This window comes from Takifugu rubripes, chromosome 1, assembly GCF_901000725.2.
Source record: "Takifugu rubripes chromosome 1, fTakRub1.2, whole genome shotgun sequence".
Classification (NCBI taxonomy): Eukaryota; Metazoa; Chordata; class Actinopteri; order Tetraodontiformes; family Tetraodontidae; genus Takifugu; species Takifugu rubripes.
Genome location: NC_042285.1, coordinates 422,547 through 490,440, shown reverse-complemented (window position 1 = coordinate 490,440; position 67,894 = coordinate 422,547). Strand labels below are relative to the sequence as shown.

Below are 67,894 nucleotides of genomic sequence, written 5' to 3'. Positions count from 1 at the left end.
AGAGAGTGTGTGTGAGAGTGTGTGTGTGTGTGTGTGTGTGTGTGTGTGTGTGAGTGATCATTCCTGGGAACACGTCTGGTCTCTAATCATGTGAATGATGAGCTTTTTGTCTGGAGCTAAATTAAATTTTGGTGTTAAACAGCATGATTGACACTCCTTGTTTATAAGTTTCCACACTTGACAGGAGCGATTAATTAGATGGTTACACACACACACACACACACACACACCTCCCTTTGATGGACATGTGCGAACTTTATACTCTAGAAAAGTTTATGTGGGGGGGGGATTCTTTCCTGCCTCTATGAACAAGGTTCCTTCATCTGTGTCCTAACGCCCGGTCCTAACGCCCGGTCCTAACGCCCGGTTCTAACGCCCGGTTCTAACGCCCGGTCCTAACGCCCGGTTCTAACGGAGGGTCCTAAGGCCCGGTTCTAACGGAGGGTCCTAAGGCCCGGTCCTAACGCCCGGTTCTAACGCCCGGTCCTAACGCCCGGTCCTAACGCCCGGTCCTAACGCCCGGTTCTAACGCCCGGTCCTAACGCCCGGTCCTAACGCCCGGTTCTAACGCCCGGTCCTAACGCCCGGTCCTAACGCCCGGTTCTAACGCCCGGTCCTAACGCCCGGTTCTAACGCCCGGTCCTAACGCCCGGTTCTAACGGTTCTGCAGGTGAGCCAGACGACAGGGACCAGACCAAGTTGGAAGAGAAGCTGTGGGATCCAGAATGTCCTCTCACCAACAAACAGATTGACCAGTTCCTCGTGGTTGCACGGTGAGATCTTCCCCTCAGCACCTCTGATGATACCAGACAGGGTTTAACCTGGTTAGGGTGAGGGTGAGGGTTTAACCTGGTTAGGGTGAGGGTGAGGGTTTAACCTGGTTAGGGTTTAACCAGCTGGTTTAAGAAGCTGCTCGTGTTCACCTGGTCATCTGTGACTTGTGCTGTCAGGGCGGTCGGGACGTTTGCTCGGGCGTTGGACTGCAGCAGCTCAGTGAGACAGCCGAGCTTACACATGAGCGCAGCTGCTGCCTCCAGGGACATCACACTGGTGAGACACACACACACACGCTCACACACACCCACACGCTCACACACACTCACACACACACACCCACACGCTCACACACACACGCTCACACACACCCACACACACACGCTCACACTCACACACACACACACACACACCCACCTTCACACACACCCACCCTCACACACACACCCACCCACCCACCCACACACACTCACAATCACACTCACTCCCACCCACCCACCCACACACCCACACACACCCACACACACACACACACACACCCACCCACCCACACACTCACACCCACACACACACACTCACACACACACACTCACACACACACCCACACTCACACACACACACACCCACACTCACACCCACCCTCACACACACACCCACCCACCCACACACACACACTCACACACACACACCCACACACTCACACCCACACACACACACTCACACACACACCCACACCCACACTCACACACACACCCACACACTCACACCCACACACACACACTCACACACACACCCACACCCACACTCACACACACACACACACACTCACACTCACACCCACCCCCCCCACCCCCCCCCCCCCCTGACGCTGCTGCAGCCACATGTTCCGCTGTTCTCCCCTCCAGTTCCACGCCATGGACACTCTCCATCGTCTGAATTACGACCTGTCCAGTGCTCTGAGCGTGCTGGTCCCAGCAGGAGGTCCTGTGCTCTGCAGGGATGAGATGGAGGAGTGGAGCGCCTCTGAAGCCGCCATGTTCGAGGAGGCGCTGGAGAAATATGGGAAAGACTTCAACGACATCCGACAGGACTTTGTAAGTGTGGCTCAAATGAAAGCTGCTCTACGTTGAGCTTTAAAGCTCCACATCTGGAGCCAGAAGAACCTTCTGGCTCCACATCTGGACCTGGAAGAACCTTCTCAGGATCCTGGCTGAAGGCATCTCCACCTCTGAAGCTCGTTTGTTGCAGCTCCTCTTTGTGTTGGAGAACAACGATAGAACATTGTCCCCCCTCAGCCGACTGTTCCCCTATCTCCTGCCCCGTGGAGGCAGGTGCTTCCTATCTCCTGCCCCGTGGAGGCAGGTGCTTCGTATCTCCTGCCCCGTGGAGGCAGGTGCTTCGTATCTCCTGCCCCGTGGAGGCAGGTGCTTCCTATCTCCTGCCCCGTGGAGGCAGGTGCTTCGTATCTCCTGCCCCGTGGAGGCAGGTGCTTCCTATCTCCTGCCCCGTGGAGGCAGGTGCTTCCTATCTCCTGCCCCGTGGAGGCAGGTGCTTCCTATCTCCTGCCCCGTGGAGGCAGGTGCTTCCTATCTCCTGCCCCGTGGAGGCAGGTGCTTCGTATCTCCTGCCCCGTGGAGGCAGGTGCTTCGTATCTCCTGCCCCGTGGAGGCAGGTGGAGGCAGGTGCTTCGTATCTCCTGCCCCGTGGAGGCAGGTGCTTCGTATCTCCTGCCCCGTGGAGGCAGGTGCTTCCTATCTCCTGCCCCGTGGAGGCAGGTGCTTCCTATCTCCTGCCCCGTCGGTGCCTCAGACCCGTCGGTGCCTCAGACCTGGTGGCCAGGATCTGGTTCCTCATCAATATGCGTGCAGACGTTTGCAGCCTTTGGCAGGAAGGGGAGATATTAATATCATTAATTTTCTGTCTGTGCCCCCCCCCCCCCCCCCCACCACTGTGTTGAAGCTGCCCTGGAAGTCCTTGACCAGCATCATAGAGTACTACTACATGTGGAAGACCACAGACAGATACGTGCAGCAGGTGAGCCTCCTTCCCTTCTCTGGTTCCACCTCACCTTCGGTTCAGGCTAGTGAACCCTGGACGGGGGTCACGGCTCCTGTCCCAGTCGGAGAGGCGGAGCCACAGCAGATCCCCGCGCTCTGAATCCATCCGTGCACGAACATGCGCACGTGTGACTTTGCTGTGCCCGTCGGCAGGAGGCTGATCTGTGCTTCTGTGTTTCCTCCAGAAGCGGCTGAAGGCGGCCGAGGCCGAGAGCAAACTGAAGCAGGTTTACATCCCCACATAGTGAGTGAGGACGGCCGTCCTTTAGGGACCTTTACACCTGTCTAGAAGCTCTGCCGCTGCCCCCCCCAGGTCTTAATCTTCTCCTCTACCTGGCAGCAACAAGCCCAACCCAAACCAGATCTCAGTGACCAACGGGAAGATGGCCACGGTGAACGGAGCAGGTCCCGGGGCGTACCATGCTGCGGGCGGGGGGAGGGCCTGTGAGAGCTGCTACAGTGAGTTCTGTTGGCCGAGCCGTGTGTGTGCGTGTGCGTGTGTGGGTGTGTGTGGGTGTGTGTGTGTGCGTCTCACCCCGGCTCCTGTCTCACCCCGGCCCCTCTCTCCTGTCTCCTGCCCCCCCCACAGCCATGCAGTCGGCCCAGTGGTACTCCTGGGGTCCCCCCAACATGCAGTGTCGCCTGTGTGTCTCCTGCTGGATGTACTGGAAGAAGTACGGGGGCCTGAAGATGCCCAGCAGGGCCGAGGGCACGGAGGAGAGGACCTCCCCCAGCCCGGCCAGCAGTGTAAGCTCAGGCAGGGAGGAGGTGGCTCAGCACCTCCTGCTCATGTTCTCCTCCTCAGCTCTTTAAGCTCCTCCCCCGTGTCTCCTCTTCCTCACCAGGAGCCTCGTGCACGGAGCCACGTGCCCCGCCAGTCCAATCACATGATGCCGATGCGGAACAGCGGCAGCCCCAAGTCCTCCATGAAGACCAAGCAAGCCTTCCTGCTGAAGGTCTCCCGCCTCACCAAGATGGCCCGGCACATGTGCCGTGACATCATCAAGCTGCGACGGGCTGCGCGCCGGCCCTTTGTCCCCGTTAATTGCGGGGCCGTGAAGGCAGAGTGTAAGAGCGCTTTCAATTTCTCCTAGCTTCTGCCACACGGACACACACACACACACACAGAGACAGGAAACACACACATCTTGTCATCATCTTCCTCACCTGGACTGCCCCACCATCAGACCACCCCCATCTCGGCCCCCCCCCATCTCTGCTTTTATTGTTACTGTTATATTATTATTATTATTTTGTTTTTGTATTCTCCCACCCGTTTCCAATAAAGACTGCCTGTCCTCATCACTATGAGTTTGATCATCTTTTCATTTGTTTTTCTTTTGAATTCTTCCTTTTCTGTGTTTCTTGGATCCAAACGTCACATTTAGGGGGTTCGATCCCGACGTTTGCTCAGATAACGTCACTTTCAGGACAGAACCGGGCCCGAACCGGGCCCGTCACCATCTCCACCTCTTGGTTCTCTTTCTTTTCTTTTCTTTTTGCGTCCACATCTTTCACGCCGTGCGTTTCCTCCCGCGTGCACGTGACCTGTGTCTTGGTTGCTGATGAGATTTGAACTCATGACACTGGACGTGAAGGTCGTGCAGCTGCTCTTGGCCTCTGTGCTGCTGCTCTGTAGACCGGACCTTCACAGGAGGGCCCCTCGGAGGGTCCCTGTGATCTGCTCCCCTCATGCAATATTCATGCCAACATCCTGTGGTCCGCCCCCCCCAGAGCCGCCTCCTCATCCTCTTCCAGCTGCTGCGATGTTCTCATCTTCTGCCCTTTTGGCTCTTTCCATCACGTGTGAATGTGAGCGTCGACCTCCAATAAAGTCACACCTGAAAGCATCTCTGCGTCCTTGTGCTTCATGTGTCCGTGTTCTCTGTCATCAAGTCCACCTCACGCAGGAGACGGCCCGGCCCCCCCGCCCCCCAGCATGGACCCCCCCAGCGCCTCCTCTCATCCTACCTTCATGTCTCAGTGTGTAGCTACGGTGTTTTTAACCTGTGTGCATGCAAGCATGGACTCACATGTGTATGTGCACGTTGGAGAGCCCTCGACTGTGGAAGTAAGTGCACGTGTGCGCGCTGCTGCCTTGGCTGATGGTTGGAGATCAGCAGGTCTGAGCTGGACTCTTCCTCAGCAGGATCGTCACTGCACTCATTCTTTAAATGTGTGTGTTTGCTCTAGACATGTTGAGGGTGTCGGAGGGTCAGGGGGCCCGTCTGCCCAAGCCCCGAGCCGCCCAGAGGAGCACCCTGACCAGTGTGGTGCAGTTCTTAGGTAACTCCTCCTGGAGACCCCCGACCTTCCGTGGAGTCAGGTGATGCAGCTCAGGTGTGCCGTCTCTTCCAGAGTCGCGTCCCGCCGCTCACAGCACCCGCTCGCACCGCACCCCCGGCCTGCAGACGCCGCCCCCGCGACGCCTGCTCTCCTCCCTCCCGCACGGCCCCCACGGCATGCTGGGAAAACGCAGCTTCCACCACCACAGCAGGAACGAGCCAGAGAGGCGTTCAGGTGCGCTCGCAAGCACGTTTACTCAAAATGTTTCTGGGAGTGGTGGCCCCCCGGAGAGCAGATCCCCTCACGAGTCCTTCACCTTTTGCTCTTGCAGAGAATCCAGGGACGGCGTCCGGAGCCCTGCTGGTACGGAATTCTCCTCCTCGGGCCTCAGCACTTCGGTTTCATGTGTCGACACCTTCTGTCCTTTCCCAGTATAACGGACGCAGCAGCAGCAGCAGCGGAAGCACTCGAGGGGGGGTGATGATCCGCAAGAGACGCCCCAACTGGATCGATGCTCCCGACGACAGCTTCTTCCTCGTCACCCGGGAGACCAGGTAAGCAAAGGTGACCCTTTCCTGACCTCTCATAATAGACTGTGTGTGATGAGAGAAAGAAAGTGACGCTTCTGTTTGACCCACACTGACATCATACAGCTGTACACATGCGCACGCACGTGCACGCACACACACACACAGCAGAATTCATGAGGAGTAATTCAGGGCTGTAAAGACTGGAGGAAACGACACGTCTCTATTTCACCGTTGTTGCAACGTGCACGACTTTAACATTTGACGTGGCCTCCTTGTTGACCACGCCCCCTTTAGAACATCCCATAACCTTCTGCTCAATGAGGAGTTTTCAGATGAAGATTCAGGCTTTTTGTAGGAACACTGAGCTCCATGTTTTCTGCAGCATCTTCTCGCTGCCGAGGCCGGTTGTGACGATGCACCTAAACGGCCTTTACCAGCAGTGAACCTGGTTAACCAGCAGTGACCAGTGGTGACTAGTCTTGTCTTGTTGCAGCTGGACGTGCCGTCTGTGCTGTGCACGGATGTGAGCGTGAGCTGTTTCTGGTGCTAACGGTGAGCACAGGTGAAGGACTTTAGCGGAGGAGACACTGACGCTGTTTAACATACACACGTTAGCGGCTAACGGTTCTGAATAGCTTCATATTTATTTATCTCACACGCGGCGCAGTCTCGTGCGTGGCGGGGCGCCCGCGTGCACATAATGGGTCGATGTTTGCATGTGAGAGAGAAAGATGTTCTTCCATTAAAGCCGTGTCTAAATGAGCCATGGCGTACGGCCCTCACAGCCGCCCTCCGTCCGCGGGGGCTAAAATTAGAGCTGCTAACTGGTGCAAATGGACCAGCGTGGAGCCAGGCACCGCTGGGGCTAGACTGGAAATATCATTAGCACATTAAGCACGGCTGCACCCCCATGGATCACTCACCCTGCACCGACATCACGACAGCTGTATGTTTGTCTGTAGAGAAAGTGCCTTGCATCCTGCTCCGGTTGCTTCATTAAACACTCAGCTTCTCTCATTAATGCTGCTTTGATTAGAGGACAGTGATAGAACTGCTGGGAGAGGCTGCGACTAATGAGAAACTATCATTTTCTCTCCTCTCACTTTCTTTCCCTCAGACAAGATCATGGAGTAGAGGCGAGGCAGAGCCATGAAGAAATCGTAAATTAACACTTTTCATAACTGTGTACTTAAACCTGGTTTGTAATCACCTTATATTCACTGGAACCATTAAAAAGCCTGCAAAGCATTAAAAAAAAGAAGAAAAGCATTCTTGGGCTCCTCATTCTGTTTCAGTCGGAGAAAATTGTTTTCTCCTTGGTTTAAATGTAGAAAAAAGTCCCATTTTATGTGATTAAAGCGAGAAAAAGGGAGGTGAAAAAGGCGATACCCAGAATGCAACAGGGCAGCTTGAACTGTTTGTGTGTGGATTCACATGTTTGCTCTTCTCCTCCTGCAGCCAGCTGAGCAGACAAACTCTCGTGTTCTTCTCCACTTTATCCGCCGCTCGTGCGTCCCGGTGTAGCGATCAGCGCCATGGCCGCGGTGCTGCACGTGCACTCTGCACACACGTGCCCGAACGTGACGAATAGAGTCATCACGAGCGTTCGACTGCTCCTTTTATCACCAGCCGGCGTCTCGGAGGAAACAGACGTGTTTGGTGGTTCAAAGAGAGCAAGAGGAGTAACGATCCTGGTCACACGTGCACACGCCTCCGTGGAGCGCGCTTCTTTAGCCCCGGTAACGGAGCCGACCCCGGTAAAGGGAGCCGACCCCGGTAAAGGGAGCCGACCCGGTAAAGGGAGCCGACCCCGGTAAAGGAGCCGACCCCGGTAAAGGAGCCGACCCCGGTAAAGGGAGCCGACCCCGGTAAAGGGAGCCGACCCCGGTAAAGGAGCCGACCCCGGTAAAGGGAGCCAACCCGGTAAAGGGAGCCGACCCCTGTAAAGGAGCCGACCCCTGTAAAGGAGCCGACCCCTGTAAAGGGAGCCGACCCCGGTAAAGGGAGCCGACCCCGGTAAAGGGAGCCGACCCCTATAAAGGGAGCCGACCCCGGTAACGGGAGCCGACCCCGGTAAAGGGAGCCGACCCCGGTAAAGGGAGCCGACCCCGGTAAAAGAGCCGACCCCTATAAAGGGAGCCGACCCCGGTAACGGGAGCCGACCCCGGTAACGGGAGCCGACCCCGGTAAAGGGAGCCGACCCCGGTAAAGGGAGCCGACCCCGGTAAAGGAGCCGACCCCGGTAAAGGAGCCGACCCCGGTAAAAGAGCCGACCCCAGTAAAGGAGCCGACCCCGGTAAAGGGAGCCGACCCCGGTAAAAGAGCCGACCCCGGTAAAGGGAGCCGACCCCGGTAAAGGAGCCGACCCCGGTAAAAGAGCCGACCCCGGTAACGGGAGCCGACCCCGGTAAAGGAGCCGACCCCGGTAAAAGAGCCGACCCCGGTAACGGGAGCCGACCCCGGTAAAGGAGCCGACCCCGGTAAAGGAGCCGACCCCTGTAAAGGAGCCGACCCCGGTAAAGGAGCCGACCCCGGTAAAAGAGCCGACCCGGTAAAGGAGCCGACCCTGGTAAAGGAGCCGACCCGGTAAAGGAGCCGACCCGGTAAAGAGTCCGTAGAGACGCCTCCTCTCTGCTCGGCCGGCTGCAGCAGCTGATCATGAGGAGCCCGGAGCGCCGTCGCAGCCCCATGAATAATAAATAGTCCTGCGCAGGCCGTGTTTGGATTTGCAGCGTTCCCGTTCAGAGCTGAGGCGCCGGTGGCGACAGGACATTAATGGGATGTGCTAGCATAGCAGCTCTCCCCAGCAGACCGCGACCCTAACGAGAACAGACTCCTCCTCCTTTCACGTTCAGGCTGCGTGAACATCACCTTTGCCTCTGGCACCAATGACCTAAAAATAACCCCATCCTGCTCTAAATTAATGAGGTTGGGAGTGATTTTATCAGCCCAAACTCTGAATATTTCACGGTGTTCTTGTCCAAGACCCCTTTCACCCGAACGTCCTTCCTAATGACTTCCTGCACTCTTCCAGGAGGGCCCGGCGGATGCTGTCCCGCTCCCAGCTGAGGCACGCCTGTCGGCAGCCGTGTGAGCCCATCGCCTCCCGCAGGGTCTCCCAGGCCCAGCCGCAGGGCCTGGTCCTGGCCCCCCCACACCCCCACCCCAGCCTGAGGATGCGAGGGCCCATCGTCATCCACGACTGAGCGCAGCGTCTCCTGAACCCCTCCTCCTCTGACGGGATCTTTCCCAGCTCTGAACTGCTCGCCACCAGGACGTGATCAGGCCGAGAACACAAGAGTGGATTTTTTAACGGGACTTTGTGTGACCTCTTGTGTTGATTGTGAATTGTTGTGTAGGTTTATTGGGTTATTGGAATATTTTGGGAAGGGGTTTGACTTTGGGAAAGTGGGACTGTAGATAGTTCACATTTGTGTTGATTCTTTTTAAATTTAAACAGATGGAAAAAGTGGCAGATGTCCTGAGGCTGACATGAAAAGAAAATGCACTAAATGTCAGCCTGTTTGTTTTTAAAATATCGAATTGCACTTATGTCTCCTCCTGGAGTTTAAAGGGTTTAAAGGGCGTCGACGGATGAACAGATTCTGTCCCCAAATCATCATTTTGCTCATCTCAAATCAGGATAATGAAGGCAAAGATCAATCAAGCCAGCTCACATTAACCTAGAAACTCTCGCGTATGTCATCACAGCAGTGTAAATCTGTTCATCTCGTTTCCATGGCGACCGTATCACTCCACACCCTGCCGCAGGTACAAGCACTTCCTGTTGCAGCAGGAAGTGGGCTGAACGCCGTCGGTCTCCCTCCTCCTCCGTCCCGCTGCACCACCCCGATGGTTGCCAGGACGACCCTCTTTGGTGGCGATAGATTGTGAAACGGCGCCGCTGCTGCATGTCTCGGGCCTCCGGCGACCGCTCGGTCACATCATGATTCTTTCTCTTTCTTTCAGAATGTTTCTGTTGGTGTTTCCTGTTTGTGGTGTTGAATTCTGAATATGCTGACGACAGTATTAATAAAACCAACACAGCAACTCCGTGGCGTCCAGAGTCATTTCGATGGCGGCGCCCGCCTCTCTGAGCGTGCTGGTGGGGTGAGCGAGCCTCACGGGCCCGACGTGGACCCTCCTGGGCTCCCTCCTCGCTTCCCTTCACACACTCAGTCAAGTGCACTTTTCCTTCCCGCCACAGCAAAATGAGGCTGCTGGAAACCAGGGCCAATAAATAAAAAGCATAAAATGGCTGCAGTGATTTAGACTCTTTAAGGAACGAGCTCCCCAAAACATTCTAATAAATTGTAGTAACTGTCTGGACCTGCTGAATTATTCATACTTAATAAAGAAAATGGGTGTTCCTCATCTGGAGATTATAAATACATAATGATTCAGAAATGTTTGTTACCTATTTCGTGACTGGGCTCCCAGCTAGTTCACCCCAAGCATGTGACTTACACTAAAGTTTTGGGTTCTAGACCAAAGCTGCTGCGAACATCCGCAGACATCGATCTTCTTTGCTCTTTTCTCCTCTTCATCTCTAATGTCTCGTCGTTACTCGTTCCAAAAGGAGCTCCACATCTTCCTGGTATCCTGATATCTGTCTGGATAGACTCGGTTTTCCATCGCCTCGCCCTGTTCTGAAGGTTAAACCAGTCAGAGAAAAGTCGACGTGCTCTTAACTTCGAAATTACTGCTGAAATGTCGCAGCGCCAACAAGTTTAGCTTCGCGATCTCAGAAAGTCACAATAGGTTGTGGAAATTCCGAGCTGCTTCAGCGGTCCGTGAACGCAGCATGCCAATCGGCTCCATTTCAGCGTTTGTGCCGCGAGGCCCGAGAGTTCTGGTTCGGCTCGCCTGGTTCGTCCGCGGCACCTCACCGAAAGCAGCGCCCGAACAGTAGCGGCGAGGTTCTGTCCGTTGTCGCCTGTAACGGCTGAACCGGTGTCGGTTTCTCTTAGAGCGATTTGGCGCCGCTGTCCTGTAGGGCTCCAGTGGCGCAATCGGTTAGCGCGCGGTACTTATACGACAGTATGCAGCAGAGCAATGCCGAGGTTGTGAGTTCGAGCCTCACCTGGAGCACTATTTTTACACACCTGCACGGGCCGCTTACGGGGCTCGAACCGTTTCCATTTTCGATGGTTCTCGTGATAATTCCGTCTGACTCGACTTATGGCCGTTAATACTGTTCTCTGCGGACAGAAAATAAAGGAATAAATAACGCCAACGACGAAACAGCCGTCTAAAATATGTATAGAAATAGAAAATATAGAAAATATAGAAGGCACAAAAGGACTTTAATCTGCCCTTTTATCGTAATGGCTAGAAATTGTGTAAGAGTTCCACCCAGAACAGAGCAGGTACTGAATATTCCACCGGACTCACGGCGCTCCCTGACCGGAAGACAGAACAGGTAACCCACTAATGTCAGCTGGAGGTCAGCTGGAGGTCAGCTGGAGGTCAGCTGGAGGTCAGCTGGAGGTCAGCTGGAGGTCAGCTGGAGGTCAGCTCTAATAATATAGAGACAGAGAGAGAAACCGTCACCAGCAGGCCTGACTGGCTCGACCAACCAGTAGCACAACCCGACCACTGGGGGCGCCAGACTAGCAGTCTACTTTATATAAAGCGTAATATTTTGAATTTTTGAGTTTTTCTTCCTTTTCTGCACACACGGATCGTCGGATTGGTTCATCTGTGATGTTGCTCATGTGTTCTTTGTCAACCCTTCGAAACGTTTCAAAACATTTTCCTTGAAATCTGTGTTCACGCAGCCATTTTATTTCCTGTCAAAGTGCATTCTCTTTTATTACAGGTGCACATTAGCGCCCCCTCGTGGTCAGAATATCGACGTGTGTTGTGAGTACACCGACCGGACACTAGGCGGCAGTATAACTACAGCCTCCGGGTGCAGACGCGCTGCTGGGGGGGCTCAGGTTCTGGTTCGGGTCACTGGGCCGGTATAAAAATAGAAAAATAATACATATATTAGATTATAGGTGTAAATAAACAATTGAGGGTCTTTTATATTATTATATTTGTACAGTGCTTTTAGCATAAACCTTAAATATGATGTTTTTACAGTAGCTGACAGAAACTCCCAGTTCAGGAGTGGGGACCAGTGAACTACAGGTGATCAAACAGGTGATTAACCTGTTCTCTCAGGTTAGTCTCCCTCACTGCTCCATCGATCAACCTGATCAGAGATCAATCAGAGGATCAGGACCTGCTGATCAGCCTGGTGGAGCTGAAGCTGTGGACCTGCTCCCTCTGTCTCCTGACCCAGACCCACCAGAAGCTCAGGCCAGCAGGACTCTCCTGTTCTACCATCAAGGTTTTTACACGTGTGTGTGTGTGTGTGTATGCGTGTGTGTGTGTGCGTGCGTGTGTGTGTGTGTGTGTGTGAGACTCTAAGCTCTTTAAAACTGGGAATGAACAAGCAGAAGATTGCAGTTGTTCCGTGACCCAGATGCTTGAGGTCCAGATCCTCCAGGCTGAAAATGAGAGTGCAGATCAGAGGCTCCTGCCCCCCCCCCCAGGCCTGAACACAATCAGGGAACATGTGTGCATGTATACATGTGTGTAATTTGTGTGTGTGGGGGGGGGGTGCTTAAGCTCATGCAGATCTGTGTAAACACGAGGGATCAGATTTTGGAGTGTGTGCCACTTGTTCCTGGTGCTCCGGATTAGACGCAACAGTTTTTTAATTTACTCTCCTTAGCTGCCTCCATAAGACTCTAAAGCTGAGAACAGCCCCCCCATCAGAGATGACCCCCGCCTCGCCCCACCCAGCAGCACCACACCCCCCCTCAGATGAGCAGGTGGCTGCACAATCACACACCACCCGACAGTAGGCTCAGTGGGCCACTTTACTCAATGAGAAGAGAATGAGGCGTGTGTGTGTGTATGTGTGTGTGTGTGTGGGGGGGGGGGGGGGGGGGGGGTGGCAAGAGGCAGGGAGTTTAATATTTGGGATAAGCTGTGATTGAACATCATGATCAGAGCAGAATGATCAAATTCTGCCAGTGATAATCTCCTAAACACCACCACTGTCTGTCCTGCACACACACACACACACACACACACACACACACACACACACACGCACACACACACACACACACACACACACACACTCTTAATCTGAACTGTCTCATAACCCTGGCTGCTTCCTTGAGGGACCGTTCTGATATCTGATGAGTTTTTCATTAATAAAACTTAAGTATAATCCTGAGGCCAAGAGACAAAATGACAACAGATCAGAAGTGCTTTCGCTGCACGTACACACACACACACGCGCGCACACACACGCACCCTCATCCAACTAAACATCTTTACAAACACACTTATACACGACGCTGGTGGTTTAATCTTCCCACCACAGCTGTATTTACATCTGCCTGATCTTATTTCTTGTATCTGAAAGGCGAATATAATCACTTTGCTGATTCGGCCCTTTTAACACGAAGGTTTGGAATCTCGCGAGCAGAATTTCTTCCTTTTTAATTGTGATTCAAACGTAAATGAAGTTGCTTCACCGAACCACCGTGAGACGTGCAGGGGCCTCAGCGGCAGCACCACGGTTCGGGTTCATCACCAGCACCAAACAGCTGCAGGACGTCACACATCTGGAACTGCCGAATGTTGGATCAAGGCAGAATTGAAGTGTTTTTCAGGAACATTCTGCGAGGGTTTCTGCTTCCGTCTCGGTTTCTCTTCTCAGGTTCGAGAGCGGACCGCTTGGATGAGGTTGCGCTTGTTATCTACCCCGGGACACTCTAATGCCGAGACCGGAGTAACTTCTGACCGCGAAAACCTGGAATGTATATTCAAATTAACACAACTTATTAATAATTCCATTTTTAGCTCCAGTCTTGGCGGATAGAGTCGATCGACTCCTGTCGCAACGTTCAATGTTTATTTTTACCAGACTGACACCGCCTACCCTCATTGGCTCCGGTGTACGCCATAACAGGTTAGGAGTGTATCCACAGAGAGGGCGCGTCACTGAAGGTCCGTAATTGACCAATAGGATTGGGGTTTGGGCAGGCGCAGAATGATTGACAGGAGAAGGAGCAAATCATAAAACAGTTTGTTTAGACGAGGTAACCAATCAGGAAACCGATGCCAAAAATAACACCTCCTCTTGTTCAGCACCCAAAGTCGAAGGATAGCTCTGGCCTTTCAATTGAAGAAAGTACTGGATTAGTCGCTGTTGTATAATATAGCCAATTCTCAGAGTCCATGTTTGATTCGGAGCGGTCGGAATTGTCTTCGTTTACTACGAAGGACAGAACTGGCTTCAAACATGCGTAAAAATCAACGCCATCCAAGCAGGGAACCACCGAGAAAGGAATTAACGCCGTTCTTCTGAGGCCAATCTCGCCTATTTTTCTCAAATAAGGAAATATAACATAGCTAGCTTGCTAACGTAAGCGTTCTAGGTAGCTAGGTCAACGATACATCTTCACTCAACAGCAGAATCCAGAAGAGTGGATCCACTTTCACGCCTAACAGCCCGAGAAGGTAGGTAGCATGCTAGCGTGTTTGTGCTAACGTCATTAGCATGCGTTTGACAAGCCTGGGAGACGCTTCTCCATCGACATGGAAGTGTTAAACGCAACATTAGCTAGTTAGCCAAGGTTAGCTCACAATACTGGCAAACTAGGCCTTTCCGTCAGCAGAACCGTGTGCTCTGGGCTGGGGCATGTGGTCAGTGGATCGGTATTTAACACACACACGGCACCGTCTCCACCAGCAGCCCCGCGGTTCGTGTTGTTCACTGACGCTGCGGCACAAAGCCCGAACCTTTGGCACCGTGAATCTCACGGCTACAGACGGCGGAGTCGGTCATTCCCAGATAAAACCCAAAGTTTGGACCAGCAGCCCTTTCAGTTCTGGCCAGAGGACAAGGTGGCCCACATGCCGAGTCCGGGCTGGAGCGAGCTAATTTAGCCCCGAGGTGCTAACGACTAGCATTGGAACACAGGATCTGTGTCTTCAAACGTGCCGCTTCAGCATTTATGGCATTTGTTCTCATGATTTAATGTTACATTTGCTGTTTCTATGCTGTCACCTTCATCGACACCTTATTCCCTGTGTGGAGCCTGAAATATGTCAACTTTGCGATGACTGGAGGCTTCAGAACCCGTCACAGTGACCCAGAAGCTGCAGGTAAAACAGCACCAACGAGGCAGTTTGGGGCAGCTTCTGGTCCTGATGAGCAGAACACGCGTCTGCTCACCTTCGCTGACCTTTGACAGAGAAACACGGCAGATTCGACACTTTCCTGCCCGTTTACCGGGTCTTTCCCAGCCCGGCTGGGCTCATGTGAGAACGCCGACCCAAAAGGTGAAGGTGTGAAATGATGCTCTGGGACCCCCTGGAGCTGCAGGTGGGTGGACAGAGACCCCGCCTGGGAGCAGCTCCAGGACCCGGGCTGCTGAGGGTTCTTCAGACGGTTCTGGGCCGTGTGGAGAGCGCTGAGAACCAGGAGTCCGTCTCAGGAGGACCTCCTCTTCTTCTCCAGGGTTCCGCCAACCTGAGGACGTTTCTGCCACCGAGGGCAAACGGGGCAACAAGGCCGGGAGCCACTCAGCTTAATTAACCCCCCGGCACCAAAGTGATTTTGCTTATCGATGTTTGAAGGCGTCCTGGCTGCCAGTGCAAATATCCGTGTGTTTGGAGACGGACGTGGGGTCACGTGTTGCTGGCGTGTTTAATATGTTCTGGCCGGTGGGGCAATAACGACGCCTCTTTATCTGAGCGCCACTTCGCTGTGTGTGTAGGTTAATGTGTAACCGGGCTCCTCCTGCAGCAGTTTACACATTTACAGGCCCGACGGGGAGTGTGAGCTCATCAGTGCCGCTCAGGGTCTCGGAGCGGTTCTGGCCCGGCAGCACCTCAGCAGCACCTCACGGGTCGGTGCAGGTAGCAGCGGTCTGCTGTGTTAGTGGAGCCACTGTGGGCGTGGCGACCCGCGGAGCACCGACAGGATGTAGCAGCAATGACTGACCGAGCACCTTCGGACCGACCACGTAGCGGGCGTGCGTGTAGTTACACACGGTCGCTACACACAGTTGTGTAGTTACACATAGTAGTTACACATGGTCGCTACACATTGTTGTGTAGTTACACATAGTAGTTACACATGGTCGTTATATACAGTCGCTACATACGGTCGCTACATAGTCGCTACATACGGTCATTACATATGGTCGCTACATACGGTTGCTACATAGTCGCTACATACGGTCGCTACATAGTCGCTACATACAGTCATTACATATGGTCGCTACATACGGTTGCTACATACGGTTGCTACATACGGTCGCTACATAGTCGTTACATACGGTCGTTACATACGGTCGTTACACACGGTTGTTACTTAAGGTCGTTACACACGGTTGTTACTTAAGGTCGTTACACACGGTCAATATACACGGTCGCTACATAGTCGTTACATACGGTCGCAACATACGGTCGTTACATACGGTCGCTATATAGTCGTTACATACGGTCGCTACATAGTCGTTACATACGGTCGCTACATAGTCGTTACATACGGCCGCTACATAGTCGTTACATACGGTCGTTACATACGGTCGTTACACACGGTCGTTACATATTCGTTACACAGTCGTTACATACAGTCGTTACATAGTCGTTACATACGGCCGCTATATAGTCGTTACATACGGTCGCTACATAGTCGTTGCATACGGTCGCTACATACGGTCGTTACATACAGTCGTTACATAGTCGTTACATACGGTCGTTACATAGTCGTTACATACGGTCGTTACATATGGTCGTTACATAGTCGTTACATAGTCGTTACATACAGTTGTTACATAGTCGTTACATACGATCACTACATACGGTCGTTACACAGTCGTTACACACGGTCGTTACATATGGTCGCTACATACGGTCGTTACATACGGTCGTTACCCAGGGCCTCTACACACGGTCGTTATACACGGCCGTTACATGCGGTCGTTACACATGGTCGTTACATACGGTCGCTACATATGGTCGTTACATACGGTCGTTACATACGGTCGTTACATACGGTCGTTACATACGGTCGTTACATACGGTCGTTACACACGGTCGTTACACACGGTCGTTACATACGGTCGTTACATACGGTCGTTACACATGGTCGTTACATACGGTCGCTACATACGGTCGTTACATACGGTCGTTACATACGGTCGTTACACACGGTCGTTACACACGGTCGTTACATACGGTCGCTACATACGGTCGTTACATACGGTCGTTACATACGGTCGTTACACACGGTCGTTACATACGGTCGCTACATACGGTCGTTACACACGGTCGTTACACACGGTCGTTACACACGGTCGTTACACACGGTCGTTACACAGCAGCGCCTGACTGGGGCCTCGGTCCATGTGTGACACTGTGGATGCAACAGTTGAAGCCTGAACGTGAGCAGGTGCATCACGGGTCCTCACCAACAGACAGTGGTGATACTTCCCTCTGGTCTGGTCCGTCTGCACCAGTCTGGTTTCTCTGGTTTCTCTGGTTTCTGCAGTAACCTTCATAACTAGTAATTACTGCTCATTCTACGTAGCTTCGTTGGTGTTCTGAAGACACGGCTTCTCCAGTAGGACATCTGCTGCCCCACCTGCCCCCCCCCCCAGGGTCTCAGTCACCCTCCAGAACCTCAATGGTTCCACGATACAGTTTTGGCCCCACACACTAATGTAGCTGGGCGGGTTCTTCAGAACGCCCCAGCTCTGGTGATGCTGTTGCATGCAACGCAAACACTGGTTAGCTCGGGTGCGGAGGGCGGCGTTAGCACTGGTGCAGAGGGCGGTCTTAGCACTGGTGCAGAGGGCGGTCTTAGCTCTGGTGCGGAAGGAGGCGTTAGCACTGGTGCGGAGGGCGGCGTTAGCTCTGGTGCGGAGGGCGGCGTTAGCTCTGGTGCGGAGGGCGGCGTTAGCTCGGATGCGGAGGGCGGCGTTAGCACGGGTGCGGAGGGAGGCGTTAGCTCGGGTGCGGAGGGCGGCGTTAGCTCTGGTGCGGAGGGCGGCGTTAGCACTGGTGCGGAGGGCGGCGTTAGCACTGGTGCGGAGGGCGGCGTTAGCACTGATGGCTAACCAACAAGGTCATTGTGACCATCACTCAGATCACCGTGAACAGAATCAGTCCTGTAAAAACTCTCCGAACTTCTGTCGCTTCCAAAGACATCGTGGCTCAGTCGAGGCTCCGCCCCTTGCTCGCCAGTCGGTGCTAACTCGTGACCATTTGATGCTTCTCGTCTTTCACAAACCTCCGGTCTCTCTGGGGCCCTTTGAAATTTATTTTTTCTTAAATTCTATTTTTTACATTTCAAGTTTTGAGCATTTCCCCCACATTTCAGTCTTATTTTACTCCCAAAAAGAGTTTGTTTGGTTGGAGAAGAAAATGTCGTTGTGCTTCTCCGTAGCTTAGCGTAGCCAGCGCAGAGGGCGGCGCTACACATCATTCCGGCCTCTTGCTTTTCTGGCTTTGTCGTTGGGTTTTTAGTTTCGGTCAATTGTTGGCGATGGATTCAGAGGAACACACCCTGTGGAGCACCTGCGCAGAGTCCCCAGAAGCGTAGCAGAGTCCCCAGAAACGTAGCAGGGTCCCCAGAAGCGTAGCAGAGTCCCCAGAAGCGTAGCAGGGTCCCCAGAAGCGTAGCAGGGTCCCCAGAAGCGTAGCAGGGTCCCCAGAAGCGTAGCAGAGTCCCCAGAAGCGTAGCAGGGTCCCCAGAAGCGTAGCAGAGTCCCCAGAAGCGTAGCAGAGTCCCCGGTCCTGTGGTTCCTCTGAGCCCATGGGAGACCTCCAGGTAGACCTCTCACCTGTAGCTCCATCCTCAGGTGTCTGTTTTAGGGTTGGAGAAGCTCGTTGCTCTGGTAAATCGTCTCGTTAAGGTATTCAGTGATGATGATGATGATGACGATCTTCCTCTACATGAATGCTTCTGTTGGGACCAATAATCTGGACGTTGCCACTGCAGCCTTAGGATTAGCATTAGCATTAGCTGCACAACAGGATTGTGTCATCTCAATATTCTACTTCCCCTTCAAAATAAAGGGGGGGGGGGGTCCCAGCAGGCATGACATCAGTGTGTGTGTGTGTGTGTGTGTGTGTGTGTGTGTGTGTGTGTGTGTGTGTGTGTCTCAGGGATGAGATGGGTGGGGTGTCACTGAATGAAGCTAAGCTTGGGTGTTTGCCCTGCAGGGTGGGTGGTTGCTAGGCAACGGCAGTGTGTTTGTTTTATTTTTAGAGCGAATGGCTGCTGGTGAATACATCTGTGTCTCACCTGTGTCACACACTGGGCAGCACTGCCCCCTCCCCGCCCCCCCCGGCCTGAAATCCAAACCTGCTGTTTATTTATAGAGCCGCTTTTTCTCGCACATAGACGACATCACTTAGTGCACACGTGCACGTCCAGCGGCTGTTGTAGCTGCTGCTGCTGTAGCTGCTGCTGCTGTAGCTGCTGCTGTAGCTGCTGCTGCTGCTACTGTAGCTGCTGCTGCTGCTGTAGCTGCTGCTGCTGCTGTAGCTGCTGCTGCTGCTGTAGCTGCTGCTGCTGCTGCTGTAGCTGCTGCTGCTGTAGCTGCTGCTGCTGCTGCTGTAGCTGCTGCTGCTGTAGCTGCTGCTGTAGCTGCTGCTGCTGCTACTGTAGCTGCTGCTGCTACTGTAGCTGCTGCTGTAGCTGCTGCTGCTGCTGTAGCTGCTGCTGCTGTAGCTGCTGCTGCTGTAGCTGCTGCTGTAGCTGCTGCTGCTGCTACTGTAGCTGCTGCTGCTGCTGTAGCTGCTGCTGCTGCTGCTGTAGCTGCTGCTGCTGCTGCTGTTGTAGCTGTTGCTGCTGTTGTAGCTGCTGCTGCTGTAGCTGCAGCTGCTGTAGCTGCTGCTGCTGCTGCTGTAGCTGCTGCTGCTGCTGTAGCTGCTGCTGCTGCTGTAGCTGCTGCTGCTGCTGCTGTAGCTGCTGCTGCTGCTGCTGTTGTAGCTGTTGCTGCTGTTGTAGCTGTTGCTGCTGTAGCTGCTGCTGCTGTAGCTGCTGCTGAAGGGACCTTAGAGACAGCAGAGCAGGACCGTTGGGAGGCTCCTGTTTATGGGATGGATGTGATTCACCTCTTCCTGTTGTCCTCCTCAGTGAACCGAAGCAGCGATGGGGGCTTTCCTGGACAAGCCGAAGACTGAGAAGCACAGCGCCCACGGTCAGGGCAACGGGCTGCGCTACGGCCTGAGCTCCATGCAGGGCTGGAGGGTGGAGATGGAGGACGCCCACACCGCTGTGGTGGGCCTTCCCCACGGACTGGCCGACTGGTCCTTCTTCGCCGTCTACGATGGCCACGCCGGCTCCCGGGTGGCCAACTACTGCTCCGCCCACCTGCTGGAACACATCCTGTCCGGAGGCGCCGACTTCAGCTCCGAGTCCAGCTCCATAGAGGGCGTGAAGGACGGCATCCGCTCGGGCTTCCTCAACATCGACGAGTACATGCGCAGCTTCTCGGACCTGCGGCAGGGCCTGGACCGCAGCGGCTCCACGGCCGTGTGCGTGCTGCTCAGCCCCACGCACCTCTACTTCATTAACTGCGGGGACTCTCGAGCCGTGCTCAGCCGAGACTCCCAGGTGGGCTTCTCCACCCAGGACCACAAGCCCTGCAACCCCCGCGAGAAGGAGCGCATCCAGAAAGCCGGCGGCTCGGTGATGATCCAGAGGGTCAACGGCTCCCTGGCCGTGTCCCGCGCTCTGGGGGACTACGACTACAAGTGCGTGGACGGGAAGGGCCCCACGGAGCAGCTGGTGAGCCCCGAGCCCGAGGTGTGCGTGTTGGAGCGGGTGGCCGAGGGAGACGAGTTCGTGGTGCTGGCGTGCGACGGAATCTGGGACGTCATGTCCAACGAGGAGCTGTGTGACTTTGTCCGCTCACGACTGCTGGTGTGTGACGACCTGGAGAAGGTCTGTAACTCGGTGGTGGACACGTGTCTGCACAAGGTGAGCTGCCCTTCACTGGAGTCGTCTTAGCATGCTAGCACGCTAGCGCGTAGCTAACGCACCCTCGTGAGCGTCCGCCACGGCGCGGAGACCTTTGTGACGGTGGTGAGCAGATCAGGGCTGGGGGGGTCAGTTTATGGGGGGGTGCACGATACCAGGCTTCCTGCTAGCTGTTGCCTCCATGATCTCCGTCTCAAGGTGTTCCGATTGATCCTGACTGACCTTTGACCTCTTGAACGACCTCTAGAGGTCATAGATCATCTCAGTCAGGAGACACTCATGGCCCCTGAAGACGTGATCATGTCCAGCTTTGATAGGAGCAACTGTGAAACACCTGTGGATGAAGCTCCTCAGACGTATATCTCCTGTCTCTGTACGGACCAGTGGTACCGCTGAGTTCTGGTCAGTTTTGGGGTGAGGAGGAGGTGTGACACGGTGATGGTAGATGGAGGCCGAGGAGGTGTCCACCAGCAGAACCCTCACAGCTGCTGGTCCTACAGGTCTCTGACCAGCCTCCCAGTTGGGTTGTGTAGTGGGAACCAAGGCTGAGCCGTCCTAGGGAACTGGGTCATGGAGCTGGTTTGGGCTCCCCCACAGCAGAACTGTGATGTTCTAGTGAACCCATGTGTGTCTCCTGTGCAGGGGAGCAGGGACAACATGAGTGTGGTGCTGGTGTGTTTCCCTGGAGCCCCCAAGATCTCAGAGGAGGCCCTGAAGAAGGAGGAGGAGCTGGACAAATACCTGGAGACCCGTGTTGAAGGTCAGCCTCTCATGGCACACACACGCACACACACACACACACACACACACACTCCCTGGACCAGGAGCCTGCTCAGGTGTTAGATGCAGCACAACTGATTCTGGTTCTGATTCTCACCAAAATAACCAGTCAAGTGTGTGTGTGTGTGTGTGTGTGTGTGTGTGTGTGTGTGTGTGTGTGTGTGTGTGTGTGTGTGTGTGTGTGTGTGTGTGTGTGTGTGTGTGTGTGTGTGCGCGCAGAGCTACTGGGGAGCTGTGGCGAGGCTGGAGTCCCTGACCTGGTGTCTGTCCTGAGGAGCATCGGGGCAGAAAACATCCCCAACCTCCCACCTGGGGGAGGCCTGATCAGCAAGTAAATGCCCCTCCTGATTCAGCCCATCCTTCAGGGCTCCACTGGGTCAGAACCGCTGACCCGGTTGGCTCTGGACACCTCTGACGTAGCTTCTCCATCGATCAGTAACGTTAGCAGCCGCAGGTGTTCCACAGATAGAAGAGCTGCATGTTTGAGTCATCCTGAGCTCTGATGAAGCTCAACTCTTCAACCAAAGCTGGTCTGCTGGTAACGTGTGTGTGTGTGTGTGTGTGTGTGTGTGTGTGTGTGTGTGTGTGTGTGTGTGTGTGTGTGTGTATGTGTGCGTGTGTGTGTGTGTGTGTGTGTGTGTGTGTGTGTGTGTGTGTGTGTGCGTGTGTGTGTGTGTGTGTGTGTTTTCACAGACGGAGTGTGATCGAGGCGGTCTACAACAAGCTGAACCCTCATAAAGAAGAGGAAGGGGTGAGTCTGTCGCGCCATGTCTGACCTTTAACCTCACCTCGACACCCCCACTCCAGCCAGACCGGGGGGGGGGCTCAATATTTAGCTGTTTTCAGTATCTTTGGAGACTTTTTACTGCTTCCTGAGCCTGAACCTCAGCAACTTGACTGCCTCCTGGCGGCTGGTTGCAGAGCCTCTCACACACACACACACACACACACACACACACACACACTGAGTATGATTCACACAGGGTTGCTGGTCTCACTGGTCACAGGTAGCGTTTGATTGGCCGGTTCCATGGATGCGAGACGCCCCTGACGTGCTAATGTGTGCAGCTTCCTGCGCGCGCGTGCGTGTGTGTGTGCGCGTGCGTGTGTGCGTGTGTGTGTGAGAACATGCAGCGTACCTGCACAGTCTCACCCCTGGCGTGTCGCCTCAGGCCTGTGCGGGGGGAGAGGAGGAGAGTGAGGAGGGAGGCGGAAACACGGCGGCTCACCTGCTGGAGGCTCTGCGGCAGTTCCGCCTGCACCACCGGGGGCAGTACCGCTCGGTGCTGGAGGAGACGCTGGCCGCCTACCACCGGCCCGGGGAGAGCGGCGCCGGCGGAGGAGCGGGGCGGCTGCCCGGGACTTCTGACCACGATGAAGACGGCCAGGAACAGCCTGCCTCCCCTCCCGTCCCCCCCTCACCCACCAATGCGGAGTCGGACGCCGTTCGAGAGGCCCCCGGCCCCGAGTCCAGTCCCGCCTTTGAATGATGACCTTTCCTCGTAACCTCCCAGTCACGTGACCCATAATCCACGTTCTCAGAACCAGAACTTGTGGGGCACGTCGGCCCTTCCTGTCAACAGTCTGCCATTCGAGGCTGTTTTTAGAAACGGCCCCTTTGTCTATTCAAATTCTGCCCCCCACCCTTACCTCTTACCCCCCCCCCCCCCACGCCGTTTCTTCTGTGTCGGCCATTTTACAGCTGCATCACAGCAGAATATTAACAGAACTCCTCCGGAGGTGGCTGGCGAAGCAGAAATGAACCTTGTGCTCTGTGGCCTATATTCACCTGTATTGGCTTCTGGCTGGTCACCCCCCCTCCACCCCCGCCTCACCCCCCACACCCCCGCCTCACCCCCCACACCCCCGCCTCCCCCCACAGCTTCACATCAAACTCCTGCTTACAGTCAGAATGTCAGAGCTAAAACAGACAAACACACGTCTGTTACTTGCATATATCCTGTGTGTGTGTGTGTGTGTGTGTGTGTGCGCGTGTGCGTGTGTGTGTGTGAGAGAGAGAGAGAGAGAGAGAGAGACTGAATGTAAAGGCTTAACCACGGTGGGGCAGGTTACCAAAGGGGCTAGCATTGCTGCTAGCCATGCTAACTGTTGCTAACTGTAGTCATGCTAGCTGTGTGGCAGTTTCCAGGTCATTTGTCCCTCTCAGGCTTCCGTCACTGGCTCACTGACCTGGGTCCCCTTTAAGTGCTGTCTGTCGTCCGTCTGTGCTGCTGCGCTGAAGTTGAACCACTGATCACCAGGCGCTCACCACAACATCCCAATATTGGGGTGTGTGTGTGTGTGTGTGTGTGTGTGTTTGTACGCAGCTGTGCGCCACATCAAAGCCACACGATTAAAATGACAAATGAGGAAATAAACTCTGATTTTCGTGTGTTTCTTGAGGGACTTGAAGGTAGCGCGGGGCCGTTGGTCGCGCCGCTCCGGGAAACGTCGGAAACTTTCCGTCCCACGTGCGACAGCCGTGTTAGTGTCAGTGGCGTCGCTATGGTAACGGTAGAGTTCAGATCGACAGGGCGGCGGTAAAATATGCCTCCGCAGCCCTTCCAAGCCTCGAAGGTCACCTTGTCCCTGTGCGTGTCGGGGAGCAGCAGAACCAGAAGGTGGTCGCTGCTCAGGTGAGTTTCAGGTTGTTGGACACACCTGGAACACCGGGTCGCCCCCCCCCCCAACCCGTCCTCAAACTGGTGCACGTTAACTGTTGAAAGGGTCCGAGCCAGGCGTCCACAAGCTAACGCTCCTCTCTCCTCTCTCTCCACCCCCCCAGAGTACCAGCGAGTTGGAGGACCCCTGGTAACGGCGGCGTGGACCCCCCCCCCCCCCCCCGTCTCCTCCAGGTGATCGGTGCATCCACCCACAGGAGGAGTCGCTCCATTGTGCCATGTCTTTCTCCACTAAAACGAAAATGAGGACATGTGGTGTGGGATGGAGTGTGTGTGAGAGCGTGTGTGTGAGAGCGTGTGTGTGAGAGCATGTGTGTGTGTGTGAGCGTGCGTGTGTGTGTGTGTGAGAGTGTGTGTGTGCAGCTGTGGGACAGTGACGTTCACACTCGCTGCTTTGAACCCGGAGGACCTCCACTTCCTGGACTGCAGCCTGGTGACGTAGACTTCTACCACGCAGGTGTTTCTCCTCTTCTTTTTGTGAATGTTAACGTTGAACACCTGGATCCACCTGAATCCACCTGGATCCACCTGCGGACCGGCGGGTGTGTGGGGCGTCTGAGTGCGTGATTGTTGCAGAGCTGACGGCGAAGACTCCATTTCCCTTTCCTCCGGGACGGTTCCGTGCCCCTCGGCCCACGGCGGCCCGACACCTTTGCTTCTTCCTTCAGACACACACTCTGTTTGACACACAGACGCACACAGACGCACACAGACGCACAGCAACCACGAGACCCACCTCATCACTCCATACTTCCACCTGTGCACGTATGTGATGCGCACGTCTGCAGGACGCTGCATGAGGACTTTGGTTCTGCCTGAACACGAGTGACGGACCAGAGGGACCTCTGAGTGGAACTGAGATTTGGTTCTTTTCTTTCCTTTTCCTGTTTTTTTTTGGGGGGGGGGGGGGGTAATAACCAGTAGGATAATGACGATGATAATCATGATGGGGGGGGTGGGAAGTTTCTTTTCATGGAGGAGCGGCGAGCAGGTTCTGGAGGGAGCAGCGGGGGGGTGGAGGAGCTGCTCTCCGGGCAGGACCCCCCCCCCCCAGCATCGCCGACGGTCCTGACGGTGACTTTTTTAATGTGGTCCATGAGGTGTGGAGCTGCGTGGCCTGAGTGGCCCCCCCCTCGGAACCCTCCCTGGGTCTCAGAAGCATCGTAACGTTTGTATTGCTGTTGTTTGATTGCACTCATTTGATTACAGAAGCGTCTATATATGAAATAAAGACCTACAAGGATCCAGTCCTGTCTGTGTCTGCGTCCCCCCAGCACTGACCCGCGGCCCCCCAGCACTGACCCGCGGCCCCCCAGCACCCCCATCTGGGGCCCCCATCAGGGACCCTCCACAGGTGCTTCACCTTCGCTCACAATTTGTCCCAGTTCCAGAACTTGAAGGTCACAAACCTGCTCAGCTGTCAAGGAGCGCCCCCCCACGTGACCCTGGTCCTGGTCCTGGTCCTGGTCCTGGTAACGGCAGCTCGCTGGGGGTCTGGCCCTGGGGTTCTGTGAAGCACCTGCAGACACTTGCGACTGAATAAAGAGGAGGGACAGAACGAAGTCCAGTATCAGGACAAAACCGTCAAAATGTCCCCGTAATCTGGTCCTTTAAAGGTGGTTTCAATCTGGAGGGGGATTATGGGATTTCATGTGTTGGTGTGAAGGCCAGATTACCTCAGCGTGTGTTGGGGGGTTAATATGATGATGGGGGGGGCAGATGCCCTCTCAGCCCCATATAAACCCCACATATCAAAACAAGACACGCCCACACATTTAATCTCACTTTAATTTGTCTCCACACTAAACCAGGAGGCAGCTCAGGTGCAGGGACCTGGATCGGTGTCCAGAGGTCCGAGTTCTGACCCGGCCCACGTGGAGCGATGACTAGTGTTGGTGGATCCAGTCAGCAGGGGGCGACAGAGACGCGCTCGCTCCGTCCTCCTTCGTGTATTTGTGTGTATTTCCTTGTCTCGGAACCCTCGCGTGATGACCTTTGACCCAGAGCCGTTTCATCAAAGCAGCAACAGTGGCTTCAGAATCTGGCAGGAACCTTCAGACCCACTTTGAAGCCTCCCCGATGTTTCTGTGCTTTATTACAGCTGTAATAAACTGTCTTTATTCATGACCCCTGAAAGGACGCCGCTCCTCCTCCCTCTCCAGCCCAAGGCGGCTGACCCGGGAGACCCAATAGACCCGGGAGACCCAATAGACCCGGGAAACCCAATAGACTCGGGAGACCCAATAGACCCGGGAGACCCAATAGACCCGGGAAACCCAATAGACCCGGGAGACCCAATAGACCCGTGAGACCCAGGGGACCCAGTAGACTTGAGAGACCCAATAGACCCAGTAGACTCGGGAGACCCAATAGACCCAGGAGACCCAATAGACTCAGGAGACCCAGTAGACTCGGGAGACCCAATAGACTTGAGAGACCCAGTAGACTTGGGAGACCCAGTAGACTTGGGAGACCCAGTAGACTCGGGAGACCCAGGAGACCCAATAGACTCAGGAGACCCAGTAGACTCGGGAGACCCAATAGACTTGAGAGACCCAGTAGACTCGGGAGACCCAATAGACCCAGTAGACTCGGGAGACCCAATAGACCCAGTAGACTTGGGAGACCCAGTAGACTCGGGAGACCCAATAGACCCAGTAGACTTGGGAGACCCAATAGACCCAGTAGACTCGGGAGACCCAATAGACTCAGGAGACCCAATAGACCCAGTAGACTCTGGAGACCCAATAGACCCAGTAGACTCTGGAAAATGAAAAGTTGGTCAGGTGACTCCGTGCGAGGAGAAACCTGGGTCAGGTGACTCTCCGGGAGGGTGTGATTGGTAGAGGTGGATCACAGCGCCTCCCTGGAACCTGTCGGGCCTCAGACGTGGGTCTGAGTGGAGTAATTTCCCAGATGAGCATGTGGCCTTTGTTAGAGGGATAATCTGGCTCTTGTTGCTCACAGAGGTTAAGATGCAGCAGATTAGACCAGATTACCCCCGACCACAACAGACAGCCCCCACCACCCTCCACAGACAGCCCCCACCACCCTCCACAGACAGCCCCCACCACCCTCAACAGACAGCCCCCACCACCCTCCACAGACAGCCCCCACCACCCTCCACAGACAGCCCCCACCACCCTCAAGGCTCGGTCAGTGAACGGTCATCAGAATCATCCACCTCTGTCCTGCCTCTAGATGGTCTCACAGTTTAATACAGGTGCCTCACATGGACACAGGTGTTTAAGACCCAGAACAAGGATGCTGTTAGCAACATCTGGCCTCCGCATTAGCACACAAGCAGAATTATTATCCAGTGGCTGTGATGGAAGTGTGTGTGTGTGTGTGTGCGTGTGTGTGTGTGTGAGTGAGAGGGGGGGGTGACACACCTGTGATAAACTCCCATCCATGCTAACAGAAGTAGCAGGATTTACTCAGACGTATTGGTTTACGACCCAATCAGGGTCCGGATTAGTCGCCCAGGTAGCGTAACTGAAACACCTGCTCTTAGATTTCTGACAGGTCAGACCTGATGTCAACAACACACACACACACACACACACCCTCCACCATCTACAACAGTCAGTGGGGGCTGGTGCTGCTGCCACCAGGGGGCGATGGAGATGCTTTGGCCTGTTGACCATCTCTATGTTTTCGATGCTAACACATATAGGCTCCCCTCATTGAGAGCTAAGCTATCTCATTCAGGCTAAGCTAGCAGTTAGCATGCTGAAGGTTAGCAGTGTAGCATCTTGTCCCTCTCCAGGACAGCGTGATGGGCGGGGCTTGTTGCCTGCCAGCATCAACAAGCCCCGCCCATCATGCTCCTTCCTGCTTTAGGCTCTTTTGTCCTTAAAACTTTTAAAGTCCTGGAAGAGAAAGAAAAGGACCAAGAGTTGGGCTGAGGTTAAAAAAGAGGAGGCCTTCCAGGGCCTCTGGGGGGGGGGGGGGGGGGCGGCCTGTCCCAGTGACGGGAGGTGGGGGGGTTAAAGGTGCTGGGCTGAGGAGCTCAGGGGGCATGTGGAGGACAGTGGAGGGGCTCTTGTTTACGGGGGTAAAGATGATGATGAGAGTCATGAATGTGTAACTTTTTTAGATGCTGTTCACTAAAATCAGTGATTCACTCATTCATTCTTCTGATGAATACATGAACAACCCCAACACCCCCCCCCCCCCACCTGTGTTGCTCCTCCCTGGAGCCCCCCTGTGTTGGGGTAATTGGCATTGACCCTGTCAGCTCGGGACGTTGGGACAGCTGTGGAACGTCTGCTGGACTCTGAGGGAACATCCAGGCCAGCAGAACCTGTGAAAGCTGCTGAGATAAAGCTGCTCCATTAGACTAATGTTGGGGGGGGCCACATGGGGGGGCGGTGCTAATCCAAGCTAACAGAATGGAGCCAGATTATCTGTGAATTTATGGATATTAGAGAATAGAAGTGATTAGAAAGTGATTAGAGTGATGGGAAACCACTTCAGAAACACGGCCTCCAACGATGGAAGCAGCTTAACCACCACAGAGCTTTGGACTTTGTTCTGGACGCGTCCTCCTGGTGTCTCTTTGTCTCTCGTGTCAAACGTCAAGCGTCCTTCGCCGGGACACCGGCGACTTTTGACGTGAAACCACATCGAAGAGGAGAAACAGGAAGTTGGACGGGAGCTCCGTTTCTTGGCTCTAAGACCTGAACGTGGGTCCGTCCTGGTCTGCTGCACGAGCCAAATCCTCTGTGTGATTGACAGCGCTGCCATAGCAACCATGTCCGCGCTGTCCAATCAGACGTCAGGCTCGGGCCCGCCCTGACTCCCAGGTGACCTAAAGAGCGGGACTCGAGCAGATTCTTGGCAGACTTGCAGAGGTTCCCGTCGGCTCCGCTCCGTCATCCAGATGGTTTTCAGGTCGCCGCTCGACTTCTTCTCAGCCTCCCGAGTCCTCCTGCCCCACCTGGCAGAGGGAGCTCCAGTGGGGGGCCGCTCTCAGTCCCCCGAGGACCTTAAGTCGGTTGGTCCCCCCCTGGCTCTGCCCGGACTGTGCTTCTCCGCCACGCAGATCGCCAGCGTGTGTGAGACCCTGGAGGAGACCGGGGACGTCGAGCGGCTGGCCCGCTTCCTCTGGTCCCTCCCGGTGACCGGGGACGGCCGCGACTCCATCTCTGAGCAGGAGTCCGTGCAGCGCGCGCGCGCCGTGGTGGCCTTCCACACGGGCAGCTTCCGAGAGCTCTACCACATCCTGGAGACGCACCGCTTTACGCGCGCGTCACACGGCAAACTGCAGGCGATGTGGCTGGAGGCTCATTACCGGGAGGCGGAGAAGCTGCGGGGGCGGCCGCTCGGACCCGTGGACAAGTACCGCGTGAGGAAGAAGTTCCCGTTACCCAAGACCATCTGGGACGGGGAGCAGAAGACGCACTGCTTCAAGGAGCGCACCCGCGGGCTGCTCCGGGAGTGGTACCTGCAGGACCCCTACCCGAACCCCGGGAAGAAGCGGGAGCTGGCGCACGCGACCGGACTCACGCCCACGCAAGTTGGCAACTGGTTCAAGAACCGCAGACAGAGAGACCGGGCAGCGGCCGCCAAGAACAGGTGAGGGCAACAGGAACAGGTCTGATCCAAGTCCGCGATCCGGAAGCAACAAGTGCACGCGCGGCCAAAACTGTGCGTAAAAGAACATTTATGACTCGTTTCCCTTTTATCCTGATAAAAGGGAGTCTTTGGTCTTCAGGTGGGTGAAAATAAAACGAGTCTTGATTTTAGAGTGATAAGATAACAAAGCTGATAAAGGCTCCGCAACGAGGTCCAGACCTGCTCTGATCCACATCAGACCTGCTCTGATCCACATCAGACCTGCTGACGCTGCAGCTTTGATCTGTGTCGGAGCATCTGGGTGCACGAGAGCCCCGTCTCGGGCCAGAAGAGGGCAGAAGGTGGAGCGCCGTCACTCACAGCAGCCGCTCTCTTTCAGGTTGCAGCTCCACCGGATGTGCTCGGACCGGGGGCGCCCGTTCAGCCCCGCCCGGGCCGGAGGGCGCGCCGACGGCGAGACTCTCCTGTCGGTGACGGACAGTGACTCTGACCTGGACGTTTGAGGCTTTTCTCCCTCCAGAGGACAAATCAGGGTTTCCAGGAAATGTTCAGGGCCTCATCCAGCTTCATCAGGAAGAGCATCAAAGAGCATCAAAGGCATCAAAGAGGAAGCTGTTTCCTGCCCGGATAATCTCCCATTTCTGTACGTTGACGACAGCAGCAGCTGATTAGACCCCAACACGCCTCGAGGCCGCCGTGGACCCGTGAAAATGGTCCTTTTCCTCTCTAAAATAGTGATTTGTGTAGACGACCGTCACAGGCTGAAGGTCACGTGACCACCTTGTTTCATGTTGACTGATTTAAAGTCTCTTATGTCACTCGTGTGTTCATGAATGTTATTTTATATAAATAAAGCTATTTGGTGGATGGATCTTGTGTTGCTCCTCTTTCTCGACAAGATGTGTGTCTGACGTGCACGTGCACGTGCGTGTGTTCACTCAGACTAGTTACAGTGACAATAGCATCGCTCCACCATTGGAACAAGCGGATCAAAACCCGCCCAGAAAACCAGGCGAGTTGCTCCATATGGTTCCGTCCTCGGTGACCTGGTAGCGGCAGCAGCGGCCGGGACACCTTCAGAGCCCCGCCGAGGTGCCCTTGAGCAAGGTACCCAACCCCAAAATGCTCACATTCAGGGTCTCTGTGACCCTGCAGGGGAACCGGCCTCAAGAAAAGACCCAAACCCATAACAGACTTTAGAATTCTGCAGAACCACAACAGACATGAACACCAGATGTTTTCCTGCCATCACTTCAGGGGGGCGGAGCTCTCCACGATGAAAGGGTGAATACGATGAAAGGGTGAATATGATGAAAGGGTGAACACAAGAGGGACGTTTCCAGCTTAAAAAAAGAAACCATTTCTGTGGTTTACAGAATTTCATTGACACCAAATTTCGGGGCACTTCTGGGTGTGAACAAACGTTTCTGTCTAAAAAAAATGACTTTAAGTTGATTTTGTGGGAAAAACAACAAACATCTGGAAACGTAAAAAGGCTCCTAAATCAGGAAGTGACGAGAACCAACCTCACGAGCGCTCAACGTGGTCGTGCGCCACCTGGCGGTCTATATATATATGTGTATATATATGTGTGTGTGTGTCTGTGTTGTTAGGGTGTGTGTGTGTGAGTGAGTGTGTGTGTGAGTGTGTGAGTGAGTGTGTGTCTGTGCGTGTGTGTGTGAGTGAGTGTGTGTGTTTCTGTGAGTGTGTGTGTGTGTGTGTTTCTGTGAGTGTGTGTCTGTGCGTGTGTGTGTGAGTGAGTGTGTGTGTTTCTGTGATTATGTGTGTGTGTGTGTGTGTGTGCGCGTGTGTGTGCGTGTGCCTTTGTGTGTTTAATCTTGCTGTGAATAAATAAATAAGGGGAAAGTAAACAGACGACTCTATAGGTTTTTGGTCTGTAGAGAAGCTACTTTGATTGATTGTGGGAGCAGAATTAAATGGTGTAACAACAATTGGTTTAATTTAGTTAACAATGAACTATTTCTACATTCACCACTGTTCACTTTTTGTAATTAGTCAGCTACACCACTAATTATGCAGCATAACAAATGTTTAGATTAATGTTTTGACAGACAAGTTTTAAATTATCACTGTGGTGATGCTGTGGTGATACTGTGGTGATGTTGTGGTGATACTGTAGTGATGCTGTGGGGATGTTGTGGTGATGCTGTGGTGATACTGTAGTGATGCTGTGGTGATGCTGTGGTGATACTGTGGTGATGTTGTGGTGATGCTGTGGTGATGTTGTGGTGATGCTGTGGTGATGTTGTGGTGATGCTGTGGTGATGCTGTGGTGATGCTGTGGTGATGCTGTGGTGATACTGTAGTGATGCTGTGGTGATACTGTGGTGATGCTGTGGTGATGTTGTGGTGATGCTGTGGTGATGTTGTGGTGATGCTGTGGTGATACTGTGGTGATGCTGTGGTGATGCTGTGGTGATGCTGTGGTGATACTGTGGTGATGCTGTGGTGATGCTGTGGTGATGCTGTGGTGATGGCTTCAGTACATCAGCAGCCCCATATCCAGGTGCTGTTGGGGCATCTGGTTCGCTCAGTGAAGAGAGGACGTTCCTCTGTGGTCACACAGCTGTTGGATGATGATGCAGATGCTGCTCTGTGAGGTGGGTGGTGGTGATGGGGGGGGGGGGGGGGGGGGGGGGGGGGCAATACTGCTCGACAGACCCATTACAAAGGTTTCTGATGTTTCTGATGAGGCCCTCACATCCAATCATCTTCTGTTACTAAAAGGGAGACCCATCCTTCCACCAGGACTCGGTGCAGAACTACCTGTACACCAGGGGAAGATGGAGACAACCCATGGAACCCTTGGGAAAGACGGGTGTGTGAGTGCTGACATGTGATGCAGGAAAGGCAAAAGTGGAAGGAGATGTTGTCATCATCGCTGATGCTGCTGCTCCCAGAGGATCCTGATGAGTCCCAGAAGGATCGATCCGTTCTGTGCACCTTCAAACTCAGACCTGTGTTTTGGACCAGCCTGTAATGGAGATCTTCCTGAGAAAAGCTCTTTGTAGAAATTACTTTAATTGTGAGTTTATACTTTCCACAATTAGGGGCCTGGGTGTTGGAACTATTTGTTACTTTTGTGATGTTCAACGATGCACTGTGATGCACTTTTGTGCTTGTTATTTAGGTTTTTTTGTGGTTTGGTTTTGGGTTATACACCGTTTATGACATTTAATATTGTTTGGTTTAATTTGGATAGTTGGTCATGCTTTTATTGTGAAGGTACGGGGTAGGTGGAGCACACTGGGCGAGATTACATGTATGCGCAGGTAGACACAGGTGAGCCGGGCACCTGGGAGGGTTTATGGGCTTCTACCAGGACAAGAGAGGTAATAAAGAACCATTGTTCTTTGTTTGTTTGCTTGTCGATGGAAAATAAATCTCAGCAACCTTTATTGTTGCCTGGACAACGGGCTGACTCCTTATGTGCCTCAGTGCCGTTTGATTTGATTTTGTTTTATTATAGTTTGATTATTGATACGGAAGACAAATAGCCACTACACCTCTTGTAAGGTAGTCCGTGAAGGCAGCACCCGTTACGTCACTCCCTAAAGACGTCATAACAATGCGACGCGTCCATCTGCGCAGCAGGGGGCGCTGTAGACCAGCAAACATTCTTTACTTCTCACCTCCACAGGTCACGACCTGCCCTCCCGACAGTTTCTATAGCAACACACAGATCAGAATCAGAAATACCTCAGTGATCCGGGGGGGGTGGGGGGGGGATTAACTGTAACTTACAGCTGTATAAATAACAGTATAGATAGAGGAGAAATGTATAGAAATGTGAGGGAGAGCGATAGAATATTAAAGTTATCATATTTGGACTGTTGCGTTTCGGTTGTAATTGTATGTATTCGATGTATTTATATGCCGCCTGGTTTGATATACTTAGGAGGACCGCGTGTGTTTTGTCTGTTGTCTGTTGTCTGTAACCGGACATAAAGACTGACGAATTGACCAGATTCATTGACTGTCTGGACGCGGCAACTACACGCGCTCACGCACACGGACAAACGCGCACATTTACGCTCCACGCCTGCGGCTGAATTCCATTCCCACCGTCGTCTCCTGCTATCACAATACACCTCTTCCAATTACGCGTGCACGCACGCACGCACACACGCGCGCGCACGCACACACACGCACACACACACACACACACACACACACACACACACACATACACACACACACACCTCCCGTCTCATCCGCCCGGCAGCGGGTGACGCGTTTTGCGCATTTCCTGCAGCTCGCGCTCACTCACCGACTCACGAGAGTGAGCGCGGACGGGAAACGCGGTGGCGCGCGCCAGGACTGAAAAGAGAAAGAGCCGAATCGGGTTCGGAGCTCCGGGATGTATGAGGGGCCGCCGAGGCCGGAACGGGGGCGCGTCGAGGCTTTAGTTGCGGCGGCGGTCGGCGCAGATCTCGCGGCGCCGTGAGGCGGGCGCGCGGAGATTATCCCAGAGACGAGCTCCATTCCCGGATGGCTAGGCGCGGCTGCTCGCGCTCTCTCCCACCCTGACCCGGGAGAGCCGCACCAGGACCTCGGGAAGCTCCGGAGCCGCCGATGAAGCGAAGCGACGCGCACTAACCGAGCGGACTGAGGGTTTCACGCTCGGCCCGTCCCCAGCAAACGGACCCGGGACCGTAGAGGAGCGGGGGAGCCGCTCCGGGGGGGCGGAACTAGCCAGCGACCACCGCCGCCTTGTTGTGTTTGTCGCTGGGACCCATCAGCTGTGTGTGTGTGTGTGTGCGCGCGTGTGTGTGGATAACAGAATGTTCTAATATTCCCGTGTTAGACTGAGAGCCAGAGGAGCCAGCGGCATTATGGGATGTAGCAGGACTGTGCAGTAGCCCTGCTCGTTGGAAGGAAACACACCTCACAGGAGCAGGAACAGGCAGGCTGGCCTAGACACACACGCACACACACGTCGACACACACTTGTACACACACGTGTGTGCAGCCATGCCGGTGTTCAGTGGTGTGCTGAAGGTGCGAGTGTGTGAGGCGGTGGACCTGAAGCCCACCCCCTGGGCCTTGCGTCACGCCGTGGGGAAGAGCGGCTCCTTCCTCCTGGACCCCTACCTGGCCCTGAACCTCGACCAGACCCGGCTCGGCCAGACTGCTACCAGAACCAAGACCAACAGCCCCGCCTGGCACCAGGAATTCTGCACCGAGGTCCGGGAGGGACGGAGCCTGGAGTTGTCCGTGTTCCACGACGCACCCATCGGATATGACGACTTTGTGGCCAACTGCACCATCCAGCTGGAGGACCTGCTGCAGAACGGGACCAGGCACTACGAGGACTGGGTACGTGTGTGTGTGTGTGTGTGTGTGTGTGTGCGTGTGTGTGCGTGCGTGTGTGTGTGTGTGTGTGTGTGTTCTTGTCTCCCTGTCTCGGTCGCCCACTGAGCTCTGGGGCAGAACCTGACAGGTCCATAAGTCAGACCACCCTAACGGGCCCAGATAATATCTTCCTCGCGTCCTTACGGCTGGTTCCACCTGGAGGCCGATGCAGCGCACACACACCTGCACACACACTCACCTGCACACACACTCACCCGCACACACACACACCTGCACACACACACACCTGCACACACACTCACCTGCACACACACTTACCCGCACACACACTTACCCGCACACACACTCACCCGCACACACACACACCTGCACACACACACACCTGCACACACACTCACCTGCACACACACTTACCCGCACACACACTCACCTGCACACACACACACCTGCTGTTGGAGTGTCTCTGTATCAGGCTGGTTGCTGTCCCATGGTCTTGGCTTCTTTGCTCCAGTCGTCAGGTCATCAGGGGTCTGACCTCTACCAGCAGGTCCTCAGCTACACACATTCCTCCTCCTCCTCCTCCTCCTCCTCTTCTTCCTCCTCACCTCCTCCTCCCCTCCTCCACCTCCTCCTCCCCTCCTCCACCTCCTCCTCACCTCCTCCTTCTCCTCACCTCCTCCTCCCCTCCTCCACCTCCTCCTCCCCTCCTCCACCTCCTCCTCACCTCCTCCTTCTCCTCACCTCCTCCTCCCCTCCTCCACCTCCTCCTCCCCTCCTCCTCCTCCTCCTCACCTCCTCCTCCCCTCCTCACCTCCTCCTCCCCTCCTCCACCTCCTCCTCTCCTCCTCCCCTCCTCCTCCTCCTCCCCCCCTCCTCCACCTCCTCCTCCCCTCCTCCACCTCCTCCTCCCCTCCTCCACCTCCTCCTCCACCTCCTCTCCTCCTCCTCCTCAACAATGCTCCCTCTCAGCTCTACAGACACGCTGCAGCTCATTTGTTCCAGTTTCTCCTCCACTAATCTGATTGGTGTCGCTGGTGCCGTGTTTGAACTTGGAGATGATAAAGAGCCGCTTGTTTGGGCTCTGGAGCCTTTTGGGTTCCTGAAACATGTGACCGGTGCTGATCCTGCTGCTGTTTCCTCCAACAGCAGCAGGATCAGCAGCTGCCGTCAGGGTTCAATATTCACGCTCATTTGCTGCAGTGTTTTTAGGCCCGGGAGAGGCTGCAGAGGGTCTGTAGCTGGACTCACCTGGACCAATCACAGCACGAGAGGAAAGCAAACGTTCACTGGGGTCACATCTGATCTGTAGAATCTTGTTTTCCTGCTCTGGTGTCATGACGACGAGTAGAGAAATAGGCAGCAGGACGCAGGACGCTAGGGTGTCATCGGAGGGGACAAGTTATGTAATTACTCTCTGTTACACACACACACACACACACACACACACACACACACACACACACACTCACACACACTCACACACACACACACACACGCACACACACACACACACACACACACACTCACACACACTCACACACACACACACACACGCACACACACACACACACACACACACACACACTCACACACACACACACACACACACACACACACACACACACTCACACACACACACACACACACACACACAGTCCTCCTTGGTTCAATCATGATGATTTACCTTTATATCACTGTGATTTAGCCACAACGTTCTGATGACCTCACATTACCTGAACTATACTTACTGGTTTGCCTCAACCCTCACGGACGCACACACACACACACACACACACACACACACACACACACACACACACCCCTCCAGAGTTAGGTCAGGGTTTATAGATCACCCTGTCGATTGACTGCATCCCATCAAACAGGCCAGCTGTCTCGTCAATACATGATGCCTCAGGGCGGCGTGGCCCCGCCCACCCGCCCTCTGCCCCTACCTCCACCCCCCCTCTGTCCATACCTCCACCCATCCCCCCCGTCCATACCTCCCCCCCTCTGTCCATACCCCCCCCCCACGTCTTTAATCTCTTTCATCTTCCCACCATTTCAAAGCAGCACAAGCAGTTTTCTTCTTTGATGTGACAGAAGTCCTTCCTTTGTTTGACCTACAAGGATTAGCCCCCTCATGGGGGGGGGGGGGGGGGGGTTATCTGAGATAAGGTGAGGAGCTGAAACCAGAGATCCCAGGTGATGCACCTGTGTGAGCTTTGCTTTGGGCAGCTGCTCCGTGCCTCCCTGTGTCCAGTTGGGAGGAGGTTCGGGAGGGGGGGGGGGGGGGGGGTCCTGGTGGGGGCCTGTGTGGAGCAGGAGAGCTGCAGATCAGATGATGACAGGATTGTTCTCACGCTTCGGTGGTTGGCAGAGAAATGAAACATTTGAGAGGCTGTAAAGTTGTTCTCAGCACTCGACCCCCCCGCTGGAGGGACGGGCTGTTGTGACTTCTCACTTCCTCCGTCCTTCTGCCGCTTCGCTCCTTTCATCTCGTGTCCCCGGTGTCTTGGCGATGGTCCTCCCCCCTCCCTCCCCCCCTCCCTCCCCCTCAACTTCCTGTTCCCTTTTGTCCTCCACCTCTCCATCCCGCCCCCCCCACAGACCCCTCAGCTACCAGGTTGTTGTCCCGCGCTGCCGCTGAAAGATTAACCAGGCTTTGATGCTTATTAATTGTCCCGCTCGGTAATTGAGATGCTCCGCGGAGCCGTCGCCATGGCGATGCTGGCAGTCCCGTCCCCCTGGCGACAGCCTCACACCCACAGGAGGAGGCTGGCAGAGCGGCACCCTTTGGTGTTGACGAGTCGGAATCAGCACCGTTTCCCCAAGTGCTGAAACAGAAGAATTTCCAGTATGACCAGTGGAGGGTAACCAGGTGTGCCTGGACCTCCAGGTGTGCCTGGACCTCCAGGCGTGCCTGGACCTCCAGGCGTGCCTGGGCCTCCAGGTGTGCCTGGAGCCTCGCCGGTTCCGCCCCTTCGCACGGGCGTGTATCATGGCGGCGCCTGTGTTACGCCTGTAGACGCCCGGGTCTCTTGCTCCTCCCAATATGATCAGATGTTCCAGGGGCACCTCAGCCACGTCCTCCGTCTTCATTTGTCTCCCAGTCCTGTTAATCAAGGCCTCAGATTCATGACTTCTATCGGTTTTATAGGATTTATCGTGGTGTTTGAGCTCATCAGCGTGAAGGTCAGCAGCCAGGAAGCCCCCGTGGAAGATCATTAGCTCTGACATCCCATTTCAGATGCAGTTTACAGGCTTGTTGGCTTCCCAATCAGATTGTGTGTGAGCTAACCTGATCACAGCGTCCTGTAAGTGTGTTAGCTGTCCTGAGCACGCAGAGCAGCCCTCACACACCAGGACCGACGCTCCGGAGACCGGGACGACCCAGACACATTTCATAGCACAGCCGCTGGGAAAAGCATCGCAAAACACTCCAGAGTTGAATTATGCCGCACAGATCCTGAGAAGAACAAAGCTCCTCAAACCGTTTCTGAAAGTCTTCAGAATGAGTCAGTGATGAAGGAAAGATCCTGAGGTGAGGAGGTGCAGAGATCAGCTGTGTGGACATGGAAGAGTGTGTGCGTGTGTGTGTGTCTGTGTGTGTGTGTGTGTGTGTGTGTGTGTGTGTGTGTGTGTGTGGTCATGTGGACATCAGCGTCATCAGAAACCTGCCGCTCCAGGCTGCTGGACAGGTGAAGACAGCTCCCTGCTCCTGAGAAGCTTAACTTTTGGAAGAGTTGTGTTGATGTGAAGGAGAACAAAGTGGAACAAAGTCTCCAAACGTCACCGTTTTCCACCATTTTCCACCGCTTTCCACCATTTTCCACCGTTTTCCACCATTTTCCAGGAAGTGTGTTTTCATTCCTTCTCATCCGAGAGGGCCGACCTGCTGGACGGGGGCAGCCTGCACCTCCACCTCAGCTCCTCTTACACCATTAGCTGGGGTAGTGATGCACGACTCACGCACGTGCCTGTGCACGTACGTGCTGTGATAGGAGGGACGGGCAGACGGACGTGCGCGCCTGTGGCACCGCCGGCGTGGTGGAGCGCTCTGAAGCTGAAGCCTGTCGTTTGACAGATGGATGTGGGAGGTTGGACAGAGCTGGATGGGGGGGGGGGGTAGAGGGGGGTAAGGGGGGTGGTAGGGGGGGGGGGGTGGGGTAAGGGGGTAAGGGGGGGGAGAATGCAAGCTTTGAGTGTCCCGTCTGCTCGGGAGAGTGCTCCTCTGTGCTGCTACATATGGTGTGTGTGTGTGTGTGTGTGTGTGTGTGTGGAGCCTGTCTATGGGACCAGACGGCTGAGCCTGCATCTGTGTTTAATTCTTTGCTTGTTTAAAGGGAAAAAACCTCCAGTGTGTGACACTTCTGTAATTGTGTGTGTGCGTCTCTGTGTGTGTGTGTGTGTGTGTGTGTGTGTGTGTGTGTGAAGCCCTCGGTCTCTCTGGCTGTATCAGTGTCCTAATTGTCCTAACAGGATTAATGAGACAACATGACAGTGGCGCCCCAGGGACCCGGACCGGTGTGTGTGTGTGTGTGTGTGTGTGTGTGTGTGTGTGTGTGTGTCCACAGCAGCTTGAAGTCTCATCCTGTCTCCAGAACGTGACGCTGGGATGTTAAAACCTTCCACTCTGTCCTATTGATTAGCATTTAAAGGGCTTCCATATTTGATGAGGGACAGATGAATAATTGGGGGAGGGGTTTATCCAGTTTGGGATCTGCTGGTTCCAGGATGGATGTTGGCCAGGAACGCCGATGCTCAGGGCTCTTAGTCTTCCCTCCCAGACTGACCTGCCGAACCCCCCCAGAACATCAGCAGAGGTCTGCTGTTGTGATCACATGACTCAGACTCCATCAGCAACAGGTCTGAATCAGGTGATGTGGCCTCTCCCACAGGCTGAGGAGGCTCTGCTAACCTTAGCAATTAGCAGCTAACTGCTGCTAGCTGGTGATGGTGATGATGATGATGATGGTGGTGGTGATGATGGTGATGATGGTGGTGATGGTGGTGGTGATGGTGGTGGTGATGATGATGGTGGTGGTGATGATGGTGATGATGGTGATGATGGTGGTGATGATGGTGGTGATGGTGGTGGTGATGGTGGTGGTGATGATGGTGATGATGGTGGTGATGGTGATGATGATGGTGGTGGTGATGATGGTGATGATGGTGATGATGATGGTGGTGGTGATGATGGTGATGATGATGGTGATGATGGTGATGATGGTGATGATGGTGGTGATGGTGATGATGGTGGTGGTGGTGATGATGGTGATGATGGTGGTGATGATGGTGGTGGTGATGATGATGATGGTGGTGGTGATGATGGTGATGATGGTGATGATGATGGTGGTGGTGATGATGGTGATGATGATGGTGATGATGGTGATGATGATGGTGATGATGGTGATGATGGTGGTGGTGGTGATGATGGTGATGATGGTGGTGATGATGGTGGTGGTGATGATGGTGATGATAATGGTGATGATGGTGATGATGATGGTGGTGGTGATGATGGTGATGGTGGTGATGATGGTGATGATGGTGATGGTGATGATGATGATGATGGTGGTGATGATGGTGATGGTGATGGTGATGATGATGGTGGTGGTGATGATGGTGATGATGGTGATGATGATGGTGATGATGGTGGTGATGGTGATGATGATGGTGGTGATGGTGGTGGTGATGATGGTGATGATGGTGATGGTGATGATGGTGATGGTGATGATGATGTGATGATGATGTGATGATGATGTGATGATGATGTGATGATGGTGATGATGGTGGTGATGGTGGTGATGATGGTGATGATGATGTGATGATGGTGATGATGGTGGTGATGATGTGATGTGATGATGGTGATGATGATGGTGATGATGATGATGATGATGTGATGATGTGATGATGATGATGAACAGACAGATACATCCCGTCTCCGGGCCAGTTCTCAGAATGCTGCTGGTCCAACTGGACCTTCTGGACACCCAGAAGGTCCAGAGGTGTTTCTGGTGAGTGAAACTGGTCCTGGATCGTATTTGTAGCTTTGAAGCAGCAGCAGAAGGTTGAAAGCAGGACGGATGGACACAGCCGTCCCAGGTGCTGTGGAACCCACGTCCTTCACCTGTGTACACCTGGCTCACCTGCTCAGAGGTGCCCCCCCCCCCAGGCTTCTCTTTCATTTGAGGCCTAAAGGCTCCAGATTTTCCTCCCTGGAATAAAGGACCTTCCTGGTTTTCCTTTGATCTCTGGTTCGTACGCCTGTGGCTGCACGTGTGAGCGGCGCAGGTGTTCTGGCCGTCTCGGACCGACCCGGCATGACCTCAATGACGGAGCCTCCATTTGCTCCGTTTCCAAAAGCACTCAGTCCATCTTTCATGTGAAATCCCGCTGAGATCGGAGGTTACGCAAGAGGGTTGGTTGGGATTAGCGCACGGTCCGAGCGTAGCATGAAGAACGCGGCGGTTTGTGGGTCGCCCTCGTTACGTGCTGCAACAGAAGGGTGATGAGCTTACGCCAGCTTTACGTAAAGTTGAGCCCAAACCGCTCCTCCATCCCTCCGGTCGACTCCGGGCTCCGTTTCAAGCTGAATTCCTTTGATGCAGCGTCACCGTCAGGTCCTTGGGCCCCGGGTCAGTAGCTTCCTGCTGTGCTAGCGAGCTAAATGCTATCAAAGCTCCGCCTGTCACCTACGCTCCCGCTAGCTAGCGCTCTCTGAACCCGTAGCTGCAGGTGGTGACGGCGGCTCGGGGACCGTAATGTTGGAGACACCCTCGTTTTTATCCTCATGATTCTGGGATTGAGGGAATCTTTAGATTTTCCAGTGGAAGAAAGTCAATTCCAGGACGTGGATTTAATCAGGACAAACGTCAGGGATCTGAGATTATTCAGCCCCCCCCCCCCCCCCCCGATCAGGTGTTGATTATTCAGCCCCCCCCTCAGGTGTTGATTATTCAGCCCCCCCCCCCAGGTGTTGATTACCCCCCCCTCAGGTGTTGGTTCCCCCCCCCTCAGGTGTCGGTGCTGCTCTACCCCTGCATGTGTTTGCTGCCTGTGTCCCACTGTTGCGTAAGAGGATCGGCTGCTGTCCCAGAGCTTAGTGAGGGATTAGAACCAGCCCCCCTCCCCCCCCCCCCCCCTTTAGGGGATGACGTCATCATTTGTCCTCAGCTCCTGCTCACATTTGTACATCATGTTTGTTAATTCTGTCAGATTATTTACTTTGGAATTCTCGGAATAAAATTTCCCGTCATCACACTCACACGTGCACTCACACGTGCACTCACACGTGCTCTCACGCACGCACGCACGCACTCACACGTGCACTCACACATGCACTCACACGTGCACTCACACATGCACTCACTCACACATGCACTCACACACGCACTCACACATGCACTCACACGTGCACTCACACATGCTCTCACACGTGCACTCACACACTCACTCACACGTGCACTCACACGTGCACTCACACACTCACTCACACGTGCACTCACACGTGCTCTCACACATGCACTCACACATGCTCTCACACGTGCACTCACACACGCACTCACTCATACACGCACTCACACATGCACTCACACATGCTCTCACACGTGCACTCACACGTGCACTCACACACGCACTCACTCATACACGCACTCACACATGCACTCACACGTGCACTCACACACTCACTCACGCACGCACTCACACGTGCACTCACACGTGCTCTCACACATGCACTCACACGTGCTCTCACACGTGCACTCACACGTGCACTCACACACGCACTCACTCATACACGCACTCACACATGCACTCACACATGCACTCACACGTGCACTCACACACTCACTCACGCACGCACTCACACGTGCACTCACACATGCTCTCACACGTGCACTCACACACGCACTCACTCATACACGCACTCACACATGCACTCACACATGCTCTCACACGTGCACTCACACGTGCACTCACACACGCACTCACTCATACATGCACTCACACATGCACTCACACATGCTCTCACACGTGCACTCACACACTCACTCACGCACGCACTCACACGTGCACTCACACGTGCTCTCACACGTGCACTCACACGTGCTCTCACACGTGCACTCACACGTGCACTCACACGTGCACTCACACGTGCTCTCACGCACACGCACACACGCACTCACTCATACACGCACTCACACAGGCACTCACACACGCACTCACACGTGTACTCACACGTGCACTCACACGTGCACTCACACATGCACCCACATCATGAAACACCACTGTGGCCTGGCCGTCACTCACATCTCTGGGATCTTCCATCCCATCCTCATGTCCTCTCGTCCTCTTGTCCTCATGTCCTCTTGTCCTCATGTCCTCTTGTCCTCATGTCCTCTTGTCCTCTTGTCCTCATATCCTTTTGTCCTCTTGTCCTCATGTCCTCTCGTCCTCATGTCCTCTCGTCCTCATGTCCTCTAGTCCTCTCGTCCTCATGTCCTCTTGTCCTCATGTCCTCTCGTCCTCTTGTCCTCTCGTCCTCATGTCCTCTTATCCTCTCGTCCTCATGTCCTCTTGTCCTCTCGTCCTCTTATCCTCATGTCCTCATGTCCTCTTGTCCTCTTATCCTCATGTCCTCTCGTCCTCTTGTCCTCTCGTCCTCTCATCCTCATGTCCTCTTGTCCTCATGTCCTCTTGTCCTCATGTCCTCTCGTCCTCTTGTCCTCTTGTCCTCTCGTCCTCTTATCCTCATGTCCTCTCGTCCTCTTGTCCTCATGTCCTCGTGTCCTCTTGTCTTCCCTGTCTCCTGGTAACAGGACCAGGCAGCAGAAGCTCTCAACATCTCCACATTGTTTGAACACAATAGCTGAACAGAGTCTTGGCTTCATTCTGGCGCCTGTGAACAGGCGGGAATCAGCCGCCATCATCTGAGGGGCAGGAACCTTCAGATTCAGAACCCTGAAGGTTGTGCCGGGCCCGGTGGGCCCGGTGGGCCCGGTGGGCCCGGCACAACCTTCAGGTTGTGCCAGGTTCCTTCCGGAGGCGTTACTTCCTGTTTGCTTCCTCTGTTTCACCGTTTCTCTCTGTCTTTGTCTCCAGATCGACCTGGAACCCGAGGGGAAGGTCTACGTGGTCATCGACCTGTCCGGTTCCTCCACCGAAGGTGAACACAACAAAACACTCTTTCACAGGGAACACCTGACTGGTTCGAGCCGCCGCCTGTCTGGGCTGGTTTGGCTGCTCCATCGCTGCAGCAGGTCCGGTGCTCCCGGGCCGTTCCTCCTGGGGGGGGACCAGGCTCTCCATCATGTCCGCTCCTCCAGTAATGATTTAAATGCTTGGGTAACCACCAGCGAGTCCTGGCGCCCGTTAGCCCTCCTCGCCACCTGCGTCTCGTTTTCGCGCTCTCGTCTTCAACATCTCGCCGTTTACATCCCGGACGGGCGTTTTCAGAGGGTCCAGGAAGGTTCCTCCGGGCCGCGTCGCCCTGGATCAGGTGCTTCTTCAACGTGGAGGAAATGAAGCTGATATTGGCAGCGTGTCGGTGCTCCTCTAACGCTCCCGACGCCTCCGCCAGGCGGCGGCGTGCTGCGTCTTCACGCCGCCGGTCCTGTGAAACGGGTCCCAGAGGGAGACGAAGACCTGCTGCTCCCCCACAGGTTCCAGCAGAACCTCCTCCTCTCTTCTGTCTGCCCTCCTTTTCCTCCTCCATTTGTAACGGAAACAAGGAGAACATCTCACCCTCAGTTGTTCTCCACACCCACACACACACGTGCACATCGCTGTGCACGGCAGACAGGCATCTCTATTTATAAGCAGGTGTAAAGTTACAGGTGCAGGTGAAACGGACTGTCAGCATACAGGCAGAGTGAGTGTGTGTGCACGAGAGTGTGTGTGCACGTGACTGGGTGTGTGTGCACAAGAGTGTGTGTGCACGAGAGTGTGTGTGCACGTGACTGGGTGTGTGTGCACAAGAGTGTGTGTGCACGAGAGTGTGTGTGCACGTGACTGGGTGTGTGTGCACAAGAGTGTGTGCGATTCTTCTTCTATCCAACAGTATCACAGACAACAGCCGAGTAGGTTCTTAAAATAGTCCAGGAGATTGAACTAGAGATTACACACACACACACACACACACACACACGCACACACCCCCAGGATCCATGACTTGCCCTCCTCGTCCGTGATTGGCCACTCCCTCGTGACCTCATGGAGGCTCCGCCCACTCCTGAACTTCCTTCCCATAGTTGAGGGGTGGTGTGTGTTCTGAGGGGGGCGGGGGGGGGCAGCACGAGAGGAAGAGGTGGTATTTTTATCTGCCCTCACACTGCTGTCATGCAGACAGACTCTACAGGAACCAACCAGGACGGGTCTCTGGCGCCGTCCGTCCCAGGTGAAGGACGCCATGTGACACTGTGCCCCGAGAACCCGAGCGTGTGACCTCATGACCTCCAGAAAGGTTCCCTGGTTCAGCGGAAGGTTCTTGGTTACAACGTTACAATGTTACAACAGGAACGACGACGTAACGCGGACGCCCTTGTTGTAACGCGGTGGCGGCGGCGGCGGCGGCGGCGGCGGCGCCCTCCTCAGCCTACCTGGGTGGACTTCCTGGACAGATGGATGATGTATTATGTAAAACAGTCATCCCCATAATGGGCTGTTAAGCTGTCTCTAGCGTGCACGCTCCCTCTCTCTCGCTCTTTCTCACTCACACACACACACTCACACACGCACTCACACACTCACACACACACACACTCACACACACACACTCATACACGCACACACACACACACACTCATACACGCACTCATACACGCACTCACACATGCACTCACACACACACTCACACACACTCACGCACACACTCACACACACACACTCACACACACTCACACACACACACACACACTCACACACACTCACACACACACACACACACACACTCACAGAGCCCCTAGACAGTCTGACTGTAATCCAACTGCACTGTAACCACCTGGCTAACATCTCAGGAGGAAGAGTGACGGAAGACAAACTAGGACAGCAGAGAGGAGGAGTGTGGGAGGGGGGGGAGGGAGGGGGAGCGTGGGGGGGGGGGGGGAGTGGAGGCGGCTCGCTCATCTTAAGGTTCCCTCGGAAAACGCTTCTGTTTCCGGGGAGACGCAGAGAGGAAAGGAAGGGCTGGCTGGATGGTGCCTGTGAGGAGGAGTATTTTAATATGCTGTCCTTGGTTTTAATGCCCACACACGGAGGTATAAATAGACAGCGCACGTACGCGTGCACGGGCCTCTGCTCGGGTGTTGGAGGAGGGAGGAGGGGAGGCAGCTGAAGGAGCACCTATCTCCAGGGGATGAAAGTGTTCTTCCGGGGGCCGGGGGCCGGGGGCGGCCCGGTGGTGCAACAGGGAGCACCGTGGCCTCACGTGCACGAGTGGCCTCACGTGCACGAGTGTTTCGGGGAGAACCTTCCTTCAACAAACAAGCAATAAACCCACCTGCACTGTAACAAAGAACAAGATTTCTAGTTCATTAACTGCTCATGTGAAGGTGAACGAAGCCTGAATTATGAAAGACACTTTAATTATCGACCAATTACAATCGTGAGTGAGGTGTAAACAAGTAAACAAGTCTGAAATGAATCCAACAACAAGTCTGAGGCTTCATGTTACCGGGAACGTGACGTAAAGATGTGGCCCCACTTCCTAAATCCATCAAATAGACACAAAAATCCCTACACATTATTATAAAAATTGAAAGAATTCCTTTGTTTTTTCCTGTCGGCTTGACGCAATGGCTCGTGCACAACGATGCTCGTGCACAACAACACACGTGCACAACAATGCTCGTGCACAACTACGCTCGTGCACAACGGGCTGCTGCCCGGCGCCAGTCTGTTAACACGGGTCACATGGTCACATGACCAGTCAAACTGTTAGTCTATTAATGTCGTGTCATGATGGTCAATGGAGTTAATGGCCCAGCTCACAGCTGCACGTGGAGGAGGCACACGCACACACACACACACACACACACGTGCACAGGTGACAGTATCTCACCACTGTGGTTCACCCACAGCCTCCGGAAGCAACGATAATGAGGAGCGAGTGTTCCGAGAGAGGATCGGACCCCGGCGCCGGCAGGGAGCCGTCCGGAGACGCGTCCATCAGGTCAACGGACACAAGTTCATGGCCACCTACCTGAGACAGCCCACCTACTGCTCACACTGCAGGGACTTCATCTGGTAGGACACACACAACACAACAAGGACACGTTAACACAAAAAAGCTGGTTTCATATCTTCATCTGATGTTTTAGAGTCTTTCTTTTGGTTTACATCCTGTCACACACACACACACACACACACACACACTCTGGCTGAAATGCTGACTCCTGTGTGTGTGTGATCTGATAGGGGCGTGCTGGGGAAGCAGGGCTACCAGTGCCAGGGTGAGTACACACTCAGGTGAAGCTCATGTTTTATGGACGAAGCACAACAAGCTGACATGTTTGATGAATGACAGCTGTGGTTTCCCCACAACCATCACAAAAGACAAGATCAAAGCGAGCAAAGATGTGTTTCTGTGATGCTAAGCTAACGGGCTGTTGCATCAGAACAAAGAGCAGCTTTCTGATTGTCTCCTGGTGTGTTTCCAGTGTGTACTTGTGTTGTTCACAAGCGCTGCCATGAACTCATCATCACCAAGTGTGCTGGGATGAAGAAACAGGAGGACACACCCGAAGAGGTGTGTGTGTGTGTGTGTGTGTGTGTATATGTGTGTGTGTGTGTGTGTGTCGGGTTGCAAGTTGTGCTAGCATTCTGACATTAACAGTAAGCTCTCACTGACCTGTGTGTGTGTGTATATGTGTGTGTGTGTGTATATATGTGTGTGTGTGTGTATATTCAGATTCAGATTCAGATTCAGATCCTTTATTGTCCCACACGGGGAAATTTACAGTGCAACAACAGCAACAAGAGCACTCAGGGAAAAATAAGATAGAATCAAATAGAAATCAAATGGAATATACAAAGAGGATGTATATTTACAATAATCCAGATAAATGGATACTCGGCCTCTGTGTACCTGTACATAGTACAGAGGGTGAATACAATTACATATCAGAATATATAATATTCAGATTGTATATGTGTGTGTGTGTGTGTCGGGTTGCAAGTTGTGCTAGCATTCTGACATTAACAGTAAGCTCTCACTGACCTGTGTGTGTGTGTGTGTGTGTGTGTGTGTGTGTGTGTGTGTGTTCCTCTCCAGGTGGGCTCACAGAGGTTCAGTGTTAACATGCCGCACAAGTTCAGTATTCACAACTACAAGGTGCCCACCTTCTGCGACCACTGTGGCTCCCTGCTGTGGGGCCTGATGAGGCAGGGTCTGCAGTGCAAAGGTGCGTTCAGGTGCAGTCGGGAACCTACAGCGTCGGCCAACGGATCTCAGCCACATGATGCTTTTTAAGCGTTTAAGCCGAGCCGACCTTCCTCCCACAGTGTGTAAGATGAACGTGCACCGAAGGTGTGAGAAGAACGTGGCTCCTAACTGTGGCGTGGACGCCCGAGGAATCGCCAAGGTCCTGTCCGACCTGGGCGTCACCCCCGACAAGATCTCCAACACCGCACAGCGCCGGAGGAAGGTACCGTTGTCCCCAGAGAGGCGGCGGCGCGGTGAAACGCCCGATGACACCAGAACCACCCTCTTCTCTCCCTGCAGTTGACCCCAGGACAGGAAGCCCCCCAGGGTCCTCCTGAGCTCTCCCAGACGGACGAGAACAGCCTGGGCCAGGCTGCTGTGCCCCCCTCCCCCTCACAGCAGGGTATGGCTGAACACACACGTGTGTGTGTGAGTGTGTGTGTGTGTGAGAGAGCCAACGTTTCCATTCCTGTCATCATTTTTTAGTCTCTTCTTGTTGCTGAACTTGAGTTATCTAAGCCCCTCCCCCCCAACACCGCCCACCTGCACCATTTGGTCGCCACGGTTACTCATGGTCTTCTCACGTACAGGCTGAGAAGCCAAAGTTAACGTTGTGTTTGTCAGCTGGGTCATGAGGGATCTCTGTTCTGGTCCCACAGACCTGGCGGGGCTGGATCGCCTGCAGGCGGCGCTGTCCCTGGATCAGCAGGGACCCCAACACTCCTCCTCCTCCTCCTCGTCCACCACCTCCTCCTCTTCGTCCTCGGCGGGCAGGGAGGACGGCCAGGTCCAGAGGAGGACGCTGAAGGACTTCAACTTCATCAAAGTTCTGGGCAAAGGCAGCTTCGGCAAGGTGGGACACGTTTAGGGACGGAATTGTGTTGGCAGCTCCGGGACATGTCCCCCCCCATGGACTGAGTGTCCCCTGGGCTGTTGTCCAGTAGGACGTGTGTCCCAGTTTGGACAGCATCGGTGGTCAAACATCAGCAACACCTCCAACAGCGTCCTGTAGACACCTGTGAGGACACGATGACGTCCCACATACACTGTCACGTCCACGTTCCTCACACGGTCCCACGTCCTCGTGGTTGTGAGTCCAGATTCCTGAGGTTCCTCTCCCCGATCCAGGTGATGCTGGCAGAGCTGAAGGGGTCAGAGGACGTTTATGCCGTCAAGGTCCTGAAGAAGGACGTGATCCTGCAGGACGACGATGTCGACTGCACCATGACGGAGAAGCGCATCCTGGCCCTGGCCCGCCGACACCCCTACCTCACCCAGCTGCACTGCTGCTTCCAGACACGGGTAGGGGGGGCGGACGGAGGCGGCGCTCATGTCCCGGCCCCAGAGTGTGTCTCAGTGTGTGTGTGTGTGTGGGTGTGTGTGTGTGTGCGTGTGTGTGTGTGTGTGTGGGTGGCTCTCTGCAGGATCGTCTGTTCTTCGTCATGGAATACGTGAACGGAGGAGACCTGATGTTCCAGATCCAGCGCTCCAGGAAGTTCGACGAGCCGCGCTCCCGCTTCTACGCCGCCGAGGTCACCTCGGCGCTCATGTTCCTGCACCGCAACGGCGTCATCTACAGGTGAGCGTCCCCGCCGGGCCCGGGTCTCCTGAGGCTCCTGGGGACACCTGGCTGCTTTAATTAGCTTCTGGGAGGATTCTCAGCTCTTTAAAGATTCATGCCTCTGGGATCCAGATGGAGCCGGTTCTCAGCGTGCGTCTCTTTCAGGGATCTGAAGCTGGACAACATCCTGCTGGACGCAGAGGGACACTGCAAGCTGGCCGACTTCGGCATGTGCAAAGAGGGCATCATGAACGGCGTGACCACCACCACCTTCTGTGGCACACCTGACTACATCGCCCCCGAGGTCAGCTCCCGCTCCGCCCACAGAACGTCCTGAATCAGGACTCGTTAGCATTAGCGGCGGCGGCGTCGCCGTGAGACACAGGTGGGCGTGTTGATGTGCTCCTGTTGACTCAGATCCTGCAGGAGCTGGAGTACGGCGCCTCGGTGGACTGGTGGGCGCTCGGGGTTCTGATGTACGAGATGATGGCCGGACAGCCGCCGTTCGAGGCCGATAACGAAGACGATTTGTTCGAGTCCATCCTCCACGACGACGTCCTCTACCCCCGTCTGGCTCAGCAAAGAAGCCGTTTCTATCCTCCGAGCGGTACGTGGCGACGCGCACGGACGCCCTTGGCGACGCCCACTAGCACGTTCGGCTCACTCTGCCCTCGTGTTACTAGAACTTTCTCACACGTACACGACCGAAAGGTCCCGACCTTAGAATCACTCCTGCCCAGGAGGCTAACCCCAAGGCTAACATGACATGCAGCTAGCATCAGTGAGCGTGTTCTTATGGGCTGATCTGAAGCTCAGTGGCATCAGATCAGCGGCACCGTCATGAAAGGTGCGACTGCTCGCTTTAGCGTCCTCGCCACGGTTCCCGTTCCCGTCCTCTCCAACGCTCCAACACGGGAGCTTCAGCTGTGACTTTCTGTCATCGAGGAAACGCCACAGCAGCCAGAGAGGCGGCGGCCTCGGCGGCGTGAGCGTGAAGCCGCCTCCGTCACAAAGTGCTCCTCTAAACGCCGAACAGACGCGCCACCAAAGAGAGGCAGCTTTTAGTGAGAGTAAATAACACCGTCAATCTGTTGACCCGCTTCATCGGGCCGGCCCGTCCACACAGCCGTTAATGCTTCGCTCTATTATTAGCAGCCAAACGCACCCCCCCACCCCTTCCCACCGCTCTGTTCCTGGCCTGGAACTGAAGATAATGGCTGTAATAACCGGGCTGCATTTCACAGTTTACACAATCAAAACTGTGTTTGTGTGTGCAGTTCATGACCAAGAACCCGGCCAAGCGGCTGGGCTGCGTGGTGACCCAGGGCTGCGAGGAGGCCATCAAGACCCACGCCTTCTTCAGGGAGATCGACTGGGTCCTGCTGGAGCAGAGGAAAGTGAAGCCGCCCTTTAAACCCCGAATCGTAAGAGACGCACACAGCAGCACGCGCAGCAGCACGCGCAGCAGCACGCGCAGCAGCATTTTACCGTAGTGGGAATCATCATTCCCCTGCCGGCGCTCCGCGTGGGGGGCCTCCGGGCCGGTTCTGCTCATTATGGGGCCGTTAGCATGGCTGAGCCTGCAGCTACAGCAGTGGCCCAGCAGGAGCCGGAAATCTGCTGTGGAACATGTCGCACACATGGAGGCGCGCGCGGATCCCGCAGGGTCGCGTCACCCAGCAGGCGGCGCCGCCGCCGACAGCCACTAGGGGGCGCCGCTGCACCACTTCTTAGTGCCTTTGTGCTGACTCGTCTCCTCACGTCGTGTGTGTGTGTGTGTTTGCAGAAAACCAAACGTGATGTGAATAACTTTGACCAGGACTTCACTAAGGAGGACCCGGTGCTGACGCCCACCGACGAGGCCATCATCCGTCAGATCAACCAGGAGGAGTTCAAAGACTTCTCTTACTGCGCCCCCGAGGAGACGCACACCTAAAACACACACACACACACTGATCCAACAACCATAACACACACCTGGATACACACACACTGCTGATCCTTCCACACACTCTCGACGTAGAAGCTGAATAGTTGTTTCTTTTGGGATCTTCTTGACTTGCATTGTGTTGTTCCTGTTGCCTGGGTTTATTATTATGATACCGTTTAATCACGATATGAATATTGATATGAATACGCACGCACACGCTCACACACAGGCCCACGTGCACACTTTAAATACAGACTTAAACACACCACAGACACGTGGCTCACTGCACCTGGACAAGCCCACACACACGCACGCATGCACGTAGGCGCGTGCACGCCCCTCCCCCCACACGCATGGACTGTGCAGTGTGTCCTGTATATAGCCTGTGTTGATCGGCTGTATCGTGTCGGTGTCGTCTGCTCGTGGCGGAGGGTGGCGGCGCATGATGGACCGTCTGTTTCCTGTCCTGACTGGACCGGTTGGGGCCCAGAACCCTTTGTGCAATACCAAGACCACCGCAGGATGTTCCGCTTGTCGGCCCGCCCGCTCCGCGTCCTCCCGTCTGCTGTGAGGCTGAGGAGTTACAGGCTATGGAACTAATTATGTGGAGCGGAGAGTTACAGGTGTAGCAGCGCACAGGTGTACGTCAGCTGTGTGCTGCTGCTCCCCTGTGTGTGTGTGTGTGTGTGTGTGTCTGTGTGTGTGTGTGTGTGCGTGCGAGCGTCGTTCTGCTGTGAATGCACATTACTGCATGCGTGAATGGCTCATTTGGCCCCTCCCCTTTTGCGCTCAACTTTTCCGTATCCATGGTTACGGCAGTGTTTTTCCTTCCCTCTTCTCCAAAGCACCAATTCCCTTTTCCCCGTCTCCGGCAGTCCTCTCGCTCGGCCCAAACCACGAACTTCTCTCACTTTTTACTCCTTTCATATGGCTGTTCTTCTTCTTCTTCTTCTTCTTTTTTATGCTCATGAATATTATTATTATTATTATTATTATTATTATTATTGTTGTTGTTGTTGTTGTTGTAAAGTGTATCCGGAGGAAACCTTGGTGTATTATACTCTATCTATACTATCACAGGTCTGTTACAGCCGGTTGAGGGTGTGAAAAACCAGCAACTGAATTACCTCTGAACACACACACACACACACACACACACGGCAGGTTGACGCTGTCCTCCGCTCGCCCCCCCCTCTCTCTCCCTCACACACACTCGGCAGACACGTATATGCACAGAGGGTCCGTCGTCGCATGCATCGTCCCCAGTGATCTACAGGTGAACGGGTTTCTGGCGTGTGCAGTAGTCAGTGTGTAGTAAAGCTTTTGTGCAGCCAGGGTCTGGCCTGGTCCTGGTCCTGGTCCTGGTCCTGGGCCTGGGCCTGGTCCTGGTCCTGGTCCTGGTCCTGGTCCTGGTCCTGGGCCTGGGCCTGGGCCTGGTCCTGGTCCTGGGCCTGGGCCTGGGCCTGGGCCTGGTCCTGGTCCTGGTCCTGGTCCTGGTCCTGGGCCTGGGCCTGGGCCTGGTCCTGGTCCTGGTCCTGGTCCTGGGCCTGGGCCTGGTCCTGGTCACACTATCTAAATCTGTGCCAAATGTCGTGCAACAGCCGGACGAGTCCCGCCTGCTCAATAAAACACTGTCGACCGCACTCCCGGGCTCTGGCCTCCTTTCTGCTCGCTCTTTTTCTGATGGGGGTGGAGAGGAAATGGGGGGGGGGGGGGGGGGTGTGATGCTCCTGGCACGTGCACAGTGGTGAGGAGCTCCTCTGGACCACTCCCCTCCTGACGTTGCCCTGATGACACACGCCACCGCTGACTCCTCTGACAGCCGATGGAGGCGCCGCACCATGAGGGGCGACCAGGAGAAGAGAAGGTTTGCAGACGCCGTCTCGCCGCTTTCAGATGCTTCAGTTGTTTTGCTCTAAAAGGGAGGAATTGTTTTCATAGTTTGGAGGATGTTGAGATCTGCTGCGACTGAAACCAGCGCAGGCGCTGGATTTTCTGCTGTTTGCTCGTGTCGTAGTTCCAAATGACCTTGAAGAAAAGTCAAAAAGTCGTCGGGTCATGGAGCCGAAACAGGAAGTTTTCTCGGGTTTTTGCTGAGTTGTGATTCCTGGTCGCTGCAGAATCCACCTGCTCGGCCCGTGGCGCTGCAGCCTCGGCGACGTCGACGTGGCTCTTGATGAGAATGTGATCGAGTCTTCCCTCCGCAGGAAGCTGAGCCGCGAGGCGGCCAGGAAGCGGCGCCGGCTGGAGTCCGACACGTTTGCCGACTTGTGCCGCCTTCTGCCGCTGCCGCCGTCCGTGACTCGGACCCTGGACAAGCCCTCGGTCATCCGCCTCACGCTCAGCTACATGCGAACACACGCGCTCTTCAAAGGTAGCGCACGTTTGTTGCCCCAGTGCCACCCTGGTGCTGGTCCTGGTGGTGCTGGTCCTGCTGGTCTTGGTGCTGGGCCTTTAGTTACAGCAGATTATCTGAGGCTCCACCTACAAAACTAGGACTTAGATCTGCAGCGTCCTCTGAGCTGTGGTCCGACGTGGTCCCGATGCTCCAGATCAAAGCTCTCTTTCTATTTTCTGAACGGGAGACGAGACAGACGGAGGCCAGAGCCACAGGAGGAGGCCTGGGGCGGCGGAGGAGGACACCAGCACGTTCCTGAGCGTCCTGGAGGGGTTCCTCATGGTTCTGTCCACCGAGGGAGACGTGATCCTCCTGTCTGACAACGTGAGCCACTTCATGGGCCTGACCCAGGTGCAGTAAGAGTTTAGATGGAGGCATTAACGCGTGTCCTCGTGTCCTCGTGTTGACCTTGAACGTGACCTCTGGTTCTCTCGCAGACCGATCTGATGGGACGCAACATTTTTGAGGTCACACACCCAAGTGACCATGAAGAAATTCACAGTAACCTGTGTCTAACAGCAGGTGTGTGTTTCGTTTCCTGGATGTGTGTGTGTGTGTGTGTGTGTGTGTGTGTGTGTGTGTGTGTGTGTGTGAGCTCAGTGTTTTTGCTCTTGTCGTGTCAGAGGAGGCCTGGTGTGGTGCAGACAGGGACTTTATCATGAGGATCAAAAGTGCTCCGACACACAGAGGAAGAAACAGCCGGTCGGCGGCGTGGAAGGTGGGTGAGCCCCGGCTCCTCCCGGGTCATCCCGGGTCGCCCCGGGTCGCCCCGGGTCGCCCCGGGTCGCCCCGCGTTTCAACGCCATCGCCTCTCTTCTGCAGGTCCTTCACTGTCGGGGCCGAGCGAAGGTGTGTGTGGGCCCGTGGGCCGTTTCCTGCCTGCTGCTGACCTGCCAGCCGCTGCCGCTGTCACACACACTGCTCAGCACACACACCTTCACCAGTCAGCACAGCATGGACATGAGGTTCACACACTGCGACCACAGGTAGAGAGTCCGGCCCCCGACACACACCCACGCCGTCCTCTCAGCACGGCGTGGAAAACCAAAAGTGTTTCAGCCTTTACAACCGTCTCCACGTTCCCCTTTTGACTTCCCTGTTTGTCTCGTGTGTGTGTGTGTGTGTGTGTGTGTGTGTGTGTGTGTGTGTGTGTGTGTGTGTGTGTGTGTGTGTGTGCAGGGTGACTCTGCTGTTAGGCTACAGGCCGGAGGAGCTCCTGGGACGCTCCATCTACCAAGTGTGTCACGTGATGGACACGGAGTGTTTGGCCAAGAACCACCTGAACCGTGTGTGACCTGTCACCTGTCAGGACCCACCTGGGGCAGGAACCTGAGTGACCCCCCCTCTCCTCTCCTCTGCTCTAGTGTGCTTCAAGAGTCTGTCGGTCAGCGGCCCCTATCGCATCCTGGTGAAAGGTGGGGGCTACGTGTGGGCGGAGACTCACGGCGCCGTCATCCCCAGCGTCCAGCGGCCCAGATCCAGGCCTGCGGCGCCGCAGCTGCTGGTCCTGTGTGTCACCTACGTGCTCAGGTAGCCCGGCCCCGCCCCCCCCCCGTGTCCTCACATTCATGCTGAATAATCCCGCGCGTGTCCTCCTGCAGCGGCGTCGAGGAGCCGTCGCTGCACCTGCAGCTCCAACACGACGTCTCGAAGTGAAGCTGGACCCTGGAGACCTCCTCTGTTGCTTTGATGTCTGTGTAGTTGCTTTGATGTGTTCCCATTAAAAGAGCAGCTGGCGACCTGCTGTGTGTTTGTTAGCGTGAGCGTCTCAAAACTGCAGCTGAACTCTCGCCGACCTCTCGGGGCGCGACCTGAACTTCCTGTGGGGTTTCCTGCGGGGTCACCTGATGCGTGCGGCCACCTCCGTCTGTCTGGTGACTCCAGACTTCTGCCGTCATCAGCAGCCCAACGCCATGACGGTCGCGGTCCGCTGGTGACGAGGCGCTAACAGACGCAGCTCGAAGCCACAGTTTCCTGTTCAGAGGATCTGGAGAGGAAACTTCTCATGAGAACAGATTCAACTTTTTACCTCTCGACCACGAAACACGCACACGCACATGCACACACACAAAGGTCTGACTTTTGTGTTTCACTTCAGCTTATTGGGACAATTTTAAAATGAAAATCTTTTAGAAAGAAAATGTTTGACCTAAAACCAGTGAAATTACTGGTTTCACGCTTGCTAATAAATGAAATGCAGTTATAAACATTCTATTAACTGTTCTGGAACTTTCCTCATTATTACCTGTAGGTTGAAACAGTTTTCTCTAAAAGAGCAACGCAACAATGTTCGAATATGTTCAACAAGCTGCTGGCGTCGCCCCCTGGATGAGCAGGGCCGTGGGTGAGGATTTGGGGGTTAGGTGCCTTGCTCAAGGGTACCTTGGCGGTGCTCTGAATATGGCCCCACACCGAGCACCTTCCATGCTTCGCCAGCACCGGGGCTTGAACCCACAACCTTCCTCTGAGGCAGACGCTGGAGAGAATCGAGGAAGCACTCTTGCGCCCCCTGGTGTCGATGTTCTGTAAATGCAGCCATAGACCCACAAACGCGGATAAAACATGATTTCAACCATATTAATCTTGACCCTGACCCTAATCCTGACCCTGACCCTAATCCTGACCCTAATCCTAACCCTGACCCTAACCCTGACCCTAAACCTGACCCTGACCCTAATCCTAACCCTGACCCTAACCCTGATCCTAATCCTAACCTCAACCCTGACCCCTAACCCTGATCCTAATCCTAACCTCAACCCTGACCCTAACCCCTAACCCTGACCCTAATCCTAACCCTAACCCTGATCCTAATCCTAACCTCAACCCTGACCCTAAACCCTAACCCTGACCCTAAACCTGACCCTAATCCTAACCCTGACCCTAATCCTGACCCTAACCCTAATCCTAACCTCAACCCTGACCCCTAACCCTGACCCTAAACCTGACCCTAATCCTAACCCTAACCCTGACCCTAATCCTAACCCTAACCCTGACCCTGACCCTGAACCTGACCCTGACCCTGACCCTGACCCTGACCCTGCTCCCTGACCCTGACCCTGACCCTGCTCCCTGACCCTCAGTGTAAATGTTTACATTTCCTGCTCTGATTCACCTGCATCTTTTTACTAGATTTAACACAAATGTGTGAAACAGGAGCAGAAGCTGGACCGGTGGCTCCACAGGTGAGCAGGATCGGTCCTGCTGACCTGTGATCTTTACTGCTGCTTATCTCAGAACCAACAGCCTGTTCTTTAACATCTGGTTCCTGACAGGGTCCTGACAGGGTTCCTGACAGGGTCCTGACAGGGCTCCTCAGGGTCCTGACAGGGTTCATCTGGTTCCTGACAGGGTTCCTCAGGGTCCTGACAGGGCCCTGACAGGGTTCCTCAGGGTCCTGACAGGGCCCTGACAGGGTCCTGACAGGGTTCCTCAGGGTCCTGACAGGGCCCTGACAGGGTCCTGACAGGGTTCCTCAGGGCCCTGACAGGGTCCTGACAGGGCCCTGACAGGGTCCTGACAGGGTTCCTCAGGGCCCTGACAGGGTCCTGACAGGGTTCCTCAGGGTCCTGACAGGGTTCATCTGGTTCCTGACAGGGTTCCTCAGGGTCCTGACAGGGCCCTGACAGGGTCCTGACAGGGTTCCTCAGGGTCCTGACAGGGCCCTGACAGGGTCCTGACAGGGTTCCTCAGGGCCCTGACAGGGTCCTGACAGGGCTCCTCAGGGTCCTGACAGGGTCCTGACAGGGCTCCTCAGGGTCCTGACAGGGTTCCTGACAGGGTCCTGACAGGGTCCTGACCGGGTTCCTCAGGGCCCTGACAGGGTTCCTCAGGGTCTCGACAGGGTTCCTCAGGGTCCTGACAGGGTCCTGACAGGGTCCTGACCGGGTTCCTCAGGGTTCCTGACAGGGTTCCTCAGGGCCCTGACAGGGTTCCTCAGGGCCCTGACAGGGTTCCTCAGGGTCCTGACAGGGTCCTGACAGGTTCCTGACAGGGTTCCTCAGGGCCCTGACAGGTTCCTGACAGGGTTCCTCAGGGCCCTGACAGGGTTCCTCAGGGTCTTGACAGGGTTCCTCAGGGCCCTGACAGGGTTCCTCAGGGTCCTGACAGGGTCCTGACAGGTTCCTGACAGGGTTCCTCAGGGCCCTGACAGGTTCCTGACAGGGTTCCTCAGGGCCCTGACAGGGTTCCTCAGGGTCTTGACAGGGTTCCTCAGGGTCCTGACAGGGTTCCTGACAGGGTTCCACCAACGTTGGCCCGCTCATGCTGAAAACATGCAGGCGCCACCCTCTCTGCACAGGAAGTCAGTTCACCAGCCACCATCAGCCTGTCAACTTCCTGTTCAGGTGGCGGTTCCTCTGGTGTGTGTGTGTGTGTGTGTGTGAGAGAGAGAGAGAGTGTGTGTGGAAGGCTCCTGCTGTGTCCTGCTCCAGTGGACAGTTTGGACCATTGCTGATGGACACAATCGTCCACGTGCACGAGGAGAACTTCCTGACCTCGGAGGGGCCTCGTGATCCTCTTTGCTCTTCGTATTGTGCAACTGTGTGTTTGTGCCAGTGTTTCAGCACCGGTGTGTCCCTGCACCCCCTGACGTCAGCATCCTTATCTCCTGAGCAGAGTCCACGTGCACGCCGCGGTCATGGTCTTCACCTGTGCATGTGTCAGGTGAACAGGAAGAACCCTCCTCCAATGTTCCGTTAGCCTCACAGAGGCGTCGCGCTGCTCAAAGGTTAGGTTAATAACATGTTAATAACAGGAGTGACGTGGCTGTCTGCCCTGTTGCTATGGCAACGCGCCGACAGCTCACGGCAGGAAGTGCGGAGCAACCAGAGTAGGAAACCACGCGCAGGTCGCGGGAGAAGATGATGATGGAGGACGATGAGGGCCTCGACAGCGCCGCCATGCTGTACAAACGCAGAGTGCGCGTCACCGCGAACAACTGCGCGTCACCGCGAACAACTGAAACCTTGCGACAGTAAGGCGCGCGGCGCGTCCCCGCCGTGGCGGGCGCGCGGCTCCTTTGATCCCCGCTGGATCCTTCTCGTATCTGGCGCGTTCCCGGATCGACTCGCGCCCCGTCAATTGCTTCTCGCGGGAGCGCACCTCCGATGCCCCGCCCCTCCCGCTGCTCCGCGTGCGCCTCGAGGACCCCCGGCTCGCCTTGGCTCGCGCTTCCTTTTAAAGGAAAGTGCCAGGATGTGGTCGCGCACTCGGCCAGAGGACGGGACCCGGTGAGGAGCTGCTGCCCTTCGTCTCCGCCCTGCTGCTGTCGCCTCCCCGCTCTTTCGTCGCCTTTCCTCGGGTCGCTTCGTCCGTCATGTACCGCTACTTCGGGGAGCTGCTGAGCCGCTCCGCGGGCGGCGCCCTGGCCTCCGGCTGCCTGGACTCGGCTCTGCCGGCGTCCTCGTCTCTGGTGCGGCTCCGTCACTACGCCGACGCGGCAGACAAGCCCGACGACCCCAACTTCTTCAAGATGGTCGAGGGCTTCTTCGACCGAGGCGTTTCCATCGTGGAGGACAAACTGGTGGAGGACCTGAAGACCAGGGAGAGCCCCGAGCAGAAGAGGAACCGCGTCCGCGGCATCCTGCGCATCATCAAGCCGTGCAACCACGTCCTGAGCGTGTCCTTCCCCATCAAGAGGGACAACGGCGAGTGGGAGGTGGTGGAGGGCTACCGAGCCCAGCACAGCCAGCACAGGACCCCCTGCAAGGGCGGTAAGGGCCGAGCCGGACCCCCCGGACCGACGGTTAGCGTTTAGCATAGATTAGCATCGACATTAGCAGCCGACCCCTTCCTGGTTGGACCACAACGGGCCGTGACTACACCCACTCGGTTATGTAAGCGGTTATTATTTTATCGGACGGTCACGTTGCAGTTTATTTGCTGTTTATCGTGACCTTATTCACCTGTATCACCTGTCGAAGCTAGCAGGCTAGCAATTAGCGTGTTATCAGGACATTTATGTTCCCAACGTCCCGGAAGGCTCGTGTTTTTAGCGAGGGTGTGATTGTAAAAGGAGCGATAACGAGGCTCAGCATGTGGATTCTGACAGTTAGCAACTCCTCAGGTGTGTCACACGCGCGGACTCAGGTGTGTCACACGCGCGGACTCAGGTGTGTCACACGCGCGGACTCAGGTGTGTCACACGCGCGGACTCAGGTGTGTCACACGCGCGGACTCAGGTGTGTCACAGCACAGCCGCGCTTCCTAATCAGCAGCACGGTTTCAACCCGCAGAGGCCGGTGTATCTTGGTCTTCTGGTCCAGAGTTCAAGGTTTTAACGCCTGGCAGTGGGTGCATTCGAAACCGGAAGTGACGTGTAGGAACGTGGGGCGCGGGAAGAGGGTGGTCCAGCTTCCTGGCATTCCTATTGGTCCACAGTGTGACAGGTGGGAGGCTGGTGCTGAATGGGGGGGGCCAATGAACCAGAGAGCACTTTGAAATGAGCAGTGGTGGACATGAGCAGCACATCTGGAGGTCCTGCAGAAACATCTGCGGAAAGACACCGACTTCCTGATTCGCTTCTGGTCTTCTGGCTTTGGTTGATGTATTTATTTGAGAAGCTGGACTGTTAGACATTTGAGATCTCTGGTACGGCCGGGTCCAGGACATCTGGGTCCAGGACATCTGGGTCCAGGACATCTGGGTCCAGGACGGCTGTGTATAATTCAGTAATGGACAGTGACCCTTGACCAGGACCAGTATAAAGTCACTCTTTACGTGCAACAGTCCAACTATGTGCACCGGTTCTGAAGAACCTTCTTCCATCTTTGCAGAACTTTAAACAGACTCAGTCAACGGGTCCAACAATGTGGTGCCTGTGGAATTTTGGGCTCAGATGGTTTCCACCAGTTCTGTCCGCCTTCCCAGAAACTCCTGTTTGTAGTTTTGTTGTGGTGCTTGTTGCTGGGCCGGGCTCTGGCTCTGGCTCTGGCTCTGGCTCTGGTATTGGTTCTGGCTCTGGCTCTGGCTCTGGCTCTGGCTCTGGCTCTGGCTCTGGTATTGGTTCTGGTTCTGGTTCTGGCTCTGGCTGAATGAGCGGGTGTCCTCCGAGCTGTTTGTCCTTGAGCCGCCTGCTGCCCCCCAACTCTTTGAGTCCTATATCTGGACGGTGACGGGCGTGCACGTACGCATGCACGTGCAGGGTGCAACACTGGGGAAGCTGGAGAAACGTGACCTGTGATCCGGTGTCGCTGCTGCACGCAGGCTGGCCCATGTTGGGGGGGGGCGGGGGCACAGTAGAGCTCACTGATTGGCTGCTTCACTCCGGCCCCGCCCAGTGCTGCGCCAGCTCTGACCTTTGACCTGCTGACATTAGCAGCTGCAGTTTAGGGTACGATATCCAGCGAGAGTCGTCTCATGTCCTTGTCAACGTGCACGGTTCAACGGTGGCGGCGTGGCTGGAGCGGGACTTCCTGTCCCTGAGGTCACTTCCTGCCTGGACGGCTGCTAACTTCCTGTCCCTGAGGTCACTTCCTGCCTGGACGGCTGCTAACTTCCTGTGTCTCCTTCTGCCAGGTATCCGCTACAGCACCGACGTGTCCGTCGATGAGGTCAAAGCTCTGGCGTCGCTCATGACCTACAAGTGTGCAGTTGTCGGTAAGTGGTGACCTCCGCTGAAGGTCGTCTTCACCTGAACGTGCACCTGAGGACCCTGAGTCTGTCTGTGTTTGGTCTCAACCCTGGTTTCTCCTCCAGATGTTCCCTTTGGAGGAGCCAAAGCTGGAGTCAAGATCAACACCAAGAACTACAGCGTAAGCCTCCTGCTGTGCTCCTGCAGCTCCTGTAGCTCCTCCTGCAGCTCCTGTAGCTCCTCCTGCAGCTCCTGTAGCTCCTGCTGCAGCTCCTGTAGCTCCTGCTGTGCTCCTGTAGCTCCTCCTGCAGCTCCTGTAGCTCCTGCTGGGCTCCTGTAGCTCCTCCTGCAGCTCCTGTAGCTCCTGCTGGGCTCCTGTAGCTCCTGCTGGGCTCCTGCAGCTCCTGTAGCTCCTCCTGCAGCTCCTGTAGCTCCTCCTGCAGCTCCTGTAGCTCCTCCTGTAGCTCCTGCTGCAGCGCCTGTAGCTCCTCCTGTAGCTCCTGCTGTAGCTCCTGTAGCTCCTGCTGTGCTCCTGTAGCTCCTCCTGCAGCTCCTGTAGCTCCTGCTGTGCTCCTGTAGCTCCTGCTGGGCTCCTGTAGCTCCTGCTGGGCTCCTGTAGCTCCTCCTGCAGCTCCTGTAGCTCCTCCTGCAGCTCCTGTAGCTCCTGCTGGGCTCCTGTAGCTCCTGCTGGGCTCCTGTAGCTCCTCCTGCAGCTCCTGTAGCTCCTCCTGCAGCTCCTGTAGCTCCTGCTGCAGCGCCTGTAGCTCCTGCTGCAGCGCCTGTAGCTCCTCCTGTAGCTCCTGCTGTAGCTCCTGTAGCTCCTGCTGTGCTCCTGTAGCTCCTCCTGCAGCTCCTGTAGCTCCTGCTGGGCTCCTGTAGCTCCAGCTGGGCTCCTGTAGCTCCTCCTGCAGCTCCTGCAGCTCCTGTAGCTCCTGCTGGGCTCCTGTAGCTCCTGCTGGGCTCCTGTAGCTCCAGCTGGGCTCCTGTAGCTCCTCCTGCAGCTCCTGTAGCTCCTCCTGCAGCTCCTGTAGCTCCTCCTGCAGCTCCTGTAGCTCCTGCTGTGCTCCTGCAGCTCCTGTAGCTCCTGCTGCAGCTCCTGTAGCTCCTGCTGTGCTCCTGTAGCTCCTCCTGTAGCTCCTGCTGGGCTCCTGTAGCTCCTGCTGGGCTCCTGCAGCTCCTGTAGCTCCTCCTGCAGCTCCTGTAGCTCCTCCTGCAGCTCCTGCTGCAGCGCCTGTAGCTCCTGCTGTGCTCCTGTAGCTCCTGCTGTGCTCCTGTAGCTCCTCCTGCAGCTCCTGTAGCTCCTCCTGCAGCTCCTGTAGCTCCTCCTGCAGCTCCTGTAGCTTCTGCTGGGCTCCTGCTGGGCTCCTGTAGGGCTCCTGCTGGGCTCCTGTAGCTCCTCCTGCAGCTCCTGTAGCTCCTCCTGCAGCTCCTGTAGCTCCTCCTGCAGCTCCTGTAGCTCCTCCTGCAGCTCCTGTAGCTCCTCCTGCAGCTCCTGTAGCTCCTCCTGTAGCTCCTGCGGGGCTCCTGCAGCTCCTGTAGCTCCTGCTGTGCTCCTGTAGCTCCTCCTGCAGCTCCTGTAGCTCCTGCTGTGCTCCTGTAGCTCCTGCTGGGCTCCTGTAGCTCCTGCTGGGCTCCTGTAGCTCCTGCTGCAGCTCCTGCAGCTTCTGTAGCTCCTGTAGCTCCTGCTGTGCTCCTGTAGCTCCTGCTGGGCTCCTGTAGCTCCTGTAGCTCCTGCGGGGCTCCTGCAGCTCCTGCTGTAGCTCCTCCTGCAGCTCCTGCAGCTCCAGCTCTCTACAGCAAACACACACTGATGGACTGGAGCACCAAGATGGAGGCTGCTTGGTGAAGGTCACCATGCACATGCTAATGTCTGAGCTAACAGCTGTGGTGCTGTTTCTGCAGGACAACGAGCTGGAGAAGATCACCAGGAGATTCACCATTGAGCTGGCCAAGAAGGGCTTCATTGGTGAGTAATCACGAGCTTCTCCCTCGGCTCTGGACCTGCTCGCTCTCCCGGAGGGGAAAGAAGAGCACGGCGGAGGCTTCCTGGCGTTGGGAAACTGACGCTGCCCTGCTCTCTCTTGGCCAGGACCTGGGATCGACGTTCCTGCCCCCGACATGAGCACCGGGGAGAGGGAGATGTCCTGGATCGCCGACACCTACGCCAACACCATCGCGCACACCGTGAGTTACCGAGCCCGACCGCAGGCTCCCACGCGTCCTCAGTGACGTCACGCCTGGCCCGTTGTGCTCAGGACATCAACGCCCACGCCTGCGTGACGGGGAAGCCCATCAGCCAGGGAGGGATCCACGGGAGGATCTCCGCCACCGGCCGCGGAGTCTTCCACGGCATCGAGAACTTCATCAATGAAGCGTCCTACATGAGCCAGCTGGGCCTGACACCAGGCTTCCAGGACAAGACTTTCATTGTCCAGGTGCGCGCACACACACACACACTCACACTCACACACCCCCTGCAGCCATGGCAGTCAGGCTGGGTTTGTCAGGATTTAAGGATTCCATTAGAATTCCTCATGAGGGTTTTTAATCAGCGCTGAGCCATCTGGGCTCGTCTCCGTCCTCCGTCCTCACAGAAGGGGGATGTGAACAGATGTGGCCCGGTTCCGTGGAAACCGCGACCTGCTCCTGTGACCAGGTCATCTGCTCCGCCTCAGGATTACGCTGCCTTCGCATGACATCTTCTTGCAGATTAATTATTGCGCCTGCTTATGACGTCAGCGCGCGACGCTGCGCATCCCAACCCGGCCACACGGTGGCAGCAGAGTCCTCGGTTCTGTCGAAGCGACAGATTTAAACACATTAAAGGGATTTCCTGGCTTTGCCTCCAGCCAAGAGGACGCCAGCGTTGATGCAGCCTTGTCTGCTCTCAGGGCTTCGGGAACGTGGGCCTTCACTCCATGAGGTACCTGCACAGGTTTGGAGCCAAGTGTGTTGGCGTGGGAGAGATCGATGGCGCCATCTACAACCCTGAGGGGATCGACCCCAAACAGCTGGAGGACTACAAGCTGGTCAGAGGAACCCCTGAGCTGGCCTTTCTGACCTCCTCTGGCCTTGGTTTTGATTGCTCTGTGTGCTTGGTGTAGAACCACGGCACCATCGTGGGCTTCCCGGGGGCCCGGCCTTATGATGGGAACATTTTGGAGGCTGACTGCCACATCCTGATCCCAGCGGCAGGAGAGAAGCAGCTGACCCGCCTCAACGCCCCCAGGATCAAGGCCAAGGTTGTCTTTAACATGTGGGCCCCAGGTGAGCTGAGAGCACATCTGGTAACCTCTGGATGACCTTTCTGCCTTAGATCATCGCAGAAGGCGCCAACGGTCCCACCACCCCAGATGCTGACAAGATCTTCCTGGAGAACAACGTCATGGTTATTCCTGTAAGCGCGCGCACACCCACACACACACACACACACGTTGGGTTTCGTTGTTCGAGCATCTCGGTAGACGTGTGACCGGCTCCAACGACCCCGGTCCGCTCAGACGTGGCGCTGAAGGTCGGTTCTGTTGCAGGACATGTATCTGAACGCCGGCGGTGTGACCGTGTCTTATTTCGAGTGGCTGAAGAATCTGAACCACGTCAGTTACGGGAGACTGGCCTTCAAATACGAGAGGGACTCCAACTACCACCTGCTGAGTGAGTCCCGCCTCCTCCTGGCCCATCAAGGTCGTGCACGTGCACGTGCACAGCAGCCCGCAGCTGGCGCTGAGGTGGAGGCGGGCTTTGATGTGGCCCGGTTCCTCCCGGTCCCCCTCAGGGGCCTGACGTTCCACCGCTGGCTGCTCTGATCCGGGTCAGATTACCGACGCTCTCTTCCTCTGCTAGTGTCCGTGCAGGAGAGTTTGGAGCGGAAGTTCGGGAAGCAGGGCGGGCCCATCCCCATCGTCCCGACCGCTGACTTCCAGGCCAGAATCGCTGTGAGTGAACCGGTTTCTGAGGCCGCTTCAGCCTGAAACGGCAGATTATTGCTTAATGGAATGTTGGCTAAGGTCAAAGGTTAGGGGGTCGTCTGTGTGTGACGCCTGTCCCGTCCTGCAGGGGGCGTCAGAGAAGGACATCGTCCACTCCGGGCTGGCCTACACCATGGAGCGATCTGCACGGGTGCGTCCTGTTCCCCCGACTCTGCGCTGCCACAAACGAGCCGCCGTCCTAACGACCTCTCTTCTGCTTCCCCAGCAAATCATGCGCACGGCCAGCAAGTACAACCTGGGCCTGGACCTGCGCACGGCCGCGTACGTCAACGCCATCGAGAAGGTCTTCAAGGTCTACAACGAGGCCGGGCTCACCCTGACATAGGCGGAGGACCCCGGCCCACATTCCTGCCTCCATCCCCCCCCGTTCCTGCTCCCCGTGCACGTGCATGAGTGTTCACGTGTGTGCTGCCGTCCTTCCCTCGTGCTCTAGGTAGTTCAGCTGCTGGGGAGCTCCTCCCGGCAGCCGTGCCCCCCCCCCCTCTGATGGGACGCGTTCCTGTTCCTCTGACACTACAGTTGCCTTAATGCAGAGAAAAGGCTGCTGGGAAAAGCTCACAGCCTCTAAATTGAAGGGATCTCCTGGATCTTTTGGGAGTGAAGAATGATTTGATGGATCTGATTATGGTGTAAAGGGGTTCGAGCCCGTCGCAGCTTCCCCCCGATTCCTCCACTGGCCCAGTGAGGGAGAGGGCCGCTCACTACACACCTGCGTCCGCCCCGTCCACCTGCATCGTCCAGCTCCTCCACACCGAATTGGTTTGGGGGAAATTACTTTATATTTTTATTTTATGCATTTTTGGAAGCTAATAAAACCTTCAGGGGAAAAAAAGGGAGTTTTGCCTCATTATTTTAATGTCCTTATTTCATTTAAAGATTCACCTGAGCTGAAATTTTACAATATTATTCGAGCAGAATTCTAAATCCCATCAACCCAGATTTCCTCCCTTAATGGGACTCAGGGCTCAGAACCCGGTCCACGAGGGCCCAAGTCCGAGCGGGTTCTCTTTCCTTCCAGGCTCCTGACTTCCTGGTAGGTGGGAAAACCCGGTCCGGCCTCTGAGGACTGGGTTCTGGCCCGGTAATGACTCGCGCAGCGCCCCCTGCTGGTTCGGTGCTGAGACATGAAGCCTTCACACATTTGGAGGTAAAGAAAAACCTTTTTAATTCCACCGATCGGGTTTATAAAATCAACTTTGATGCCAAATAAAATGGTGGTTCGTGTGTTCTTGACAGTGTGTGAACACGCACAGAGCACGGTATGTGTGTGTGTGTGTGTGTGTGTGTGTGAGAGAGTGAGAGAGAGAGAGATCCAAGTGTTGGTGGTGTGTCAGTGTGACCTGGCTGCTTTGATAAGGCAACATGCAGTTAGTTTGTCCTTTAGGTGAAACTTGGCTCCAGATGTGCCGTCGCATCAATGCTCACACACTGCTACACACACAACACACACTGCTACACACACTGCTACACACACAGCTACACACAGCTACACACATGAATTAAAGCTGGACACTGAAGCTGATCCACACTAGTTTTTCTCACATAAATTGGATCAATTTTCTGTAAACATGCAGACGGTTGCCATGACGACGACAAAGCAAACTACCAGAAGGTGCCGACGAACACGAATTCCTTGGAGTCCCTCGTTTTCATGCTTCTTCTTGCTTCAGATCTCTCAGCAACTCGGTGGGACTGAGGAAATCAGCCTTCAGTTATCTGTTTAGCCATGCTTGTGAGGCCCAGCTCCTCACTGGTTCTGCTGTTGCTGTGGGAACCAGGAGCTGCACATCTGTTCCTGTCTGACTCACACACACACACACACACACTCTCTCATCCATTCACCCTCCAAAACCGCCTCAGTTACTCTGAAGTGAATTAACATTAATGAGTTTCTGTGTGTGTGAGTGTGTGTGTGAGTGTGTGTGTGTGTGTGTGTGTGGGGGGGGGGGGGCACTGACACTTTCTTCATGCAGGTGTGTGTTTCTTTG

General features: G+C 55.3%; 6 protein-coding genes and 1 non-coding gene across 12 annotated transcripts in view; all 7 read left to right on the top strand.

Moving 5' to 3' along the window:
• mta3 (metastasis associated 1 family, member 3) overlaps positions 1–8,998 on the top strand; it is a 24,313-nt gene extending 15,315 nt beyond the window's left edge. Inside the window, exons 7-20 of one of the 5 annotated variants that reach the window (XM_029845216.1) lie at positions 671–773; positions 951–1,050; positions 1,680–1,868; positions 2,734–2,808; positions 3,017–3,075; positions 3,172–3,290; positions 3,421–3,578; positions 3,677–3,899; positions 5,025–5,117; positions 5,190–5,351; positions 5,449–5,480; positions 5,550–5,671; positions 6,765–6,807; positions 8,682–8,888. In XM_029845216.1, coding sequence (XP_029701076.1) covers positions 671–773; positions 951–1,050; positions 1,680–1,868; positions 2,734–2,808; positions 3,017–3,075; positions 3,172–3,290; positions 3,421–3,578; positions 3,677–3,899; positions 5,025–5,117; positions 5,190–5,351; positions 5,449–5,480; positions 5,550–5,671; positions 6,765–6,807; positions 8,682–8,741 — 1,538 coding nt within the window. In that variant the 3' untranslated portion in view covers positions 8,742–8,888. Of the gene's footprint in view, positions 1–670; positions 774–950; positions 1,051–1,679; positions 1,869–2,733; positions 2,809–3,016; positions 3,076–3,171; positions 3,291–3,420; positions 3,579–3,676; positions 3,900–5,024; positions 5,118–5,189; positions 5,352–5,448; positions 5,481–5,549; positions 5,682–6,764; positions 8,591–8,681 lie in introns of those variants that run through there. The other 4 variants (XM_029845214.1, XM_029845227.1, XM_029845232.1 and 1 more) reach the window with 4 other exon arrangements.
• Positions 8,999–10,644: 1,646 nt separating this feature from the next.
• On the top strand, positions 10,645–10,738 carry trnai-uau (transfer RNA isoleucine (anticodon UAU)). The gene is made up of 2 exons: positions 10,645–10,682; positions 10,703–10,738. It is a non-coding gene; the product is annotated as a tRNA-Ile (tRNA).
• Positions 10,739–13,785: 3,047 nt separating this feature from the next.
• ppm1bb (protein phosphatase, Mg2+/Mn2+ dependent, 1Bb) lies at positions 13,786–25,371 on the top strand. Of its 2 annotated transcripts, none has more exons than XM_029845284.1 (6): positions 13,786–14,179; positions 19,818–20,663; positions 21,306–21,423; positions 21,663–21,774; positions 22,137–22,194; positions 22,616–23,821. In XM_029845284.1, exons 2-6 carry the CDS (start codon positions 19,833–19,835, stop codon positions 22,931–22,933), a joined length of 1,437 nt encoding a protein of 478 aa, XP_029701144.1. In that variant the 5' UTR covers positions 13,786–14,179; positions 19,818–19,832; the 3' UTR covers positions 22,934–23,821. The 2 variants fall into 2 exon arrangements, with proteins under 2 accessions (XP_029701144.1, XP_029701148.1); XM_029845288.1 differs by lacking the exon at positions 22,616–23,821 and adding an exon at positions 24,229–25,371 and having other exon boundaries at positions 13,787–14,179.
• A 3,305-nt stretch (positions 25,372–28,676) lies between these two features.
• six3b (SIX homeobox 3b) lies at positions 28,677–30,575 on the top strand. Its single transcript, XM_003979289.2, has 2 exons — positions 28,677–29,704; positions 30,084–30,575. Exons 1-2 carry the CDS (start codon positions 29,010–29,012, stop codon positions 30,205–30,207), a joined length of 819 nt encoding a protein of 272 aa, XP_003979338.1. The 5' UTR covers positions 28,677–29,009; the 3' UTR covers positions 30,208–30,575.
• A 3,365-nt stretch (positions 30,576–33,940) lies between these two features.
• prkcea (protein kinase C, epsilon a) lies at positions 33,941–53,592 on the top strand. Its single transcript, XM_029845203.1, is given in 16 exon segments — positions 33,941–35,044; positions 44,141–44,204; positions 47,116–47,281; positions 47,453–47,487; positions 47,695–47,783; positions 48,309–48,438; positions 48,539–48,681; positions 48,759–48,861; positions 49,118–49,311; positions 49,587–49,760; positions 49,883–50,037; positions 50,185–50,323; positions 50,437–50,583; positions 50,585–50,626; positions 51,297–51,443; positions 51,806–53,592. Coding segments are annotated over 16 exon segments (2,223 nt in total). The 5' UTR covers positions 33,941–34,699; the 3' UTR covers positions 51,956–53,592.
• A 118-nt stretch (positions 53,593–53,710) lies between these two features.
• Positions 53,711–56,086, top strand: epas1a (endothelial PAS domain protein 1a). Its single transcript, XM_003976888.3, has 9 exons — positions 53,711–53,816; positions 54,157–54,323; positions 54,535–54,698; positions 54,785–54,869; positions 54,971–55,065; positions 55,170–55,333; positions 55,527–55,633; positions 55,712–55,877; positions 55,949–56,086. The coding sequence occupies exons 1-9, from the start codon at positions 53,740–53,742 to the stop codon at positions 56,001–56,003; spliced, it is 1,080 nt and encodes a 359-aa protein (XP_003976937.2). The 5' UTR covers positions 53,711–53,739; the 3' UTR covers positions 56,004–56,086.
• A 3,221-nt stretch (positions 56,087–59,307) lies between these two features.
• glud1b (glutamate dehydrogenase 1b) lies at positions 59,308–66,742 on the top strand. The gene is made up of 13 exons (XM_029845282.1): positions 59,308–60,058; positions 61,863–61,943; positions 62,043–62,098; positions 63,820–63,883; positions 64,007–64,101; positions 64,173–64,352; positions 64,809–64,946; positions 65,022–65,159; positions 65,234–65,314; positions 65,448–65,571; positions 65,761–65,852; positions 65,974–66,036; positions 66,112–66,742. The coding sequence occupies exons 1-13, from the start codon at positions 59,662–59,664 to the stop codon at positions 66,229–66,231; spliced, it is 1,629 nt and encodes a 542-aa protein (XP_029701142.1). The 5' UTR covers positions 59,308–59,661; the 3' UTR covers positions 66,232–66,742.
• Positions 66,743–67,894: the final 1,152 nt, after the last annotated feature.

What these genes read in the sequence shown, in the direction of transcription:
- ppm1bb (XM_029845284.1), top strand. Translation starts at nt 19,833, where the DNA reads ATGGGGGCTTTCCTGGACAAGCCGAAGACTGAGAAGCACAGCGCCCAC. An exon ending in TGGACACGTGTCTGCACAAG is followed by an intron (nt 20,664 to 21,305) that starts GTGAGCTGCCCT and finishes TCTCCTGTGCAG; the next exon opens with GGGAGCAGGGACAACATGAG. An exon ending in CTCATAAAGAAGAGGAAGGG is followed by an intron (nt 22,195 to 22,615) that starts GTGAGTCTGTCG and finishes GTGTCGCCTCAG; the next exon opens with GCCTGTGCGGGGGGAGAGGA.
- six3b (XM_003979289.2), top strand. Translation starts at nt 29,010, where the DNA reads ATGGTTTTCAGGTCGCCGCTCGACTTCTTCTCAGCCTCCCGAGTCCTC. An exon ending in GCAGCGGCCGCCAAGAACAG is followed by an intron (nt 29,705 to 30,083) that starts GTGAGGGCAACA and finishes GCTCTCTTTCAG; the next exon opens with GTTGCAGCTCCACCGGATGT.
- epas1a (XM_003976888.3), top strand. Translation starts at nt 53,740, where the DNA reads ATGACACACGCCACCGCTGACTCCTCTGACAGCCGATGGAGGCGCCGC. An exon ending in ACTTCATGGGCCTGACCCAG is followed by an intron (nt 54,699 to 54,784) that starts GTGCAGTAAGAG and finishes GTTCTCTCGCAG; the next exon opens with ACCGATCTGATGGGACGCAA. An exon ending in TGTGTCACCTACGTGCTCAG is followed by an intron (nt 55,878 to 55,948) that starts GTAGCCCGGCCC and finishes GTCCTCCTGCAG; the next exon opens with CGGCGTCGAGGAGCCGTCGC.
- glud1b (XM_029845282.1), top strand. Translation starts at nt 59,662, where the DNA reads ATGTACCGCTACTTCGGGGAGCTGCTGAGCCGCTCCGCGGGCGGCGCC. An exon ending in CTACAAGTGTGCAGTTGTCG is followed by an intron (nt 61,944 to 62,042) that starts GTAAGTGGTGAC and finishes TTTCTCCTCCAG; the next exon opens with ATGTTCCCTTTGGAGGAGCC. An exon ending in ACTTCCAGGCCAGAATCGCT is followed by an intron (nt 65,853 to 65,973) that starts GTGAGTGAACCG and finishes CCCGTCCTGCAG; the next exon opens with GGGGCGTCAGAGAAGGACAT.